At 36.3% G+C, this 72,089-nt stretch overlaps 2 protein-coding genes across 2 annotated transcripts; both read right to left on the reverse strand.

Annotated features, from left to right (window-relative positions):
* Positions 1 to 29,213: 29,213 nt before the first annotated feature.
* On the reverse strand, positions 29,214 to 29,959 carry LOC110674240 (tRNA-specific adenosine deaminase 2-like). Its single transcript, XM_021838460.1, has one exon. The coding sequence runs from the start codon at positions 29,756 to 29,758 to the stop codon at positions 29,243 to 29,245; it is 516 nt and encodes a 171-aa protein (XP_021694152.1). The 5' UTR covers positions 29,759 to 29,959; the 3' UTR covers positions 29,214 to 29,242.
* On the reverse strand, positions 29,223 to 51,191 carry LOC5577584 (single-strand selective monofunctional uracil DNA glycosylase). Its single transcript, XM_021838459.1, has 3 exons — positions 50,695 to 51,191; positions 50,369 to 50,632; positions 29,223 to 30,083 (listed from the first exon to the last, which is right to left on the reverse strand). The coding sequence occupies exons 1-3, from the start codon at positions 51,109 to 51,111 to the stop codon at positions 29,814 to 29,816; spliced, it is 951 nt and encodes a 316-aa protein (XP_021694151.1). The 5' UTR covers positions 51,112 to 51,191; the 3' UTR covers positions 29,223 to 29,813.
* Between the last annotated feature and the right edge of the window lie 20,898 nt (positions 51,192 to 72,089).

Genomic DNA, 72,089 nt, shown 5'->3' on the forward strand with positions numbered 1-72,089 from the left:
CTAACTTATCGTCCTTGTTAAGATTTTTCTACGGAACAAGAGTTACCTTCAATGTACTCAATATATTCCTTGCACTATAATCTTCCATGTAAACCTCATCTTTCACAAAAATATGATATAACATGGGTTTTATCATTGAATAAAATAAATGCTTACGAAATTATCGTTATTCGTGAGCTGCCGAATAAAACAATACAAGAACAGCTTAAGAAAAACTCACCACTTTGAAAGGTCGAATTCTCCGCTCCAATACCAATTTGTCACACAAGCTACGCACCGATCACTCATGCACTATTAAACTTTTGATTTGTCTATAAAACACTCAAAAATACTGAATTTGCAAGCTTTAAATCACAAATTAAAATTAATGCACTTTGCTTTCCTCGGCAATCACTTTTCATTATAGGAATAGGTTACCAGAAAACCATAGTCAATCGCGGTATGTTTTTTATTCACAATTTAAATTCATTGAAAAATCGAACACAACTAATTAATTCATTGGAACTAGGCAACAAAACATGCATGGGTAATAATTGAGCCTTTCAATACTTTTCTTATCTGAAGATTGTAGCGCATAAACTTCAATATATTGAGAAACATATGAAATATACGTCTTTCAATAGGTAAACTATTTTGGCAACACTCCTGTTGTTCTACAGGCAATCAGAGGATGATGTTTTTGTGTCAAGTCATAAGTACATTGCTTTGCAAAGGGCCTATTCTGATTTTCTCATACACTGAGAATAATATGAACGTAAAATATTTATGTAAAAATAGACTGTAGAATTTTCAATTTCGCGTTACCTTTAAGCGAATTTTTGCGCATAGACACTAGGGTGTGGCTTATTTTCCAAATGTTCTCAAAACTGAAAATTCGTGTGCTCTTATGAATTCAAATCATATTAGAAGAGAAACCGCAAAGTTTGAGCCAAAAATATTAAGATTTAAATATTTATTTATTCACCGTCTTTGACTACAGGTCACACAGACTGAAATTTTAATATTATGTACTTTACTTAAATTCTATCTCTTATCCTATTAACAATTTAGGGGTGGCGCACGCGTCTTGAAGATGAATTTTCAAGTTATAAAATATGACCTTCAGTGAAGTCACCATAACTTCGGTTAATTCTCACCAATTTCAAAAATTTTAAATATATGAAAACTTTGTAGAACATCAAATTTGTCTTAAATCGAAACAAATCTTTGTTGAAAGTAGTTTTCTCGATTTTTTTCTTCATTTTACTGGAAAATTCATATTTGTTTGACCATAAGTTCATAAATACTCAACCTATTTCAAATATTTGCACAGTCGAAGCTTGTTATAACGACATGGCAAGGGAGCGTCGTAATAGAGAAATGTCGTTATAGAGAATAGTGATAACATTAAAATCTTTTTCAAGGGACCGACAAATGTCACTATAGAGAGCTTTTGCCGCTTTTAAAGTGGTCGTTATAACGAGCTTCAACTGTACATGTTTTTGAAGCAAAAATAGTTGTGTCCATACTGTTCATACAACATATGTTTCTAAATTATGGTTTTTGCTTAGTTTTGTAACAAAGACTACTCGAAAACATGATTTTTTAAAGAAAAAATGGAATTTCTTTGGATTGTTTATGTTTTTCTCGCCAAAACTTACATTTTTTTCTATTAAACTTGTGTTTATAAAGCATTTTGTTTAAATTACAAATTGAATAGTGCATATATTATTTTAACATGAGCAAAAATATTGTTGTTTCAAAATTATTTAAAAGCTTTTGACAAGTCCTTTTCAAAGGTTTATTAAATGAGGAAAACCAGTTTCAGCTTTAAAAATATTGTTTAACTGACAAAAATAAAAAAAACTGACGTTTTTCGTTAAGAAATCATGGTTTTGTGCAGTTTTTGTTGAATAACTTGGTCAAATCATTTTTTTAGTGAAATGTGCAAAAAAAAACATGCACAAAGGTTGGGAATCGGTTGAGTATTCATGAAGTTATGGTCAAACAAAGATATTATTTTAGTAAAATGAGGAAACATTTGGAGTAATCTACCGTTTTGATTCATATTACGGACACTTAAGGCTTCAGTGAAGTATAACCCAGCTTGGACCATACAAAATAAATCATTCTGTATGATTTTTTAGCGTTATCGAGCGTCGGAAGCCCTTAACTTTCGGAAGGTGGGTAAAGAATACGCGTCCGCAACTTGAATAATTTTAAATAAATCAAAACGTGTGGCCTTTTCATGATTCTTATTCCGGACGCTCCCTCACTTTTGCCTCATATTCCGGACGCTTTGATTCAAATTACGGACAGCTCATGATAATCATTAATGGAACAGTCAAATCATAAATTTAAATCGTTTAACCACTTAAGGGACGTCCAAGGTAGTTGGGCATTATAAATTTGCAATGATATTTATGGAAAAACCCTAATAAAACGAGCCTCGAAAATGAGAACTTTTGGACTGCGAAAATTGAAACATTTCGTGTGAAATGTTTCCCATACAAACGAGAGTGTCCGGAATTTGAAGCTGTCCGTAATATGAATCAAAACGGTACTTTTTATTGAAACTAGTTTTGATTTTACACAAATTTGATGTTCTACAAAGTTTTCATAAATTTAGTTTTTAAGATAATGGTGCTGAAAGTTTCAAAATTGGTTAGAAATTACTGAAGTAATGGTGACTTCACTGAAGGCCATTTTGTTAAAATTTGAAAATATACCTTCAAGACGCTTGCCCCTTTAAATCTTATATTTTGGTTCAAACTTTGAGGTTTCTCTTCTAATATGATTCTAATTCATAAGAGTACAACAATTTTTTGTTTTGAAAGGTTTTGAAAGATAAGCCGGCATCCTAATAAACAGTAGTGTGAGTAGCGAATAGGGGCATGATTGTAACCCATTCAAACGCAACTCTGAAATTCAAGTAATCCGATAATCGTGTTTCGTGGATTTTTCTTGCAGAGCACAACATTATGAATCAATTAACCATGACGCTAGGCTGGATTCGCACTTGCTGCAAGACCATGACATGGCAATTTCTACAGCCGAAATGCTGCCATAGTAAGATTGAATACAAAAAATATTCGATAAAATAAATGAAAACGAAATTAGGCAGCGTCCATTTATGACATAACGTTAAAATGTACAATTTTTGACCATTCCCTCCTCCGTAACGGTCTTTGCATGAAAAAAAAAAAAAATTGTGTTTGAGCCGCAACGTTTGAGTCTACTCCCCTTTCCCCTAGAGCGTTACGTAATTGGTGGACGGTGCTTTAGTCTGCATAAATTATGGCGTTGTGTATTCAATTTGACTCTCTGCTATTTTATTTATAACAGCTATTCTATTCTCAGTGTAGTCTGTAGTTTTCTGCATTGGCCCTTACAACGGGTAGAACATAATGAATGACGTTTAATTTCAGGATTTGTCAACAAATACGAAATGTTACCAATACATAAACTAGTGTTTACGCAGTTTTGGATTGCCGAAGTGAACATTTTTGATGCCGACAATAGTAATTGCATTGCCGATAAAAGAACAAGTGCCTCGTGACTTTGGTGAGGAAAAATAGAAGATTAAGAGAATAAAATAGTGTTTTGTGTATAATAATTAACAAATGAAGAGTGCTCAGGTGTAGTTAACCCTCTAATACCCAACCCCGCCTTTAGACGGGGTACACTTTGGAATTTTGTGTATTTTTTCGTAGCTCGGAAATTAAAATGATTTTATTTTTGGCTTAAACCTTGACTCATAACACGCATATAAGAAAAGTTTTTTTATGATTTTTGAAACTTTTTTGTATTATTGAAAATTGTTTGAAAAAGTGTATTCTTATGTAACCTACAAATGCCTGGGATTCATTTAACGTGTATTATTGCTTTGTGCATTTGAAATGCAAATCACAAATGCGGGAAGACCAAATGCGGTGAGATTTTCTAGACTACTCCGATGTCAGTGAAAATTTCAGTTCAGTTGATTTGACGTTCAGACTGAAAACATTGCACCGAATGTTATGAATAAAACCAACTTTAATTAGTCCTTGTTTTGCTATTATTGATGTGATTACTGGTTAATGATGCAATCTAAGTGTTTAGAAGAAGTTAAAAGGAAACATGCGTCTGATAATACAAAGTATCATGCCGTATATGGTTACAAACATGCAGGTTTATCACGGCGTGAGCTAACCAAGATCTACGGAAAACATTTCTCGACTGTTAGCCGTTGGATTACTGAATATGAACGAACTGGAAGTTTTGTAAAACCAATTCTTCAGACACCTAACAAAGTGCTGGATAAAGAGCATATTGAGTGGATCAAGAATCTTTATGAACGAGAACCGACACTGTATCTCAAGGAAACACAAGAACGGATTTTCCAACAGTTTGGATTCACGGTTCATCACTCCACAATATCACGCGCACTTCACAAAGTCGGATTCACGAGAAAAGTATTAGAACGAAGAGCGTTGCAAATCAAAAGAAGTGAAATCGATTTTTTCTGCCAGGAGCCAGGAGAGAATCTTTTCACTGGGATTTACCAAATCTCGTTTTCCTTGACGAAGTTTCTTTCACTAACACTGAAATGTTTCGAACGTATGGGTACGGTAAAGTTGGAGAAAGAATACTGGTGCATGGCAAGTTCCAGAGACTCCCAAGAATTTCTCTTCTGTGTTTCCTAGGGTTAGAAGGACTTTTAGAAACTTCTATCACATCAGGTAACTGGATATACGAAATACTTTACAATTTAAATTGAACTTTACAATGGATTTCAGGAACTTTTACTCGGCGATCCTATTTTGAAGCATGTCGCAGGTTCGCTCTAAGTGGAAAGGTGCGACAGTATCCAGGAGTTAACTCAGTTTGGATACTTGATGGGGCACGTATCCACACAGACCCAAACATTGTACGGTATTTTCGATCTCTCGGAATTTTGATGGTTTTTCTTCCTGGCTACTGTCCTTTTCTAAATCCAATTGAAATACTGTTCGGTATCATCAAACAACATTTTAGAAAGTTCTTTGATAAAACCAAATTGCCGCTAAATGTATTTGTTTCCGAAATGCTGAACAAATTTCAAAATTTTTCTGCCAAGAAGATTTATGCAAAATGTGGATATCATGTTGGAGGAAAATGCTCACCAGAAGAAATACAGCAGTGAATCTTCAATATTACTTAATTAAACAGAATAAATATAGAAATATATATAATTTACAGTAAAAAATAAATAAATATGAGTTTTATTTATTGTTTAGTTAGTTTATTGTAAAAACATTTTAGAAAATCATTAAATATCAGCATGATCAACATCTACAGCATCAACGATATTGTTCGCAATTGACCGCGAAAATTCTCCTTCAGAAACTGCCCGAGACACAGCACCCAACACACTTCGTCTTGCAAGGTATCGACTCTGAACGCTCATAATTTTCTCTTCTAACTTCCGAACACTTTCCTTGACATCCATGAATGCTTCATTGATTTCTTTTAGTTCCGATTCAACAGCATCGTTGATTGCGTCTGCAATTGTTGTGTCGTCGCGTACTGTTCGCAGTTGTGCTTCAATTATGGGTCCTGACAAATCCTTGAATAGATGGCGATACTCATTTGGAGGCTCTTGCTCGATCAAGTCCATCTGTTTATAAACCGGTTGATCTTGAATAAAGTTTGCCCATAAGACATAACTTGTTTCAAGGGCTCGAAATCTTGATTTATTTTTATCCTTCAGCTCCATTACTAGCTCCTGCAAACTCTGATTGCTATCCGCTCCAGCTCGATCCTTAGATTTGCATGTCATTAGTTTGGATTTGGCCGTATTGTAATCTTTCAAAGTCTGGAGTGACAGTGAATAAACGAGGCAATATAAATTAATATTCCTACCATTCCAACTCTGAAGCAACTCCATGGTGATATCATTCATACGGTATATTTTCTTCATAGTTTTATCTTGAAAGAGGAAAAAACGGTTCCGGTCTTCCCATTGAGGCTTGCATGGACTCCAGTCCAGAATGGCAGATGGTGGATCGTACAGAATTTCTCGTTTCAATTTGGAGCTGCATTCATCCCACAAAATCTTCTCAAGATGATTTAGAGATGAAATTCGTAAAGGCAAAACGAATGGCTCTGTCCCTTTTTTCTGTCCCTGGAAGTTTTTAAGGGACACAGACAAATCAATATTGATTGCCAGATCATCTTCATCGTCCGAGAAACTCTCATTCAGGAATTGCGGTTCATAATCGATCTCCTGGAGGATCAAACTTTCACAAGAGTTCGATTGTGCCCTGAAGAATAAAGATGCAACATTTATTAAAAGTGTAATCGCATAGAACAATAAAATTAAAAAACTTACATTTTCACTCTAATAAAACGGAAGTTTTTCGCTCACTAGTGTACAATGTCAAATTGTGTTAATGATAATAAACACAAAAATGGTTGTCATGGAAAATATGGTTACCGCGTTTGAAACGCATTTACTACAGATTTGCATCTCAAACGCAAACAGCAATATAAAAAATCGTACCTTTTATATTTTTCTACGATCAACCTATCACAGAAGAAGAGCCTGATGGTATTGAAATGATTTCAAATCTGTTTTTCCGTTAGTTACACGGAAAATAAAAAATGTTCCAGAAAAAAAATGAAAAATTCATATTTTCAAAAGTATAGTAAAAACTCAAATTTTTATTATTGTCAAAAATCAGTAACCAGAAGAGGCTTCAAGAAAAAATTGAAAAGGATAGGGATGTTCAAAAATAAAAATAATAAAAATCAAAAACCAAAATTCATAAATTTGCGAAGAAAAATAAATCATTGCCCAAACCGTGTTTAGAATGATTTTAGATAACGAAAAATAATATTTAGATCGAAAACAAAAATTTGGGTATTAGAGGGTTAAGGTGTCTGCTGCTAATTGTTGTGCTCTATTGTTGCGTAAAATTGCCCTCTTAAAAGTTCAGCTGCTTAGGCTGCCGACAATACGTAAGTTCCCCTATAATAAAGTTGTAAATTGTTCTCAAATTTTACCTAAAAACGAACTGCATTTGGAGCCATTCGTGATCTTGTTTATGATATCGATGATTCAAGTTTAGAAAGGATACCCATTAAACGTTTACAGTGCTCGAAGGAAAGGTAGACATTTAGAAGAATATTTTATTCCATAGATACTAACATGATCTTATATCTATAACTAGTGTGTTGCTTTAGTAAATGTAAAGCAATTGTTCGTTCATAACAATAGAAGTTTAATCATTTAATTTTGTGTGAAAAAAGGCATTTAACTTCAAATTTATCGAAAATTATACTTTTTTTTTTTAATATTCGGTTCACACTTAAATTATTTCACCGACCTCAGTAAAACGTTTCGCCGAGAACCCAACAGCTGAGAATTCGGTAATTTTTCAATCCAGATTTTTTGCCGAGATCTCGGCAAACTTGACCGAGATTTGGTAAACATCCGAGATATCGGTAAAAGTTTTGCCGATTTTGTTCTCGGCGATTCTGTTTAAGTGTGTTGGCCTAATAGCCATCATTATGCACAACCAGAACACACTTAGAAAATATCACCGACTCCGGTAATTTTTTAGCGAAATATAAACCGCTGAGCACTCGGTAATGTTTTCGGTAAAGCTAAGGATTACCGAACAATTAAATAGAATGATCAGAACAAAATAAATTTCATATTGATTTCAAAGTCCATCGATTTATTTCGCGTTTTCGTTTTTATACCGTTTGAAGATGAACTGCTCGTCTGTTTATGAAGATGGGAAACCAGTGGCATCACCAACAACTCGAACGCGCGCTTCAAATCTTGAGCTACAATCCTAGCTCATATGCAACTGTTCACCTCTTTTGCAAAAAACCGCCACCGAATCCGTCATAGGTGTTTATGTTGGTTAAAGTGATGATGCTATCCAGAAACGTAATTGGGCAGTTACAACAACGACAAGTACTACAACGAAAATATTTTATTCAACCTTAAACAATAGGTTTTTTAATAAAATCACTCAGGTCGTACCTACTTACGGAAAACAATCAGAGAATAATAAACGGATGCAATACTATCGCGTTGACTATCACACCGAAACAAATATGGCGGTCTCAAAAATATCAAATTACAATTTGATCGGTTAAGGTGATTATAAAACGAAGCCAACCTTCGAATTTTCAAGTGCACAAGATTGGAGAATCTTTCAACAGTCCGCGATAAAAAAAAAAAACAATCTACAGTTAACTCTCCCTTACTCGATATTGAAGGGACCATCGAGTTAAGGAGGTATCGAGTTACAGAACACAAAACCAGTGCAACTGCGATCCAAGGGACCATCGAGTTAGCCATGAAAACCAACTTTTACTATGGTTCTCTAACTCGATATCGAGATACGGAATATCGAGTAGGGGAGAGTTAACTGTAATTACTTGCTTGTTGGTAGTGACCAATGGGATAAATTTTCAACGAGGAGCGCTGTTTGGTTCTCAAGTTTTGTGCTCTTGAAAATTTGAGGTGTGGCTTGGCTTCGTTATATAATCACCTTAAGCATTGTAGCACTACGAACTGAAGTACGGTGAAAAATTACAGTCTACGGCGAATCTAAATAATTTACAGTTTTTTTCGGTAAACACGAAGAACAAAATATAGTGCTCGTAATCATTTTTCCGGTCAATTTAACTATATTTTAAGGTTAATTTGGAGATAACTAAAAATATAGTTGAATTGACAGTATATTGTTAAACATAACTATACCATATAGTTGTTGACAACTATATTTTTGATTGAATTTACAAACGTCAAACGTCAAAATTTAACTATATTTCAGTTGACTCAAAGTGAATTTTATTGAGTTTACAATATTTTGCAAAGTTTACTCAGCATTTTGTTCTGCTTTATCAACATATCTGAAAAGATTCGGTGCTGCTTTATCGATCTAAAAATAACATTGCAAAAATGAAAACAAAGGGCGAGTCGACAAACTTGATATGTGGTATCCTGCGTGAAAGGTGGTCATCTTAGCACCTACACTATTCCTTGCAAGTTAGAAGTAAGTAGATTTGTGAGCATGACTTGAAGTCAAGGGAGGTGAATGTTTCCGAATAGTGATAATTATCAAAATTATAATTGTTATAAGTACAAGTCGATAGCTCAATCAAAGAAGTGTGTGTATTTGATTTGACGTTAATTTAGTGTTGGCATAAGTTAATTTTATTCCGAATCAACTATTTGTGCGTAAGTAAAAGTAATTGACAGGATTTTTATCTCAACATACAGAAATTCTTCTGCGTGAATAAAACGACGATTTCGGTAAAAGTGGACGAACATTGTTTTGATTTTTCTATATATAATATAGGGGGGTTTGGTAAATCTCGTTTTTAATACCGAAACTTCAGTTAAATATTTATTTACAGTACGTTATCGGTAAAAAACATTACCGAATAACGAGAAAAAATCTAAGTGTGTACACGGAGAACAAAATATAGTGCTCGTAATCATTTTTCCGGTCAATTTAACTATATTTTAAGGTTAATTTGGAGATAACTAAAAATATAGTTGAATTGACAGTATATTGTTAAACATAACTATACCATATAGTTGTTGACAACTATATTTTTGATTGAATTTACAAACGTCAAACGTCAAAATTTAACTATATTTTAGTTGACTCAAAGTGAATTTTATTGAGTTTACAATATTTTGCAAAGTTTACTCAACATTTTGTTCTGCTTTATCAACATATCTGAAAAGATTCGGTGCTGCTTTATCGATCTAAAAATAACATTGCAAAAATGAAAACAAAGGGCGAGTCGACAAACTTGATATGTGGTATCCTGCGTGAAAGGTGGTCATCTTAGCACCTACACTATTCCTTGCAAGTTAGAAGTAAGTAGATTTGTGAGCATGACTTGAAGTCAAGGGAGGTGAATGTTTCCGAATAGTGATAATTATCAAAATTATAATTGTTATAAGTACAAGTCGATAGCTCAATCAAAGAAGTGTGTGTATTTGATTTGACGTTAATTTAGTGTTGGCATAAGTTAATTTTATTCCGAATCAACTATTTGTGCGTAAGTAAAAGTAATTGACAGGATTTTTATCTCAACATACAGAAATTCTTCTGCGTGTACCAAATATGTTTTGATCTTGAATTAATCAATTTGTCTTTTTAATAGTTATTTTGGTAGTGATTCAAATTTAAGAACTGTGTCATGAAAATCTGGATTAACTATTCATTGGTTATTTCATTAACGTGCTCAATCGTGTGTTCAGTCATGTAAATTAACAACAACTCATTAATTCTATTATAATTTTAATATTGTATATACTATTAATCATAGCCTAGGATTGCTATTTCTACTTGTTTCGTTTTGGTTTTATGGGTTAATTCACAAATTTCATAACGCCAAAAATTGTCATTTTTTACACCCAACCACCCCCTTGTAACGCAATTTGTATGAATATTTTTCAAATTTTATATGAGCTGTAACATCTTCAGTACACCCACCCACCCCCTTTAGCGTTATGAAATTTGTCGGCCCTACATTGTAATTTCTAGTGGACTGGACTGCCGAATGATGACGAAAAACAACTTGCTTTGTGATTTGAATGGTTTTCTTGTACGTCATCACGAAGCAATGCTCCTGCTTGATGAAATGATTTTTACCCCCTTGCTATACATTCTACAGAGTCGCCTTTACAGGCGCCAGTTGATGCAGATGGACATGGAAAAAGAGAAAAAAAAGAATGAAGCAGCCATGCGCTCTCTCTCTGGTTGCAGGCAGCATGCTGTTGCTGAAGCACAAAATCAATGAAAGCAAGGAGCGCATTGAAACTCTTTCGAAACCTCTCCCAGTATGCCATACCATTTTTACCTCTTCTCTTCTCTTTTCGCCAACACTTCACTTCCCTTCTCTTCTCTTTCAATATGTCATCAGCCTTCCTGCTTGATGAGAAATGATTTTAACAAGCTTGCTACATTCTACAGAGTCGCCTTTACAGGCCTCTGTTGATGCGAATGGGACATGGGAAAGGAGAAGAAACCGAATAAAGCAGCCGTGCGCGCTCTCTCTCTGGTCGCAGGCAGCATGCTGCTGCCGAAGCACAAAATCAATGAAAACACGGAGCGCATTGAAACTCTTTCGAAACCTCTCCCAGTATGCCATACCATTTTTACCTCTTCTCTTCTCTTTTCGCCAACACTTCACTTCACTTCTCTTCTCTTTCGGTATGCCATCGGCCTAACACCATTTCACAGTCACAAAAGAAAATCTGATGAAATTTAGCGCTTTTCCCCAATCAATCAATCAATTTATTCTAAGGAAACTGTACCAAGGCTAGCACAACGCATGTTCTTCATTTCAAATAACACATCAAAAACCCGCTGTGTTTCAATAAATCATCACTACGAAACAACTTTCATCCAAGCTGCCATTTTCTTTTCCATGACCGTTCATCCAGCAAAATATTTCGCAAAAAAAAGGACTCGCCTTTTAATCCTACTGACTGCGCCAATTTGTAGGATCGTAACAAGGAATCAATCGGCCAGCGGAATAAGCAACTTACGGATTCGTTTATTAAAAACTCACTTTAACACACTTCAGTTTTCACATCACTTTATTGCACATCTTTTCACAGTCATGGCTTCAATACTTCTGCCCTATCAACTCTCTCTCCCATCTACTCTCGCTTCATTCCCTCTCGTCACCAGGGGTGTACTAAGGATCTCTACACTATTCAAACTACAATTTAGCACTATCAACAAAGTTACAGTAAAACAAAATCACTTCGATCCATTTTTCTGCGCTCGCTGTCATTATTAACACTTTTATCATGCATGTTTGAAGAACTAGGCAATAATGTTTATATTCAGAGAAATGATTGTAAAATGTATTATGGCCTTTATTAAATTAGTAGAGTTCACATCATTATACATCATCATTATTACATTTCTAACAAAACTATCAGAATCACTTCCAATTTCATTTTCAAATTTTCATCACCATAGATTTTATTATAAACACACCATTAGCACCAACACAATCACTAAATTTAATAACAACAAGTGTTATGCGCAGTTCCACCAAACACCCATTCTTATGTTGCATTATAAAACGATTGATCACACGTTAGCTTCGAAACTTAAAAACCATTACTGATTAGTACAAAGGATGCTACAGCTCGTGGTAAACGAACTGAACCATCAACAACCAGCACTGGTTTATGAGTAACTAATGAGCCCTGGCGGTCCTTCCGTTCGAAGAGGACCTGATAATATGCCGAAACATATTAACAGATCCTCCGCCTGAATGCAGCCGTTTCATGATAAATCATGAACCGTTAGAGGTGTGCCAAAGTATTGGGAAGGTGATATGTTTCACAGACGGGTATTATTATGGTGCACCTTCTACTTTGGCACCGTCAAACCCTGTGATCGTGGCCAGGGAAGAATTAACATTGAAAATCGTCTTAATATTTCTCTAGAAATTTCATCAAACGTTAGTTAAGGCATTTCACGAGGTAATTTTAAGTTTACATCCATTTATGTTTTTTTCGGATTTCTTACAAAATTTCTTCAATACTTTTTTGTATGATCTATTAAAAACTCAATCAATAGTATCTGTTAATTCAGGTATTCTTCAAATCCTAAAATTACTTCAATGGTTCCTTTAGATTAATACATCAGGAATTTTTCAAAAAAGTTTTTTTTATGGTGTACTCAGCTGGAACTGCATGGCAGCTTCGTTGTCTGTGCTGGACCCCGTACTGCAAATTTTTACCTCTACTTTTGCCAATATTTAGACGGAATAGGCTATGTTGCCCGTTTTAACACTATTTTGTTTGAATATTGTGCAGAAGTAGTTTTATTAAATTGTTTTTGCTTCAGTTTCCCTCCCGTAGTCATGTTTGTATAGTCATCATTTTGTTCTGAGCAATCGGTTTCTTGTTTACGCATGGAGAAGCGACATGAATTAATGTTATTAATTCATGAATTTCTTGGAAATAACATACAGAGCTATGTTGTAGTAGTCTATGTTGACAAATTGTAGCACAGATGTCATCTCCAAGCATCTTTTGACAATGATAGACAGAAAATGTTAATTATACAGAATGCGGTCGTATATCAAACGATAGCGATAGGGAGATCCTTTTTTCCCGAATGGAATGAAGGTTATTGAAGTGAAAAACTTGAAATGTACTTCCATCTATACGCGAACAAGAACTATCTGAAGTGCCTGGTCATTGTACTCTCTAGTATTTTAGTCGTTTATGCTACTAGTCTGAAACGTGATGTGTTATACTATATGAATAAATTTCAAAATATGAATCAAGTGTTTGGTTTTAAATAGTCTTTATCTTCCGAAGGTCGTACTGGAATGCTAATCAATACAATACTTTTCTAGGAGAGATGACTGTCTATGTTGCCATCTTGTAGTGCCGTATCCAAGTTGTAGATAATTAATATGAGGAGAAGTATCAAATCTAAATGTACTGTAAATGTGTTTGGTTTGGTCATCGATGTGCTTTATGTTCGTTTTATTGTTATTGTTCTGAGGTCTTCTCAAAATGAGAATTCAATTGAATAATGTCTCAAGTTAGTTTACAGTTTGGATAGACAAAGTTATTGGTACGGTATTATGAATATATAGGGGGGCTGAAATGGTATACAATATGCGTTCGCTAAAAAATAAAAATGTTACTTACCCCTTTCTTAGTATACCCACCAACGCATATGGATCGTTTTTACCTCAGTTTGATGTTAATTCGATCCGTGTCCTTGCTGATCTATGTGCTTCGGCTCCTAACACGACGTTTGATACATACGACAGACCACTTGCTCCCTCGTGATGGTGTTGTTGTTAGTTGTTATACATGAAAAGAAAGAAAGCTAAACAGGATTTAGTGAGTTTTCATTGAATTGCATTTGACTACATCGCTGATTATAGTCAACGACATCGGAAACTTTATGTGTTGACTGTTGATCTAGTTTTTCCTCAGTCCCGTTGGTCAGTATTGCTAAAAGTTCTTTTTAACATGTTTATTAGTACTTGGATAAGTTGAATATTTTAAGTTTACTACTTTTGTCATGTTGGTCAATAATGATTTTGATCAGTTTGTTTTATACATCTATTCATATTCAAATCTGGTCTCGTCTGTTTTCATTTAGAATCGTCGTAAATACATTTCTATGTGTTTAAAACTATACTAGAAATAATAAAGAAATAGAAAGTCATTTTTTATTGTCCGGATCCACTTCTCGGTGACAAAATAAAGCTTCATCGCGCCTAAGCCCTATCTATTTATTAATCTACATGTGAATAAACACTTATTATTAAGGAATTGTCCGTAAGATTGATGCATCTATGCCAGATGGTTGATGACGCGGCATTAAACAAATATTTCCTGATGTGATACCACCACGACTGGACATGTCTTTGGTTCCCATATAAGTGCTAATGGGGTAAGCCCACCCATCTCGGCAAGATTACACGTCCTATGGGAGGGATCAGGAATTTTTCAAAAAAGTTCTCTATTAATTAATCCGGTGAATAATTATATCTCCAGAATCTTTACAATTTATGTTAGAAGAGTTTGTGAAAAACCGGGAAGTATTTCTGAAGGAAATTGTAAAGAAATATCTGATAAAACTTCTGGAGAAATGCCTAAGACTCTTCGAAGGATATGTTAGATCTATTAGAAAGCCGTTGATCGTCAAAAAAAATCGAGTCATTCCTGGATGAAATTCTAGAAACTTAATGAGAAATCTCTGGATGAATTTATAGAGGAATTCAGGAAAAAATCCTAATAGTTTTTCTGAAGGAATCTTTTTAACAATTCAGAACAGAGAATTTTTTAATCCTTGGAAGATTTACTTGAGTAACAACTGGAGAAATTACTATGAGAAATGTTCGAAAATTCCTAGCGAAATTTTCAGAATTTTTCCTGCGTAAATAACTGGGCGTACCTATTGTTCTGCTGAAAAATTCTGAAAGCAGTAGTGAACTCGTTAATGAAATTTTTGGAAGTATATCCGAAAGAATTTCCGCAGAAATCTGTAAAGGAATTTCTGGAGAAATCCTTGGATACTCATCCAATGTATTTTTTGAAGAATTTTCTGGAAAAACCATTGGACCATTCCTGTAGCTTTTTTTCGAGGAATTTCAGAAGATTTTTTTTAAAGAATCTATGGAGAATGATCAAGGAAATCTCTTGCTTTTATGAATGTTTCACGCATTTTTCCATAAGAAATTGTGCAGTGTGAACACTAACTTCGAAAAACAAATATTTCTTTCATACTATCGGCGTATCCAAGGAGCAGAAACTGCCTTTCGCCTAACATGCATATTTTTTCAGCTTTGGATGTAGGGCACACAACTTCTGTTCGCAGAGAATTGAAGATAAATCCATTTTTATAGATTCCATTTTGAAATTCTCAACTGCGACATCTTTTTTAATTTTTGCAATGTCCGATGAAAAATTATGATTTGACATGTCGATACTTTGGCTGAAGAGTGTTTGATTTCGGTGGTTTAAACTAAATCCACGCCAAATCCACGCAAAAAGGACAAAATTCACTTTCAAACTCGCGCCGAATCCGCGAAATCTGCTTTTTTTTTCAACTCTTCCAAGTATTCATACGACCAGGTTTCTCATTATGGAATTTTTTAAAGGAATTCATTCAACATTTCATCTACGAATTGGTCGGCATTAAGTCAGAGTGGACCAAGTGACATTTTTCATATTTTGAGAAAAATGAGTTTAAAGTCTAACGCTCTGTAATTTTTAACTTCGTTTAAAAGTTCAATATTTCTACACATCTTTGTGTTACTTCCAAACAATATAATGTGTAGTGATAATCATGAAAAATCATAATCCAAACCTCTGATAGAACGATTTTTTGATGTACAATGTGTACTTGGTCCACTCTGACTGAACTAAAGACCACCGTTCAGTGAGTTGGTTCACTCTGACTGAACAATTTCTAGAAAAATAACAATCATTTAATGCTTGCATGGTCAAACTGGGTGCATATCTCTAAGATAAGCAGATTATCAAGACCCTTCGTCACCAGTATCGTAAATTCTTCAATAATCCATTAGACCCGAGATGAACTAGCCCAGGGCTAAAAATCTCGTTAATAAAGAGAGAAAAAAAAGAAAAAAATAATCCATTCTTCAATACCGAAATCAGTGGTATTACGATAGGTAGAGTAAAGTGGGGCAAGAGTTTCTTTTTAAGATTTCTAGCTCAAATCAAATCAAAACTTAGAAATGTCATGATGGTTCAAATGCTATTCAAGTAAGAGACTTTCACTCCAAATATCATAAAAATCGATTGAGATTTGGAAAAGTTATGGCTATTTGTTGTTTTTCGACGTAAATATTGTAATATTTGGTCAAACTTTCGATGCATGGAACCAAATTAAGATAAAATATTTTTCAATATTTTATCTAAGGGCGTTTCTAGGCCTATCATCTGCTTTGATGTCTAGATATTAGTTTTTCCATAAATAGTTGGAATCAATTTTTGGCCCATAGCGGGGCAAAAGTTCGAATCTGCGGGGCAAAAGTTCGACCCATGTATGAACCCACGGAAAATTTTTCAAATTTCCCTAAATCTACATATTATCTTCAAATTTAGCGAAATTTGCCTGATCGTGCGAAAAATGTCACAAAAATTTTACATTTCCACTTAGTTTTGCGAAAATCTGCTATTTTTTGGGTGTATTACAATTAACCCTGTTTTGGGCATTTTTTGATGAAAATTTAGTGTGTATTTATCGACAAGCATAAGTTTACGGCTGGTATAAAGTAAGCCTGGCATAAAAGTATTGATATTTTGTGTTTTAGCCAACGAACTTTTGCCCCACACTAGATTCGAACTTTTGCCCCACCGGTGGGGCAAAAGTTCGTTTAAGACAATCAATTTTGAAACTGTCATAACTAAAAATGGGTAAATATTTTGACACAAGTCTGTTCAACAAAGTTATAGCCAATATGTTGAAGGTTCGCTGTGTGGTATTTGTTTTGTTTCATCTGCTATTATTTTCCTAGAAACTTTGATTATACCACTAAGGTCGAACTTTTGCCCCACCTTACTCTATGGTATGGTTCCACTCTGACTGCACACTTTTATCGATTTTCATTGATCATCCAAAGTAAATTTGTTACATATATCTCGCAGTTTACAGCATTCATCAAATCTGGTCAAAGTAAAACGGAGGTAAGGTAATTTCGCATCTAATGAAAGAATAATCCAATTTTCACAAGTTTTGTACTTGGTCCCCTCTGACTTAACGCCGACCAATATTATCCTTGCAAGAGCTCATCAGACATTTCTACAGAGTTACAGTCAACTCTACCTTACTGAATATTTTGTATCTCGTTACCGAGTCAAGCTAAGTATGCTGTTTCCAAAGTAAAGAAATTTCTTGACTGAATGTGTCAAGAAATTTCCTACAGAGAGCCTCATTTGAAATGACATTTCTTCTCAACTGCGTACTGCGATCAGAAAAATGTGATGTTCTGGACCATTTCTGGGAAGATTTTTTTCACGCATCGAGATAGGCGATTCCTTTTCTTGTCAGTAGCAAACCAACCTTTAGAGAACCAGAGTACAAGCTGATTTTCATGGCGACCTCGGTGGTCCCTTGGATCGTAGTTGCACTGATTTAGTGTTTCGAAATTCGATACCTCCCTAACTCGATGGCCCTTTTTTGTATTTGTATTTATTGTAACTTGGTACGATAACTTGCTGTTTATACAAACTTTTGTTCAAGTCAAGGAAAAACAGTTCTAGGATTAGATTACATTGGATAACAAATAAATCGATTTACGGAGAGCTGACTGTAAATCAACGGTTTGCTAGAGAAAATTCTCTAATAGTTTCTAAAAAATATATCCTTCTCAAGTCCCAGGAGGCACACCTGAGAAAAATCTTTGAGAACTTCCTTAGCAAATTTGGAAAGAATTTTTGGAGGACTCCATGAAGGAATCTGTTGAGTAATTTCTAAAGGCATCCCTGGGAAAAATCCTGTTTAAAATTTTGTGAGACAATTTTGGCGGAGGTCCTAAGATATCGGTGTAGGCATCTATGGAAAAATTAGTGCTTGAATTCTTGAAAATGTCTTTATCGGAAATCATGAAAGAAGTCCTAGCGAAATCGATGGAAGAATCACTTCTCGAAAACTTATTCATACAGACTCAAGTCAATAAAGTACACAAACTTACTTTATCAATCCTACGTGTTTCGCAGACGCAATTCTACACGTTTCGCTCTGAACCAACTCGATTTTTTTTTTTGCCGGATTTACAAAACGACGAAAGTAAGATTTTCAACTTTCGCAACCTAACCACTACTTTCGCCGTCCCGCTGTATAGAGAGACAAAGGGATGGTACACAAATTATGTCACGCTAAATTTTGACTTTTTCGACCCCCCCCCCCCCTTTGTCACGTTTTTTGTATGAGTCCTTCGAAAATTGTGTAAGGCTTGTCACGCTTGGCTTGACACCCTCCCCCCCCCCTTGGAGCGTGACGTAATTTGTGCATGACCCCAAAGTGACTTAACCACGAATCAAAACAAAACACTACTTGAGTCGATTTTACACTGGTAGAAAAACGTCACAAGTAACTGAATAAGACGGCTTATCATTTTGTCATAAAATTCTTGTGTGAAATAATAGGAACTCCATAGTTTTTGAACGCGAGGTCATTATATGCAAAATTTAAGAAATGTACACGTTTTAGAAGACATGTTGTGATTCTTCTGAATTAATTTTCTCGAAACGGTACACGGAGAACAAAATATAGTGCTCGTAATCATTTTTCCGGTCAATTTAACTATATTTTAAGGTTAATTTGGAGATAACTAAAAATATAGTTGAATTGACAGTATATTGTTAAACATAACTATACCATATAGTTGTTGACAACTATATTTTTGATTGAATTTACAAACGTCAAACGTCAAAATTTAACTATATTTTAGTTGACTCAAAGTGAATTTTATTGAGTTTACAATATTTTGCAAAGTTTACTCAGCATTTTGTTCTGCTTTATCAACATATCTGAAAAGATTCGGTGCTGCTTTATCGATCTAAAAATAACATTGCAAAAATGAAAACAAAGGGCGAGTCGACAAACTTGATATGTGGTATCCTGCGTGAAAGGTGGTCATCTTAGCACCTACACTATTCCTTGCAAGTTAGAAGTAAGTAGATTTGTGAGCATGACTTGAAGTCAAGGGAGGTGAATGTTTCCGAATAGTGATAATTATCAAAATTATAATTGTTATAAGTACAAGTCGATAGCTCAATCAAAGAAGTGTGTGTATTTGATTTGACGTTAATTTAGTGTTGGCATAAGTTAATTTTATTCCGAATCAACTATTTGTGCGTAAGTAAAAGTAATTGACAGGATTTTTATCTCAACATACAGAAATTCTTCTGCGTGTATGGAGGTTACTTACGTCGATTTGAAAAAGTAAGACTTGATGAACTCCAGATGTGTTTAAAATTTTTTTCAGACATTTGTGAAAGGATCATTGGAAGAATTTCTGAAGAAATTAATAATGGAATATGTGGAGTCACATTCAGAAAAAATACAGGTTGAACTCTTGGATATTGGTCGAAATTACTGCTTGCTTAGGAAAGCCGTTTAAAATTCGCTGAAAAAAACTTGGGCAAATACCTGAATAACTTCTGATAAAACTTCTTGAAAGAATCTTAAAAAAACGTATATAGTAAAAATATTATCACGAGTAGGGTAGAAACACCGATTTTGGCTAGCCCAAAACAAAATATTTTTTAACACATAAGGAAAACCTTACGTGTGCCAAATGAAATCTTTCAATCCAAATTATGTATGAAATCGTCGGTTTGATCATAAGCCTTATTTTCGCATTGAAATAAATTTGGACGGAACATGAATGTAGCTCTTTTATATTTCATCGAAATTTTGCAGTGTCGATAAAGAAGGTTCTTCCAAGGCTTTGCCACAAAACATCAACAATAATACTGTTCTTTTTATAGTATTTTAATATTGGAACAACCATACTTGTGATCAGTTAAACTATTTTGTATAGTTGAGACAACTATACAAATAATAGAATTAACTAAATTCAATGAAATCTCGAAAACTTATTCAAATAGTCTCAAGTCAAAAAAGTGAATAATCTTACTTTATTGATCCTACGTGTTTCGCAGGCGAAATTCCACATGTTCCGCTCCTACCCAACTAGATTTTTCACTTTTAGAACGTTTAATTTCCGGATTTACAAAATGACGAAAGTAAGATTCTCCACTTTCGCAACCTAACCGCTACTTTCGCCGCTCCATTGTATGGGAGACAAAGTGACTTAACCACGAATCAAAACAAAACACTACTTGAGCCGATTTTACACTGGTAGAAAAACGTCGAAAGTAACCGTATGAAACGGCTTATCATTTTGTCATATTTTTTTTTGTTGAAAATAATAGAAACTACCTAGTTTTTGAACGCGATCTGATTGTATGCAAAATTTGAGCGATGTACACTGCGAAAAAATGTTAAAAAGGTGATTCATTTTAAAGCAGTTTCATAAGACAGGTTGTAATTCATCTCAATTAGTTTTCTCAAAACCGTATGAAAGTTACTTACGTCGATTTGAAAAAGTAATCGAGAAATAATATAATTGATCGACCTGCAAATATGATTGACTGGATTCTTTTTTTTTGTGTTTATAACTCTCACTTATAAAATGTCTATAGTGGTTTCTGCGCTCGTGTACATACACGTTACATATCACCAACACTACTTAAAAATTGCTGGTTGAAAATATAAACAAAGATCAGCCAGCAAAATCAAATGGCAGAATTTTCAACCAGCAAATTTGCGCATGTGTTCGTGACACCGCTCGGCGAGAACTCAATTGCTTCATTACCTTGTAAGATTTGTAAGACAGACCAGTTTAAATGAAGACAATAACAAAACTTCTTATGATCCGAATAAGCCAATCGTCAAAAATAAGTATAAATTTTCTAATGTCTAAAAAAAGGTATAAAATTTCTAATGTCTTGAAAAATTAAGAAAAAGTGAAATAATTACTCAATGTAATCTAATACAAAGACAAAATAGAGATACTAGGTTTCATGAATCTATAATAATTGATTTATTTTGAAGTTTGCGTGGACTTTTGCACCCATGCCCAGAGCCGTAGCGTGGCCTCACGGCGCCCTTGGCAAACATCCCTTTGGGCGCCCCTAAGTCAATTTTGTTTTCATGATGCAAGTTTGTATGTGACTAAGCTTATCGTAAAACACTAGTCAATTATTGATCTCTGCAAGAAAAATCCACCGAACTTGATTGTGATAATGAAAATTAGTGATCCTTTACAAGAGAGATTCGCGGAAGCTGACATTCCTGTCAAAGTGTGAGCCAATCGAGCAGCGAGAGCTGTCAAAGCGTGAGCCAAACGAACTTGCGTTATGTTTGTTTTGAATTTTTCTTGAGGAGTAATGTAATGCCCTTGAAATTATTTCGGTAAAAGTTGTTTTGCATAGAGCAAATCTATATAAATAAAAATGGAATGGTGTTTGTATGTCACGAAATGGCTTACGAACGGGTGAACGGATTTGAATGATTCGTTCTCAGTGTTGTTCGTCAAGGGTTCCGACGTGTTTGTGTGTATAAAAATCCCAGGATATTCATCGGGAAAGTTGAAAAAACGAGTGCGAACGAAACTGGCATTTTATATGGGACGATCAAAAGCGTTTTTCAACAGCCTACTTGATGGCAAGACGAAGTTTGCCGGGACCACTAGTATATGAAATATTTTCCTTTTTTAATTTTTGTCAAAGCAATATTTTTGTTGTTGATTTTTTTTGCTGTTTATTAGTTTAGAAATGTAGCTCAAAGATCTATAACGAAACAAAATACACTTTTTAGCAATGAGGAAGTCATGTCCGTGTTACAATATTAATCTCGACGCCGAGCAATCTCAGCACTGCTTGTCTGTTGCCAAATCACTCCATTTTACTCCGCGTATCTCTCATATAAAGGATCACTAATGAAAATCATCAAATGTTACATATTTGGCAAATTTGCATTATTTGCGTTCTTGGAAAATAAAAAAATCAAGCGGGTGTGGATTTAAAATGAGCGCCAGAATAGGGGGACATATGGCAAGAGTGCCACCACTATTTTCACATACACGCAGAAGAATTTCTGTATGTTGAGATAAAAATCCTGTCAATTACTTTTACTTACGCACAAATAGTTGATTCGGAATAAAATTAACTTATGCCAACACTAAATTAACGTCAAATCAAATACACACACTTCTTTGATTGAGCTATCGACTTGTACTTATAACAATTATAATTTTGATAATTATCACTATTCGGAAACATTCACCTCCCTTGACTTCAAGTCATGCTCACAAATCTACTTACTTCTAACTTGCAAGGAATAGTGTAGGTGCTAAGATGACCACCTTTCACGCAGGATACCACATATCAAGTTTGTCGACTCGCCCTTTGTTTTCATTTTTGCAATGTTATTTTTAGATCGATAAAGCAGCACCGAATCTTTTCAGATATGTTGATAAAGCAGAACAAAATGCTGAGTAAACTTTGCAAAATATTGTAAACTCAATAAAATTCACTTTGAGTCAACTAAAATATAGTTAAATTTTGACGTTTGACGTTTGTAAATTCAATCAAAAATATAGTTGTCAACAACTATATGGTATAGTTATGTTTAACAATATACTGTCAATTCAACTATATTTTTAGTTATCTCCAAATACAAGGTTTAAATTCCATTTAGTCCAAAACATATTGATTTTTGTTCGCACAGTATTAATGATTTACGATTGTATGATCCAGCTGCGATGAAATTTTCGCAAAAAGTTCTTTTAACATGGAGTTTTGCCTAAACAAAAAAAAGTATACCTTAAGGGGCAAAAGGAACACCGCAATTTTCTCATATTAAACCTATGAAGTTTTGCTTTTGTTGTCTATTTTTTTTTTTTTTTTTTTTTTTTTTTTTTTTTTTTTTTTTTTTTTTTTTTTTTTTTTTTGTCAGTAGCGATAGGGGTAGTACTGGGACTCTTAATCTGCCCTAAGCTCTTTCCCAGCATTTGCTTTTATAAGCCTCTATTGCGTTCATCACACAGACGTTCCTAAGCAATGTTGCTCAAATGGTCACTGTGTACGCTAGCAGCAATCAGCCCTTGCCGTAGTTTTGCAGTCTAGTAGTTCAGACTACTATCAAACTATGATAAGGCCCGAAATGCTACTAGAGCTTGCTTGAGCTTGAGCTTGATTGGTCGCACGTGGATGCTACTCCAGTATCGCCAGATCAGCTGCACTTACACAAGGAACCAACCGAATGACTGCTTGGGACTAACAGGCATCCTCAGTGTATAAGTGCTGGTGATCTTCTATTTTTAGCGACAATGGTGCCTGCCACGTCAGAATGCAGACCAATGTGGGGAAGGGGGAGGAATTGATGATGCATTGAACTGGCTCCCACGTAGACCGTATATACCACTGCATCTACGCCAGTTCATGCGGGAGTGTATGGATTGTGGTAAAAGGCATGGCAGAGAGGTTTGCTTTTGTGGTTAGCAGACTGCCCATGTATCAGGCGTAAGGAAAGGCATGCGCGTGGAAGAATGGAAGCGTTAGGGAAACGGTTTCTTGTCCGTCTCTGGTTCTAGCGTTTGCTATGAACGGATAGTTTGAGTGTGATAGATTTAGAATGGAAGATAAAAGCAAGTGAAAGTTATACAACTACAAAGTACGAGGAAAGGGACGGGCCTGGGATTGAACCCATGACCTTCTGCTTATGAAGCAGAAGCGGTAGCCATCAGACCACCAACCCCGTCTATAAGGCCCGAAATGCTACTAGAGTGGTTAAAGTGAAGAACGAAATAGTTTTATTAAAAGGTCCTCATTCCCCATTTCATTTCATCACTCACTATCGTCACTTTTATTTTCGACACTATCACGTATATCACCGATTATCACTCATCAACTTTCGTAATACACTTCAGATATACTTTCCATTATATCACTTTTCACATCACACCATTTTCATATAAATTCATTGTTATCACCATTTACCAACTGTTAGCATTACTAAAAAAATCAAAAGATATTCAATTTAAATGTATCATTATTTTTATTGCTGTAGAGTCATTACTTCTCAAACTACGATTTAGCACTATGATCAAGAAAGTTACAGTAAAAAAAATCACTTTGATCCATTCTTCTGCACTCGCTGTCATTATTTTTTTTTTTTTTTTGTATGGTATTCAGTTGGAGCTGCCTGACAGCTTAAGGTGAAACTCCTTTGAATCCACTAATAACTGTATAAAAGTAGTGGTACACAAAAAATATTCTCCTATTTGTTAATGATAGTGAAATTATAATTGATAAGATGTTGTTGCCAGTAATCGCTACCTCAATTTGAGTCTTTTCCCCTTCGACTAAATAAGATTGCTTGATGTCGTACGTAACCATCAACGTATCTGACAGCCCTGCAAGCGAGCAGCCGGCGTAAAATTAGAAAAATAAAAAAAGCGAAATGCTGTGATCAAGTGATTGTTTTTAGCACGGTTTGGTGAAATTTTAAGTTGTTTTCATCAGAAATCCACCAGTAATTGTTCTCCAATTAACAAGTAGTGAAAGTAAACTGTGTTTGGGGTTCTACGTTTAGTGAAAGTGGTAAAATTCGGCGAAAAGTGTTCTTCGTTCGCAGGCGGATAAGTGTAAACAATTGTAGCAAAGTTAAACGTCCGCGTTGGAAATTAGCACGGTTCATGAAATTTCCACCAGCTACTAGTGTTTAAACTACGGGAAACGTGAAGCAATAGTGTTCTGATGTCTCGTTAGCAATTTGGGAGTGAACTTAGTGTAGGTAAGTGAAATATTTTGAGAAATAATGTGGACTTCCAGAAATGTGTTTGTATATGTGAGGAAGCCATTTTCACTGCCATGACAGGGATTCCTTCCTATATGTCCTTAACTTGTCAAGGCTGAACCCTCGGTCTGGCTTTTGCCAAGTTTCCCCTCTACCAGGACCAATACTCAGACGGACTAGGCAATGGCGCCCACATGAACACTGTTTTTTTATTAGTATTGTGACGTGGTAGTTTTTGAAAAGTGCCCATATTCCCTTGCTTCTGAGAAAAGGAAGCATTGTGAAAATCAGCAGCTAGTCGAAATGGTTTTGAATAATTTGTCATTCAAGTGCTATTCTGATTACTCCTGTCTTTTACGTAAGATTAGAGTCTTAAATGTCAATTGTCGTCAAGTCGTAACAAAATTAGGCTGTTTAGTAGTAGTTCTAGTTAATTTAATTTTTTGTTGTCAAAAGTATTTATTGGTCGGTCATTACGTTCATATATCCTTTAACGAAAAAGTCGCTTTCCTTGTCTGTTCAACAATTTTTCGAAACTTGTAAGTGTACCCTAATGATCGATCTCAGCGTCTTACTTTCCATAGTCATTTTTATAGTGAATATTGAAGAGTAAAGTTACCTTAGGCTTCTATTACAGTCTCCTACATGATTCACTTTTCGGTGGCAAATGCAATGCTTCACAACGCCTACTTTCTACTTGTAAATTTTGCGAAAATGAAGCTGGAATTAGATTATTTATACCGCTGTTACAAAAGAGGTATTTCTTATTATGGCAATGTAAAAACCATATTAAAATAAGATTGTCGCCACTTATTTCTACTCAGTGAATCTACTAGTCATTTTCCTAAGAGTTCCTATGTATTCCCTACGTCGTATATGATAAAGATGTATCTAACTAGCTAATAGTAAGAGTGGCTACGGATCATTCTGGTTAGCAAAAGGCAAACTGAACGTCACCAATAGTATTAATGTCCACTTCGAATAGATTAATTATTTGAAATGGGCATCAATTCTATCAATGACGCAGAATGTCCGTTGGATCACATCCGAGATATTATTGCGTCTATGCCATATGAATTATGACGCGGCTTTAAGCAAAAAGTGCCAAAATGTGATACCACCACTACAGGTTACGCCTTTGGTTTCCATCATATGGGCTAATGGATTATGCCCTCCCATCGCGGCAAGGTCGCATAACCAAGGGGAGGGATTCTTCTGCACTCGCTGTCATTATTAACACTTTTAACATGCACGTTTGAAGAACTAGGCAATAAAGTTTATATTCAGAGAAATGATTGCACAATGTATTATTAAAATAGTAGAGTTCACATCATTATTATAATATTTCTAACAAAACTATTAGAATCACTTAAACTTTCATTTTCAAATTTTCATCGCCATAAATGTTATTATAAAATCACTATTAACACCTTCACAATCACTAAATTTAATAACGACGAGTGTAACGCACAGTTCCACCAAACACCCATTTTTTTTCATTATAAAACGATTGATCACACGTTGGCTTCGAAACTTAACCACCATTGCTGATTAGTACAAAGGATGCTACAGCTCGTGTAAACGAACTGAAACATCAACAACCAGCACTGGTTTATAAGTAACTAATGAGCCCTGGCGGTCCCTCCGTTCGAAGAGGACCTGATAATATGCCGAAACATATTAACAGATCCTCCGCCTGAATGCAGCCGTTTCATGATAAATCATGAACCGTTGGAGGTGTGCCAAAGTATTGGGAAGGTGATATGTTTCACAGACGGGTATTATTATGGTGCACCTTCTACTTTGGCACCGTCAAACCCTGTGATCGTGGCCAGGGGCTTTTCTTGTCTAATATTGTAATAAATTAATGTTTTATTCCAATTAAGTAAAAACAAATATCTTAAACATTCAAAAGTGTTTCTGCATAGTTTTACTATTGTTCCGATAGCCAAATGGGATGAAAAATTAAATATTTTTGTAATATTACCGTTTTACTATAAAGTATCTATCCTGCAGTTATTATCGGTACTTACTCTAGAATGTACATTTTGGGTAAGGAACTCAGATGGTCTTCTTGCCCTATATGAGTAGCACACTTGCCCCGTGCCTTTGAAAATCCTCATAAGAAGAGGTATTTTCAAAAATCGCAAACCAACATGTATTTCTTCTTTTGCAAAATCCCATCGATTACTTCATTGAGAACAAGAGGTGAGCTTGCCTTTGCACGGGAACAATCTTTTAAATTTGTGCTAATCAGCCATGATTAGCCGATAACACTAACCAATACATCTTAAGGTATCCTTCTTGCCCTACCAAGGATGGAAATAGCTCTAGCGACAAACAATACAGCATTTCGGCGGTCTAACAAAGCCGCTATTCTTGCCAAAGCATGATCAACAATAAATCAATAGAAAGTTCACAAGACAGTTATTCTTAAGAACTATTGATGATTATCTGAAAGATGTTTTGGAGAAATTCATAAGAAAATTATTTTTCATAAGACGCAACTGCAGAAACAACTGAGCACAACATAAACAAAAATGTTCTTGAAATCACTGGACCATCGTTTGTAATTTTATGATCTCTTAAGTACTCTTAAGTTAACTATATTCTAATTTGTTTCAAAAAATAAAAACAAATAAGCATCTAGAAGTTTTACAATGATTTTGCTTAACAACTCTTTCAGAAATCATTTTTAAGTTATTTTGCCAATAGTCTTCCAATAAATCGAAGCAAATTTGTCAAATCCTTTGGACAACAATTAATAAAAGAGAATTTGATAACAATCAATAAAATATAATTTTAAGTCTTTTCTCAGAAAATTCATAGAAGACTAGGAAATAGTTTTAATAATTAATACGCGCTTGGATAGAAGCGCAGAATTCGCTACGTATTTTTAAGCCCTGCTTACTCAATAGCCTTGTTTCGGTGTTAATCGTGTGAGTAATTTACTAAAAGAAGATTGCAACTGTTCTAGAACATCCAACAGCTCCCATTCTTGGGGTTGAGTTAGAAATGATTTTGTAATGTGATTTAACATTGGTTAGTGCTTGATACGGTTCACAATAGCCAATCATGTTGCAATTAGATTGCTTTCAATTTGATTTTGAATTACCCATGAATTAGAATCCATCTCCGTGGATGTAAATCTGCATAAAACGCATTTGCATATGCCTTTGTTAGCTGTTTTCTGCGTTTCTATCGATCTGCACGTCAGATCCTTTTTTTCCATTCGGTATTCTATTAAACGATCAGTAAGAGTTAAGAATTGCCACCACCAGCGTGCGAATAAAGTGTACCGAAAAGTTTAGAAAAAAATTGCCTATTTCCTTAATAAATTAGTGTTCCGTTAGTTGAGTAAACGCGTCGTGTGTTTGAGTGATTGTTACCCGAAAAATAAGCCCGTGATTCGACCCCTTGATACAACAGTGCTAAATCATTTACAGTAAATCAAAGATTTTAGAAGAAAAAAAATTGTCAGTCAGTATAGAGTATGTACATACTAGGAACAAAATAATTTCATTCTTTAACTCATGTTTGCTCTTCACTGACACGAAATTCTCCGAAGATGTTGTTCAGGATTATATGAAAGCTTTTTCCATATTTAGATGTTTCTAATGTTCTGTTCAACTGTATAGAAGTTTACAAAATCCGCCCGACAACCTCCTTGCATCATGTGAAAGCCCTTGTTCAGAATCTGCTATGATTATTAACCGTACTCTGAACCATGTGAAAGACTCTATGAGAATTTTGTGAGAATTCAACCTGTGATTCAGAGAGATTGTATTTAAAAAAAAAAAACTGTTAGTCAATAATTTTCGTTCACGTTTTATAGTATTTTTGTTTCGTGTTGGATTACTTCTAAATCATTATAATCAGTATCAAGTTTTTTTTAAATATTTCCTTATTTCTTCTCAATATGAACCTACACTTGAATACCGCAAACAAGGTTAATATTTAATTAAATTTTAACGGTTATCGAAAATACAAGGAACATCACTTAGAGGTAGAGCAAGTAGCATGTTAAATTTTTAAATTAATGTATGGGAATCATTCAAAACATCTTTAAAAATGATTCAGGATTTTTCATTATTACGTTAAGGAATTTCTTTCGAAAAAATAGTGACATAAAAGGCGCCCTTTCCAAAAACATCTTTTTAAAATTTTATTAAATGCGTGACGCATTTTGGCGCCCCCAAAAGGCTCGCGCCCTTGGCGGGTGCCAACCTGGCCAACCGTACGCTACGGCACTGCCCATGCCCCCTCTAAGTTGTGCACGTGGTATACGAACGACCCCTAATATGGATGTCAATCGGATCAATTGAATTATTTGTAATATTTCGATAGTAAAGTTAATAAAATGATTATTATTTTTGATTTTTTACCTTGGGGACGGGCGCCGAGGGGTTCTCACCTTTGTAAAATTCCTTCAGTAGTTCCATTGCTTCGTCGGCCCTGACGCCTCCCCGTATAGGAATGCTAGTCTTGAGGAGCCCCGGAACATCCAGCACGGTACAGCCTCCGAATCGATCGTTCTTACACCCGTAGATGACTTCCCGCACGTTCAGCTCGATTAGGGCGGCGGCACACATAATGCACGGTTCTACCGTTACGACCACCGTCACTTCTCGGAAGACGTCCTCGTGTTTCAAGGACCGGTTTTTGCAGTACTCCAGCACCTGATCGATGCAAATGAACTCCACGTGGCGGGTGGCATTTTTCGTTTCATTCACCAGATTGCACCCGTTGGCGATAATTTCTCCGCGATACACAAACACACATCCCACCGGGACCTCTTTCAGCTGTTCCGCTTTCCGTGCCTGATCCAGGGCTTGCTCCATGAAGTGATCCATATTCGGTTGTAGACAAACACAAACACGCATAAAATTTGTACTTTTTCTCTCTCACTGTTTGGGGAAGTTTCTTCGTGTTCTACCCTCAGGGCATCAGATACGGCATGACCCCGTTATCCACAAGCCACTGGCGAGCCTTCTCCGCCCAGTTGGTGTTGTTCAGACTGCGTGGGCTAGGGTGGGGAATGCACAACAGGCGAACTCGACTCGCGTCCAGTAGATTCTGCCGGACCAGCAGTTTGACTCGGTCTTCGCAGTACCGACCGATGGACACGATCACCGTGGGCCCGAACAGGTGCAGCGCTCGCAACAGGTACTCGGAACAGACGTCCTGCATGCGGGTTTTGGCAGTGCCCTGAAATGAAATATGAACAATTAAAGTTGTAATACCCAAGTATCCCAAGTAACCATAAGCACTAATAATAAACCCTTAATCAGTATCACAGATGCATATATGCTTTATGATAGCACTACAAATGCTTACACGCCTAATAACAGCACTTCTACTGCATAGAAACCCTATTACTGCATCATTAATGCTTCTTAGCCTGATGCATACAGGCATTAAATAAACACTATATTGGCTCTATATTCGCATATAAGGCATGTTTAGATGTCCTCCAGTGTTTTGACAGATATACCACGTGCTTTGTATTTGCATATAGTGGTACGAGGGAGTCAAAAATGAATCTTCTCACTACTACAATCGCAGGTTTTATGACGGGGTAAAGTGATGGTTTAAATAGGTCACTTTTCTTCCCAATAATATTCATCTTATGTGGCCGAAGGAGCAAAGGGCTTCTACAACTCAACAATACGGGTCTCGCAGGATCGAGACGCAAAATGAGGAATTTTCAACATCATAAAACAAGGATCAAAATGTGGCAATAGTAAACCATCAAAAGAATAAAAACCACCAACATGAATGAACCTGATACAGAGAAGTACTATCTGAATCATTTTAATATATTTTTGCATACTATTCATTCATTCATTCATTTATTTACCTCGTGTACCAGCTGCTTGACCGCATACGCGAAAGCTATCTGGCTGCGTACGCGAAAGCTCAAGATATTTGCCCTGAAAACCTGGCAGAAACAACTGACTTTTCTCACGTGGTCTTATATTAGCATTAGTGGTGCAGAGAAGCACGGTTACATCTTGGCGCCTTTTCTGGCATTATAACAGCATTATATGCGTATATAAAACTGACATGCATCAAATGATTACCCTATATGCGCATATAATGCTGTTACCGTGCCGCATTGTCGTGCTTATTGGTTACTTGGGAAGATTCGAAAATAGTTTTAAATAAAAGTCGTGTTTTCCTCCTTATCCATGAATCGCATCACCGACCCAGATCTTTTTTCTTCTTCACTAATAAACACTCTTCCCGTGGTGATTGTGGAGATGCAGATGTATTATTGGTCTCTAGAAGCAACAATCATTACACCCTTACATTCCTTCCCCATCCGAACTGACTGTAAGGACTTGGCCGGCGCCGTTATTGATCAATAATATAAGATCTGCTAAAATTGCACTTCAAGAGTAAGCGGAAACTCCCATCACTTATTCATTTGGATCTAAGTGCAATTCTTACCAGTTCCGATCAATCACGGAGTAGCAACCATTGACATGTACGTACAGTCAGGTCTATGCTATGCTGCAATTCGTTTATACCTTTTTTTAGGTGCATGATTAACGTCTTCGGTAATTTTAAGGTGCAGCGTTTGCACCAGATTTTTTCTAACAAAACTTTTACAAACGACTGATTGGTACTTAGTTACAGCATAAACTTTTCTGGAAAACTTTGTGAGAACCCGGGTTTCAAAAATAATAACACTAGCTGCTCAAATCCCAATAAATAAATTAAATTGATCACTTTAAAACACTTTCAATTCTATCTAAGACTACAAATATATAACAGAGTTCTGAATACGTTATGTTTTGGTAAAATTTCAGTTACCAATTCATAATTCATAGTGAGATTTAACACTTGTTTTTAATTAATTATGAATCGTGGTTTTACGGCTAACCAGCCGAGTGGAAGTTTAACAACTACCGAAAAGCTAAACATTACATATACTTTGCAATTGAATTAAATGAACAAATTGATGTGAAGTTTGGCGAAAAAAGTTACACGTCTTCTCGGTGAGAATCGAACTCACGACTCCCTGATCTCCAATTAGGGCGCGTTACCCCTACGCCACGAGAGGACTCATGGACGCATAAGTTAACCTGAATTCGATTTCAGCTCAATAATCACGTGGTCCTTTTTCGCAAAGTGCACCTCTTTCGGAAGAATTAGATGCCCATCCAAACACAACACGCTTTCTATATATAGCCAATGCCTAGCCCGAGAGCGCATTATTTTTTAGGTAGTGAAAGTACCACACATCACTCGCCATCAATTTGTCCATTTAATTCAATTGCAAAGTATATGTAATGTTTAGCTTTTCGGTAGAGATTTAACACTTAAGCTAAAAAAACTGGATGTTTTACAAACATGTTTTGAGTCGTCACGTTTTACAAACATAGTCGAGTCTAGTACACGACACTGAACACGGCTTTAAAGTTGAGGTCGAAATACGCGTATCTGTCAATGGATACAAACTCTAGTGAAATTGAGTGGTATAGTACTAAATTCAAATTTTTCATTTACTTATAGGTATTACACTGAACAGCTCGAAGATCTATTATAATATATCTTGCAGCCCGGTCCGTCTTGCTAGATCACCGAGATAGCCCATATCAGTAAGGCTGAAGAACACTGCCCAAGTAACAATTTCAGTGCTTTTTGATCTTAGATGTTATTTATGAAGGACAGATTTAATAAAGCATTGCAAAGTGCTAAACGTTCTTTTCGGTAAAACCCACTTTAAAATGCTTTGTAGATATCTATAAGAACTCCCTCTAAAACTTATTTGCTGGTCCTATTTGTTGATAATAAATTGTATTTTGAAGGAGCTGTGTAGTGTCTATTAAAACCTATACTTAAAACCTCATCTTGCTTGTCTTAAATAGGCATAGGTTAAACTTCTTAGACTGCACTTAGTCATGTTAAAGCCTTCTTAAATCTCAACTATCTGATGCATATTATTGGAATGCAGTCTGCGTGTGGTTATCAATATCATTATGTTGATAATGATAATCATGTAGTGAATTATGAGTTAATCAGAACGCAAACATAGAAATGGCAAATATTCCTCTCGTAGAATTATTATATTTCAGGCGCTTATCACTTACCGTTTTCTGCATCAGTACAACCGATCAAGCACAACGCACATTGGACCGAATCGACAATTTAGCCGGAAAAAAGTGTTATCTCTGTTCTCGTCGATTTTAGACATTCGATGTCTTCAGAGAAGTTATTCGTAATTGAGTTTTGCATCTTTTAAGGAAAAATTTAGATAGGGTGGCCCATATTTAAGCTAAAATTTTGACTCAAACTTTTTTGTTTGATTAAATTTGTGGCTGCGCTCTTCTGCAAACTTTTAGAAAATGTTATTTTGAACAACTTTGTCGAAGACACTTTTGATCTAACTCTTCATTTAAGCTAAGTAAATTGATTTTGAAAGTTTTAACATAGGGTGGACCCAAAAAATCAGTAGTTTTGATCTAACTTTTTTGTTTTCAGTTTTACGTGAATGTGGTCTTCAGAAGAGTTGCAGAGGAAGTAAAGATACACATTTTTGCTGAACATCAAAAGTTTGTAATTCTTGTGATTTTGAAGTTATAAGCAAATTTAAGTGAAAAACTATGAAATCTTAAGATGCCCATAACTCATGGAGTTGGTTCGATAAAATTTTTCTTTAAGTGGCATTAGAAAGGCCATACAATAGGCAACTTTTGCTGCAAAAACTGTGAGAACGTATTTTTTGTTAATTGAGAAAATTCACTTCAAAAATATAGTTAAAAAACTCGAAATTCGCTTGTAACTCACAAGATTTTAAAGTTAACGGCGTGCTGTATTCAGCAAAGTTGTAGAATTTAATTAGATCTATAACTTTCCCATACACCAATTTTAAGAGAAATGTGAAACAAAAATATGTTGAACTTATAATACATTTTACTATTAGTTAATACAAAATTATTCAAGTAGTAGCAATATCATTGTAATTTTATTCTATCAATAATTTTCTAAACCTGCACACTTTTTGATTACCTTGTCTTCTTCAATAATGTTAGATTATTCCACCATTTCCACCGTTCTGTATCCCAGGACACTATTATATGTATTCAGTCACAATAATAGCAGTCACAATGACGTAACAGTTAGTTTCTTATATTGCATTGGCATCATTTTACATCTTGAATTATACGTGAATTATACCACTGAGTACTGGTAAAATAATAATAAAATCATGATACCATACAAAGTTTACAACAGCAAGTATATGAAAGCGACTGCTGATATACTAACTGAATGTTTTATAGTAATAAATATAAGGTGACCTACATCTGAATCGTATCATCATTTCTACATATTTTGTTTCACATTTCTCTTAAAATTGGTGTATGGAAAAGTTGTAGATCTAATTAAATTCTACAACTTTGCTGAATACAGCACGCCGTTTACTTTAAAATCTTGTGAGTTACAAGCGAATTTCGAGTTTTTTAAGTGTATTTTTGAAGTGAATTTTCTCAATTTACAAAAAATACGTTCTCACAGTTTTTGCAGCAAAAGTTGCCTATTGTATGGCCATTCGAATGCCACTAAAAGAAAAATTTTATCGAACCAACTCCATGAGTTATGGGCATCTAAAGATTTCATAGTTTTTCACTTAAATTTGCTTATAACTTCAAAATCACATAAATTACAAACTTGCGATGTTCAGCAAAAATGTGTATCTTTACTTCCTCTGTAACTCTTCTGAAGACCACATTCACGTAAAACTGAAAACAAAAAAGTTAAATCAAAATTACTGATTTTTTGGGTCCACCCTATGTTAAAACTTTCAAAATCAATTTACTTAGCTTAAATGAAGAGTTAGATCAAAAGTGTCTTCGACAAAGTTGTTCAAAACAACATTTTCTAAAAGTTTGCAGAAGAGCGCAGCCACAAATTTAATCAAACAAAAAAGTTTGAGTCAAAATTTTAGCTTAAATATGGGCCACCCTTTCTAAATTTTTCCTTAAATGATACAAAATTCAATTACGGATAACTTCTCTGAAGACATTGAACGTCTAAAATCGACGAGAACAGACATAACACTATTTTCCGGCTAAATTGTCGATTCGGTCCAATGTGCAACGGGCTTTATTATATCAATTCATTCCAATAAAAACAGTTAGATACATAACGGCACGGATTTAACAAACTAAATTGCATCACAAAATTGTATCTTCCGATTTGTTTACCTTTTTGACAGAACTAGCTTTCCTGAGTGCATTAAGTTTATGTCAAGGCTCTCAAAAAACCTATTTGTCTATGTGCAGAACAAATATTCTGATTTAAGAATATTTTAGCCAGTGAAGGATTTTGCGCACTGGTCCTTAAGATCAAAAGCGTTTATGAATGATTATATTGATCGGAATAATCACCAATTGATCTTAAACCATCCCAGACAAGACCAGCAAGATTTAACAGGATGGAATCCATTTTTATTGTCACCGTTTCGGATTGATAATTACAATATGCGTGGGAAATTGCAATTTATGATTGAGATGAGCATTAACCCTCTAATACCCAAATTTTTATTTTCAATCTAAATATCATTTTTCGTTATCTAAAATCGTTCTAAACACGTTTTGGGCAATAATTTATTTTTATTTGCAAATTTATGAATTTCTATTTTTGATTTTTATAATTTTTATTTTTGAACATCCCTATTCTTTTTTTTTTTTTGTCGGTAGCGATAGGGGTAGTACTGGCACTCTTAATCTGCCCTAAGCTCCTTCCCAGCATTTGCTTTTATAAGCCTCTATTGCGTTCATCACACAGACGTTCCTAAGCAATGTTGCTCAAATGGTCACTGTGTACCCTAGCAGCAATCAGCCCTTACCGTAGTTTTGCAGTCTAGTACTTTAGACTACTATCAAACTATGATAAGGCCTGAAATGCTACTAGAGTGGTTAAAGTGAAGAACGAAATAGTTTTATTAAAAGGTCCTCATTCCCCATTTCATTTCATCACTCACTATCGTCACTTTTATTTTCGACACTATCACGTATTTCACCGATTATCACTCATCAATTTTCGTAATACACTTCAGATATACTTTCCATTATATCACTTTTCACATCACACCATTTTCATATAAATTCATTGTTATTAGCATTTACCATCTGTTAGCATTACTAAGTAATTAAAAGATATTCAAATTAAAATGTTTCATTATTTTTGTTGCTGTAGAGTCATTACTATTCAAACTACAATTTAGCACTATCAACAAAGTTACAGTAAAACAAAATCCCTTCGATCCATTTTTATGCACTCGCTGTCATTATTAACACTTTTATCATGCATGTTTGAAGAACTAGGCAATAATGTTTATATTCAGAGAAATGATTGCACAATGTATTATGGCCTTTATTAAATTAGTAGAGTTCACATCATAATACATCATCATTATTACATTTCTAACAAAACTATCAGAATCACTTCCAATTTCATTTTCAAATTTTCATCACCATAGATTTTATTATAAACACACCATTAGCACCAACACAATCACTAAATTTAATAACAACAAGTGTTACGCGCAGTTCCATCAAACACCCATTCTTATGTTGCATTATAAGACGATTGATCACACGTTAGCTTCGAAACTTAACAACCATTACTGATTAGTACAAAGGATGCTACAGCTCGTGGTAAACGAACTGAACCATCAACAACCAGCACTGGTTTATAAGTAACTAATGAGCCCTGGCGGTCCCTCCGTTCGAAGAGGACCTGATAATATGCCGAAACATATTAACAGATCCTCCGCCTGAATGCAGCCGTTTCATGATAAATCATGAACCGTTAGAGGTGTGCCAAAGTATTGGGAAGGTGATATGTTTCACAGACGGGTATTATTATGGTGCACCTTCTACTTTGGCACCGTCAAACCCTGTGATCGTGGCCAGGGAACATCCCTATTCTTTTTCGTTTTTTTTTTTGAAACCTCTCCTAATTACTGATTTTGGGCAATAATAAAAAATCACATTTTTACGATACTTTTGAAAATATATATCTTTTTTATTTTTTTCTGGAGCATATTTTATTTTCCGTGTAACTAACGGAAAAACAGGTTTGAAATTATTTCGATACCATCAGGCTCTTCTTCCATGATAGGTTGATTGTAGAAAAATATTAGAGATACGATTTTTTATATTACACGTTACTAGGCATTTGTAGGTTATATAAGAATACAATTTTTCAAACATTTTTCAAAAATACAAAAAAGGTTATATAAGAATACAATTTTTCAAAAATACAAAAAAGTTGCAAAAGTCATAAAAAACATCTCTTATATGCGTGTTATGAGCTGAGGTTTAAGCCAAAAATAAAATCATTTTGATTTCCGAGCTACAAAAAAATACACAAAATTGCAAAGTGTACCCCGTCTAAAGGCGGGGTTGGGTATTAGAGGGTTAAATTATTCTGAAAATGGAATGGACTCAAATATTAGATAGCTAATTATGATGTTGTAATTGTGTCGCGTTGCTGTAAATCGAAAAAGAATATGTCATTCCACCAGTAAATTTTTATTGGCAGGAATTTCACGCGATCGTGAGAAAATTTTCTGCCACGCAAACAATTATTATTTTAATTGATTATTATGAGTCGACAGACATCATGATGGTTTCAATATTAACCCTCTAATACCCAAATTTTTATTTTCGATCTAAATATCATTTTTGGTTATCTAAAATCATTCTAAACACGTTTTGGGCAATGATTTATTTTTATTCGCAAATCTATGAATTTTGGTTTTTGATTTTTATTATATATAATTTTTATTTTTGAACATCCCTATCCTTTTTCATTTTTTCTTGAAGCCTCTTCTAGTTACTGATTTTTGGCAACAATAAAAATTCAAGTTTTCACGGTACTTTTAAAAATAATAAATTTCAAATATTTTTCTGAAAATATTTTTATTTTCCGTGTAATTAACGGAAACATAGGTTTGGAATTATTTTAATACCACCAAGCCCTTCTTCTGTTATTGGTTAACAGTAGAAAAATATAAAAGGAACGATTTTTTATATTACACGTTAAATAAATCCCAAGCATTTGTAGGCTATATAAGAATACAATTGTTCAAACAATTTTCAAAAATTCAAAAAAGTTTCAAAAGTCATAAAAAACTTTTCTCATATGAGTCAAGGTTTAAGCCAAAAATAAAATCATTTTGATTTCCGAGCTGCGAAAAAATACACAAAATTCCAAAGTGTACCCCGTCTAAAGGCGGGGTTGGGTATTAGAGGGTTAAAAAAGGTTATGGTTTATAAACAACTTATTGGTTGATGTTTGTTCAATCAAAAGCTCTTAAGATTGGTTTTATTCCGTGTATTAGGGTATCGCAAAAGATTCAATACCGCTAGATAAGCTCAATAAGGCTATACAATAGCTCTCTTCAAGGGTAGATGTATTCATACGATACAAAACTAAGAAGTTTAGAAACGGGTTTAAGGTATAGTCTGAACAACCTCCTGTACTGTGGGCCTTTTTGGACTTAACGGAGTTTTAAAAGGTTTATTAAGGTTATTAGGACTAATAAGTTCTAAAATGAATTTTAACGATATGGTGGTAACAACAACTTGTAGTAAATAAAAAAACTAAAAATGTTACTTGGATAAATTGGGAATGTTCGAATACTCAAGGAGATCAGTGGAACAAATTCAGCATCGTAATAAACTAAATCTTCGTTCTTCGTTTGATCAATCTAGCACTTATCACGTAGGGAATTTTAGCTTGTATTTATTAAAGTCCACTTAACTATTTAAATAAACACTTGAACAAAACACGATTTATTCTTAAACTAAATTTAATCTTAAGGTAAATTGTTGCTCAAACTTATTGTAGACGAAATCAAAACAGAAATAAAATGAATATCGCGCTCGGTAGTACGTCTTGTCTGAAATGTAGCCTTGTAGGGGAAAAGCACTAATTTTCGATCCACAAGAAATCTGTGCCAATTTTCGGATTTCCATACAAAGTAGGCCAAAATCGTATGGATGGTCGAAAATTGGTGCTTTTCCCCTATGCACTGACTCGTCAAAATAGAGAAGACAAAACAGCGCACAACTTGATGATAATTGTGTCGTGTACATTAGTGTGGGACAAAATTTAGATTTTCGCTCCAGTCCACTTTTCGGATTGCATTTAGGTCCCATAACTATGCAAAATTTCAGCTCGATCGGAGAAACCATATTTTAACGCCAGCCGTTCAAAGTTTGTATGGTATTTACTATAGGAAAACTTATTTTGCACAGAAAAATCGCCAGAGGTCACCCATTGACCTCTATAAAAAATCTGAACACAGACCTCTATAGCTATTTTTACCATGAAGAATATTGCCGAAGACTACGAAACAATCCGTCCCAGGCTAGTGTACGTAGAGGATGATTGGCAATCGTTGGATGGTCTTCATGATCGGATAGATCTAGAAGTAATTTACATGCTCCAGAGATTCGAGTATTGTAATCTAACAAAGAATATAAAATGAATAATGAAATGGGCGGTTCAAAATTTTAAAATGTTTGAAAATCCAATCTCCCATAGGGATGGTACACAAATTATGTCACGCAAAATTTCAACTTTTTCGACCCCCCCCTTTGTCACACTTTTTGTATGAGTCCTCCGAAAATTTTGCAAGGCTTGTCACGCTTGGCTTCTTTTCCACTGCGTACTGCGATCAAAGAAAAATGCTTTTCTTGAGCATTTCTTGCAAGAAATTTCCCACGTTTCTAGATAGGCCATAACTTTTCTGTTGAAGTGCATACTTCGCTATAGTAAAAACTCATTCTTCAAAAAAAATCTGAAAAAAAAAATAATTATAAGCGACGATATGATATATCAGCGACGATATGATAAATGATCAGACTATTACTTAATCAAATTGAAATTTTAAACTTATGGATGTAAAATTTGTATTGGAATTAAAAATCCGAATCCATCCGTGGTCGGTTTGAGAATGGTCAAAAAACAAATCCTTATATCAGGGTTTTTAAAATATATTCAAGGAAATTTATTACAAGCACCACTTGTTGATGCTTATCAGCATCTCGAGATCTGGAATATTGAAGGATTTTTGTTACTAGCGCTACCTAGGGGATAGATTTTCAAATAGCTTTGCTAGAGATAGCTCTTAGGGCCGATTTCTTCACCTCCGCTTACGCCGTAAACCACGTTTACCCATACGATTAAACCAGGTTTAAGGCCTAAGCAGTGGTGAAGAAACCGCTTATTAATCTCTTAATTTAAAATAAAAATAAAAGTTTTATAAAGCGCCACTTAGTGGATGAATTGACGCACGTAGTCACCTAAGGGATAAATTCCTAATTAGATTTGTTACTGTCAGATAGCCTTTGATCTACTGAGCAACTTTATTGTCAAAAACATCAGCCTTCTAGACTATCAGGGTTTTGAGATAGCCGTTAAATGGATGATTTGTCCAATCTTGGTACTCCAAGAAAATCCGAAACTCCCAAATTTTCCGGACCTATGTTCTGAAAATTTCAAAAAAGTCCTTCGAGAAACAAAGTTATGTTATGCAACTATTAGTGTACCTACTTATTTTCAGCATGCGAAAAGCAGGGTTGCCACATATACAGATTTTTCTGTATTCAGATTTTCTCGAATATTTTGTGACCAAGAATCTGTATATACAGATTACAGATTTTGTGGAAATATACAGATATACAGATTTTGTACACATAATTTGGCCACAATTATACAGATTTTTGAGAAAAATGAAAATTTGTATTTTTGCAAACCTTAAAATTTTATCTTTGATGTGTCGATTCCGCAATGTAGTTACAAATAGTTGGTATTTTAATGAATTTCTTGCATAGTGTTAACTTCTTTCTCAATTTTGATGCATACAGATTTAATATACAGATATTTTGTTCTAGAATACAAAAATACAGATAATTGAAGTAAAATATACAGATTTAAATGTGGCAACCCTAGTGAAAAGTAGATTGGGTACACTCAAAAAAATCCAAACGCCATTGCTACGTGAAAAATCACGTAGATCATTCCAAATTTCAATTCCAAATAAAATAAAAAAAAATCATTTTACCTCCACTTCACCTGACTCTTTATAGTAGTTCACTAAACCATTCATAACAACCAAATAGTCACGTCAAACCGTTTTCTTTGGCAAATTCACCAAGGATTCTTTAATTATTCCTCAACCAATTTCTCCAGAAATATCTTCAATGAATCCATCAGCAGTTTCACCTGTGATTCAAATATTCCACCATTGATTATACCTGGATTTGAACTACAGGGATTCCATCAGGAATTTAACCATGATTTTCTCCAGGTAATCCTCTTGTAATATCTTTAGGAATTCTTCCAAAACTGCTTCATGATTCCACCAGGTGTTCTTCCAGGAATTTAATCAACATTTTACCCAGTGATTTAACAAGAAATTCCTGTAAGAATTCCTTTAAAAGTTCCTTCCGAAAGTTCGCCTGGAATTCCTCATGGGATTCTATCAGGAGTTCCTACACGGATTCCATAAGCGATTCCTCTGAGAATCAGGAGTTCTTCATCTTCTTGGCGTTACTTCCTCACTGGGACAGAGCCTGCTTCTCAGCTCAAAAATTGACATGTTTTGATAACTTTCGTTTTCGATTAACTTGTAGCCAACATCGAAAGCGGAGTAGTTCTTCTAGCGATTGCTATGATAAATATTTCAAGTAATTGTTGTTAAAGAATTCAAAGCTCTCACTTATGAAACTTATGATCCCATTTTTGAAATGTTTAAGCGTGCAATGAAACCATAATTTGGCTGGTTCATAAGTCTTGATTTATAGAAAACCTAAGTATTTTTGCCTCAGTGTAGGGTAAGTGTTCCCTTAGTTGTGGGTGTTCCTATAGGCAAATATTTTCAAAGCTAAACTATCACTCCGACATCTGGTGGCTAGTAGGAGAACCGACAAAAAAGAGGTTGGGTTGAGAACTTACCGTGTGCAGCATAGGAAGGAGCACACATATTACACTTTTTCTCGGAATAGTTATGTTGTAGACGATCAGAGAGCATTGAAAAACATGATAAACTTTTTTTCCTTCCAAAATGTACAGATCCGGTCAGTGCTCATGTACGATTTGTGGGATAAAATTGGAAAATTGGTATTTGGCTACATAGGTTATAAACTTCCGGATTCTTTGTTTGTGGCTAAATTTGTTGTGCAATCATGCGTATCGCAAGAATAAAGGGTCAAAATGATTATGCCAATGGAAAATAGTTAAATAATTTATTGATTATGAGCTAATTTTTAGGTCGAAAAATTGAATTTTGGACGTAAACAAACATTTTCAATGACATTTCTCTCCTTCTTACCTAGCGACCTCTATGCTGGTGGCGCATTAAATTTGCCTATAGTTGCGGTAGTGCCGTTTTCACTGATTTTATTGCATTACCCACAGAACCGATAAGGCCCAAACGCAATGATAGCGGAACGGCAACGGAATGCGGAACCGGTTCGCCAGCATGAATCACACCATCTCGACTGAGCTGACAACGAATGAAATCGAACCAACACTGAGTCGCTAAGCTTGTTTTAGTTCATGCTGGCGAACCGGTTCCGCTTTCCGTTGCCGTTCCGCTATCATTGCGTTTGGGCCTATACTGCCAATCGACGTATTGGCTTGTTGATACACGGAATAGTTGAAAATCCCAGCTTGAAAAGAGCGTTCAAATTGCTTTTAAACTGATGAAAATTCACTAAATTTGCTAAAACTGTTCTTGCTTGTACCAATAGTTGCGGTAAAGTGTTCCTATAGTGGAGGATCCCATAAGAAAACAACGGATACCGCAACTATAGGAACACAAATTAAAAATATACCGCAACTAAAGGAACAGTGTACCAATGGACCAATGCACGAGTTCACTAATTTGACGTTTGAGCGGTGCCAAGTTCACTCGTTACCATGGCCACATAAATAACACAACACCGCTCAAACGTCAAAAAGTGAACTCGTGCATTAGTCCATGGACCAATGCACGAGTTCACTATTTGACGTTTTAGCGGTGCCTTGTTATTTATGTGACCATAGAAACCAGTGAATGCAGCACCACTCAAACGTCAAATTAGTGAACTCGTGCATCGATCCATAGTGGAGGTATTATTTTTAACTGACATACATGCCGTGGATTACTAGGGAGTCGATGCCGGCAGTGCCGTAGCGTACGGTTGGCCAGGTTGGCACCCGCCAAGGGCGCGAGCCTTTTGGGGGCGCCAAATTGCGTCACGCATTTAATAAAATTTTAAAAAGATGTTTTTGGAAAGGGCGCCTTTTATGTCACTATTTTTTCAAAAGAAATTCCTCAACGTAATAATGAAAAATCCTGAATCATTTTTAAAGATGTTTTGAATGATTCCCATACATTAATTTAAAAATTTAACATGCTACTTGCTCTACTTCTAAGTGATGTTCCTTGTATTTTCGATAACCGTTAAAATTTAATTAAATATTAACCTTGTTTGCGGTATTCAAGTGTAGGTTCATATTGAGAAGAAATAAGGAAATATTAAAAAAAAAACTTGATACTGATTATAATGATTTAGAAGTAATCCAACACGAAACAAAAATACTATAAAACGTGAACGAAAATTATTGACCAACAGTTTTTTTTTTTAAATACAATCTCTCTGAATCACAGGTTGAATTCTCACAAAATCCTCATAGAGTCTTTCACATGGTTCAGAGTACGGTTAATAATCATAGCAGATTCTGAACAAGGGCTTTCACATGATGCAAGGAGGTTGTCGGGCGGATTTTGTAAACTTCTATACAGTTGAACAGAACATTAGAAACATCTAAATATGGAAAAAGCTTTCATATAATCCTGAACAACATCTTCGGAGAATTTCGTGTCAGTGAAGAGCAAACATGAGTTAAAGAATGAAATTATTTTGTTCCTAGTATGTACATACTCTATACTGACTGACATTTTTTTTTCTTCTAAAATCTTTGATTTACTGTAAATGATTTAGCACTGTTGTATCAAGGGGTCGAATCACGGGCTTATTTTTCGGGTAACAATCACTCAAACACACGACGCGTTTACTCAACTAACGGAACACTAATTTATTAAGGAAATAGGCAATTTTTTTCTAAACTTTTCGGTACACTTTATTCGCACGCTGGTGGTGGCAATTCTTAACTCTTACTGATCGTTTAATAGAATACCGAATGGAAAAAAAGGATCTGACGTGCAGATCGATAGAAACGCAGAAAACAGCTAACAAAGGCATATGCAAATGCGTTTTATGCAGATTTACATCCACGGAGATGGATTCTAATTCATGGGTAATTCAAAATCAAATTGAAAGCAATCTAATTGCAACATGATTGGCTATTGTGAACCGTATCAAGCACTAACCAATGTTAAATCACATTACAAAATCATTTCTAACTCAACCCCAAGAATGGGAGCTGTTGGATGTTCTAGAACAGTTGCAATCTTCTTTTAGTAAATTACTCACACGATTAACACCGAAACAAGGCTATTGAGTAAGCAGGGCTTAAAAATACGTAGCGAATTCTGCGCTTCTATCCAAGCGCGTATTAATTATTAAAACTATTTCCTAGTCTTCTATGAATTTTCTGAGAAAAGACTTAAAATTATATTTTATTGATTGTTATCAAATTCTCTTTTATTAATTGTTGTCCAAAGGATTTGACAAATTTGCTTCGATTTATTGGAAGACTATTGGCAAAATAACTTAAAAATGATTTCTGAAAGAGTTGTTAAGCAAAATCATTGTAAAACTTCTAGATGCTTATTTGTTTTTATTTTTTGAAACAAATTAGAATATAGTTAACTTAAGAGTACTTAAGAGATCATAAAATTACAAACGATGGTCCAGTGATTTCAAGAACATTTTTGTTTATGTTGTGCTCAGTTGTTTCTGCAGTTGCGTCTTATGAAAAATAATTTTCTTATGAATTTCTCCAAAACATCTTTCAGATAATCATCAATAGTTCTTAAGAATAACTGTCTTGTGAACTTTCTATTGATTTATTGTTGATCATGCTTTGGCAAGAATAGCGGCTTTGTTAGACCGCCGAAATGCTGTATTGTTTGTCGCTAGAGCTATTTCCATCCTTGGTAGGGCAAGAAGGATACCTTAAGATGTATTGGTTAGTGTTATCGGCTAATCATGGCTGATTAGCACAAATTTAAAAGATTGTTCCCGTGCAAAGGCAAGCTCACCTCTTGTTCTCAATGAAGTAATCGATGGGATTTTGCAAAAGAAGAAATACATGTTGGTTTGCGATTTTTGAAAATACCTCTTCTTATGAGGATTTTCAAAGGCACGGGGCAAGTGTGCTACTCATATAGGGCAAGAAGACCATCTGAGTTCCTTACCCAAAATGTACATTCTAGAGTAAGTACCGATAATAACTGCAGGATAGATACTTTATAGTAAAACGGTAATATTACAAAAATATTTAATTTTTCATCCCATTTGGCTATCGGAACAATAGTAAAACTATGCAGAAACACTTTTGAATGTTTAAGATATTTGTTTTTACTTAATTGGAATAAAACATTAATTTATTACAATATTAGACAAGAAAAGCAAAACTTCATAGGTTTAATATGAGAAAATTGCGGTGTTCCTTTTGCCCCTTAAGGTATACTTTTTTTGTTTAGGCAAAACTCCATGTTAAAAGAACTTTTTGCGAAAATTTCATCGCAGCTGGATCATACAATCGTAAATCATTAATACTGTGCGAACAAAAATCAATATGTTTTGGACTAAATGGAATTTAAACCTTATATTCCCATCTTACATTCTTGTAATCACGGAGAACAAAATATAGTGCTCGTAATCATTTTTCCGGTCAATTTAACTATATTTTAAGGTTAATTTGGAGATAACTAAAAATATAGTTGAATTGACAGTATATTGTTAAACATAACTATACCATATAGTTGTTGACAACTATATTTTTGATTAAATTTACAAACGTCAAACGTCAAAATTTAACTATATTTTAGTTGACTCAAAGTGAATTTTATTGAGTTTACAATATTTTGCAAAGTTTACTCAGCATTTTGTTCTGCTTTATCAACATATCTGAAAAGATTCGGTGCTGCTTTATCGATCTAAAAATAACATTGCAAAAATGAAAACAAAGGGCGAGTCGACAAACTTGATATGTGGTATCCTGCGTGAAAGGTGGTCATCTTAGCACCTACACTATTCCTTGCAAGTTAGAAGTAAGTAGATTTGTGAGCATGACTTGAAGTCTAGGGAGGTGAATGTTTCCGAATAGTGATAATTATCAAAATTATAATTGTTATAAGTACAAGTCGATAGCTCAATCAAAGAAGTGTGTGTATTTGATTTGACGTTAATTTAGTGTTGGCATAAGTTAATTTTATTCCGAATCAACTATTTGTGCGTAAGTAAAAGTAATTGACAGGATTTTTATCTCAACATACAGAAATTCTTCTGCGTGATATTACCGTGAACGTACCATATTTGACGCGGGTCCAAACTTGACGCATTTTCTAATTATTTTTATAATAAATTAATTCTAGTTCAGAATAGCATTCAAAAATTTATTCCTTAATCTTCATTTACATGTTATTGTAAGATTTCAATCAAAAAAAGTTTATTTTTGATTAATAATAGGCATAAAATAAAAATTATTTGAAAATGCATCCGACAAGTGCGTCAATTTTTTCATTCCTTAGTGAATGTGCTAAATATTTTTAATCAATTTTCATGAAAATATTGTGCTGTTTTACAGCAATATCATCAACAACAGTCAGTAATATTCTTTTATTCATAAATTGACGTCGAAATTTTTCTATTTTTAAGGTTTAAGACATAATTTTGTATGAACATCTTGTGCGTCAAATTAGGCACACAATGTTCCTAATTATTTGCTATTTTGTTTAGCATGTTCTGTTGAATCGAAAATAGGAAAAGAAATATTTATGGTGATTGCATTCAAAAAATCCGTCCGCAGAACAACCCAATGCTTTATGTAATCACATGTAAAGGGTAATCCATAGATTACGTCACGTTTTTAGGAAGAGGAGGAGGATCAGGGAAACGCAACGACCAAGGCCAAGGTTGAGCGGGGTTGAAAATTGAAGTATTTATCGCGGTTTATGGATGTCTCGTAATGTTTCAAGGAAGCTTCAATAAATGCGTCAGCAGATGAGCTGTAGGTTCAATGGTTTGTTTCGTATATTTTATACAATAGGGGGTATCCACGTATCTGTCACAAAAAAATACCATTTTCTAGAAAATCCCCGTCCATCCGCCCTACGTCACAATTTTTATATGGAGCCTTCAAAAAACTTATATGATTCGTTTCATCTTGCAGAACACCTCCTACCCCCTGATAACATGACGTACTTTATGGTTCTCGATCTATTTCGAGGCCTATACTGCCTTTAGTTCTACGCATATTTGTCCCGCGGTCCATAAGGGTGATATAGAACATGGGACAAGTAGGCGTAGTTCACGTGTTAAAGTAACGAAGATTCTCAAACGGACATTTTTGGAACCGGTTGTTTTCGTTCTAATTTTTGACCAATTTGTCCTTATTTTAGCAACTATCTTCCCTGTTCCAGCGCAACGTAGTTTTCAAACCTTCCCTTGATATCGCGACGAAAATACATTAAACTAAACAATAATGCTTAACTATAGATTGAACTCAATCGCCGGTTTAATTTTCTACACTAACTAAACGCATAGCAAAAGTACTACCGGAGGACGTCATTCAAAACTTTTTCCAAAGGTTCTAACTTTTATGTGCACTCTAAAGCGTTTATGTTCAATTATTTAAACATTGAATGCTGAAACTCTTGTATATTTTAAACTTTAGCAATTATTTGTAAGTGCGTCAAATAAGGAACATAGTGCGTCAAATTAGGCACATTGAAGAATTGATGCGCCAATTAAGGAACCTAATGTGTTCCACAAAAAGTCAATCAAACATGAAGAAAAAAACGTTTAATATTTTTTTACTGATTTTTCCCTAGTTCTATAATAGTTGAGCTAGCATATGTTCAAATTTCAACAAAATCGGAAAGATTTAGACGATTTGACAAGTGTTTGAATTTAGAATTTTCTTAACCGCGTCAAATATGGTACGTTGACGGTATTCAATTATCGCGTTGGCTATTCGGCATTTTTGAAATTTTTCGTAGTAAATATTTTCTGCTGTAGTATTTACACCTCAATTAAACCTCAATTAGAACTTAGTTTATACTTATCCTGGGTTAAACATCAGAAAATTGATTTGAACTATGTGAAAATAGTGGTGGCACTCTTGCCATATGTCCCCCTATTCTGGCGCTCATTTTAAATCCACACCCGCTTGATTTTTTTATTTTCCAAGAACGCAAATAATGCAAATTTGCCAAATATGTAACATTTGATGATTTTCATTAGTGATCCTTTATATGAGAGATACGCGGAAGTAAAATGGAGTGATTTGGCAACAGACCAGCAGTGCTGAGATTGCTCGGCGTCGAGATTAATATTGTAACACGGACATGACTTCCTCATTGCTAAAAAGTGTATTTTGTTTCGTTATAGATCTTTGAGCTACATTTCTAAACTAATAAACAGCAAAAAAAATCAACAACAAAAATATTGCTTTGACAAAAATTAAAAAAAGGAAAATATTTCATATACTAGTGGTCCCGGCAAACTTCGTCTTGCCATCAAGTAGGCTGTTGAAAAACGCTTTTGATCGTCCCATATAAAATGCCAGTTTCGTTCGCACTCGTTTTTTCAACTTTCCCGATGAATATCCTGGGATTTTTATACACACAAACACGTCGGAACCCTTGACGAACAACACTGAGAACGAATCATTCAAATCCGTTCACCCGTTCGTAAGCCATTTCGTGACATACAAACACCATTCCATTTTTATTTATATAGATTTGCTCTATGCAAAACAACTTTTACCGAAATAATTTCAAGGGCATTACATTACTCCTCAAGAAAAATTCAAAACAAACATAACGCAAGTTCGTTTGGCTCACGCTTTGACAGCTCTCGCTGCTCGATTGGCTCACACTTTGACAGGAATGTCAGCTTCCGCGAATCTCTCTTGTAAAGGATCACTAATTTTCATTATCACAATCAAGTTCGGTGGATTTTTCTTGCAGAGATCAATAATTGACTAGTGTTTTACGATAAGCTTAGTCACATACAAACTTGCATCATGAAAACAAAATTGACTTAGGGGCGCCCAAAGGGATGTTTGCCAAGGGCGCCGTGAGGCCACGCTACGGCTCTGGATGCCGGTTATGGACCCTTTGCGTATTATGGACCCCCTACAGAAAAACATAAAATTAACACTCAAAGCAACTTTATTCCTATGAAAATCCACCGGGGGAACTTCGATTACATTGTTAGTCATCAGTTTCAGGCAAAATATTTGGTTTGAGACGCACAAATACAGATATTTTAACAGTTTTGTAATTGAAACCACACAAGAGGGTCCACAATACGCATTTCCAGGTGGGTCCATAATACGCAACGTCAAATTTGTAAACAATCCTATTATGGACCCCGGGATGGTCCATAATAGGAATTCGGACAACAGTTTTTCAAATGTATATTTCGCTGAAAAAATCGAATGATTTTGTATGTTTCATAGACATACTATGAAGTAAAGATATTGAATTTGTTGTTAGACTCCACAAAACGTATAAGCGTCTGAGATATCATTGCGGAAAAGCGTCTAGAATGAATTTCAGCTACTAAGGGGTCCATTACTAGCATTGTAACCCTACGATGAAATCTTTTTTCTCATTCAAGTCAATGGTCGTTACTTCCCGTTTAAACATCAACATGTGCATTAATTGCGCTTCTTGAATTATGGCGGTTAAGGGGGCAGGATCCGTCATTAATATTGAAATTTTCAAAAGCAGTTTATTCGTTCAAAATCAAGAAAAATTACAGGAAAATGTGTTCACTGTATTCTACTCTCCAACCGAAACACAGTGAACACATTTTCATCGAATAACTTTTAGTTTTGAACAGAAAAACTGCTTTTGAAGTTTCGATGATGACGATGATTATGATGACGGAGCGTTGAGCGTTAAATGAAGTTCAATCGTGCTTAGACCTCCACTATTGGTACATCTACCCTATACCAAGTTTATTTCTGCAATTAGAGGTCGGGATGAGCGCGCACGCACATCCCGGCTATCAAAAATTGCACACACGAATCATCCACATGAGGGACACTCGCAGGGGTCAACTCTAACCGTAGGTGCAATGGCAAGGTCTCGCCCCGGGAAAACCACCTTCCTGATCGTGGTAAACCCTGTGCCAGGTAAGTATGATCTAATCAGTGATAGGAGACGACCCATATGGCGCTTCTACATTCTACACTAGTGATTGATATAAACATCCGAACGAAAGCAACGAATGTTTCACTACCGCCTAAAAGCATGCTTCCAACGTTACAAATCTCACCTTCAACTCCGCCGGTGTAATATTCTTGCCACTCGCGTGGAAAAACGCCAGCGGGCAAATGTTGAACACGAAACAATTTCGGAAGAAATTCTCCGGTGCCCCGCACAGCTCCTGATACAGTCCCCACCAGCGTTGGCCACTCTGCTCGCCACGGGTACACTCCAGTCCGGTCACCGGTCGTACGGCCAATTCCCCAATCGGTTTCAGCACTTGGCCGCTCAATTGCATCCAATCGCGAACCGCCGGAACGTATCCAAAAGGCACCTGCAAGTAAAATGGGGAAACATTAGTGATTAAAAATCCCTCTCGTCGTGGGCATACCACACCCCAGTTTGGCACATCCCCCACGGTCCGGGGTTCATGCCGAGAAAGAGCACCGGTTTGTGGCCCGTGAGAAAGCGCTGCATGTAGGCCAAGTGCAGTTCGGCCGCGTATTCAATGGGATTGTAAGTGGCCGCCACGTCCGAGGGCAGCGGAATCTGCAGCAAAGCTTCGCACAGCTCGAGCTCCAGCTGATACACGCGACGCCAAAGCGGAGGCGATTGTTCCGGTTCGACGGGGGGAAGGTGCTGATTTTGAGGATTGCCGGCGAAATGGGGCGAGGTAAGAGTGACTGGTGCCAATTGCAGTTTGGGCCTCGGTTCGTTGATGAAGGTGTTCAATGAAAATTCGGACGGCTGGACGACGTTGAGGCCGAATTCCTGATCTGACGGATCGGTCAGTTTGAGCTTTTTGCGCAGCATTGCGGAATTTACCTTGAGATTTGTGAGGAACTCGCACTAGCACTTCAGAGAAAAACGCACGAAGAGGTTGAAAACAAAACAAAAATGATTGTTTACGAAACGCAGGAAACATCAGGAAAAAAGAAACTCGTGGACGCGATCCATCCACGCTAAGATTAATTCACGGTTGAACATTTTGTGTTGAGTAAGCTAGTTATAAAATCAAAACTTTGACATGCCTCATAATAATACAACACAAACAGATGGTGAAATTGTGTCACAAAGGTGCAACTAATTCAAAAAATTGGTACACGACGTTGAATTCCATATTCTAATGAATTCCATATTCTAATCCATATTCTAATGCATCTTATATTCGTTGACAGGCGCTTACCAAAGTGCTTGAAAATTCTTGCGCGTGCGTATGCAAGTCTCTCACCGCGTTCACTTCCGTCAACGTGAGAGCCCCACTCACTTTGGCGCGTAACACGCTGCTAGGGTAAACTCGTCGATTTACTGCAACCAACATATCACCATGGCGATCAACGTACCATGGACAGGGCAGTAAATACATATAATCTTGAAATCATAAGAACTGTTTCTAAGACGGGACTCGATCGCACGAATGTCGTTCTGAGGGGCTGTCCATTTATTACGTAAGACATTTTTTGGGGTTTTTCAACCCCCCCTCCCCCCATGGTAAGATTTTTTGTATGAAAATTAAAAATAATTTGTATGGCACGTAAGAAATCTCAGACCCCCCCTCCCCCCATAAACCCTTACGTAATTAATGGACCGCCAGCAGTGTCCGTCCTAGACTACTATTTCATTTTGGGACTTCTCCTGGAACCTTTGGAAATTTTTCCAAGAATACACAAGTCTCGCGAAACATTACTAAAGGACCTATGTACAAATGAGAGGCTCTCTTTGTTTACTTTCTCTTTGATCAATAACTGAGTCACTTTAACCTCTTCTGTTGCGTTTTTTGTATGAAACGCTAGTCAAGGAAATTGCCTTTCGATCTGTAGTGAAAAACTTCCCAAAAGCTTTACTATTCCACTGCTATAATCGAATAAGAGCGAGAGAGGAGAGAATCTCTCATATGTACATAGGTCCTTTAGTAATGTTTCGTAAGAAAATTCTTCAATGTGATCTTGCAAGTCTACCCTGAAAGTTTCCCGAGATGAATTAACCCAGGTGTTCACGAAAGGGAATCCTCTTCGACGATCTCTACGCTTACAACGGCGGGGCGAAACAATCCGAGTTCGGTCACTGGTTCACGGGGGGAGAATCACTGCACTGTGGGTTTTCGGTTGGGACAAAAATTGAACTGCACTTCGTCACTGTTAACAACGGCGTGTATTGTACCGGACGGGAAGAAAGTACGATATTAAATGCTTGAGTCTGATCGTTATGCAATTGACCGATCGATGGGATGCTGAGGAGTACTCTTAGAGAGATATTGAGTGTGAGTGTTGAGCATGAGATCTGACGCCGGTAATGGTGTAATGTTTCAACTAATTTTGTTTTGGATTTCATCGCGCATTCTATTGCGGTGGACGCAACATACCGGCCACCATGAAGTATTTCATTAAAATTCGGAGTTCTTTGTGTACTTAAACCTAACAGATTCAATTCTTAAGATCTAAGGCTTGCAGCTCGCTCATTCCTTTCCGAACGCTAGCCAGCATCGGTTGTGTTTTGCGCAGTCCCTTTATCGTTCAAAGCAAATTGCTTTTACTGCGAAGTGAACCGTTTTTTCCCCTCGCGTTGCGTGGTTTTTACGGCGTTACTCTTTCCAGTAGAAAGAACCGATCATCCGCGTTTCGGATCACGGAAGCAGCCAGCCTTTAGCCTAGCCTATTGGTTGGACTGTCCAGCTTTACCGAAGGCCATTCATCGCAACATTGTGCCATCCCCATCATTGCCATCATCATCATTATCAGCACCAGCAACAGCAGCACAAAAGAGGCCTGAAATCATCAAGTTGTTGTGCTGCCTACCGGGTGCCTATCGCTTCGAACAGCAAGTCCCGGACAATACATTCATCTGCGGATCTGCACGTGTTTACGAAAAAAAACAGCAGTGCAGAGAAGCCAGTCGGTTACATTGGATGAATAGGTATTTATTTCGTTCTGCCGATCTCTTTTGTCTGTGATCAACTCACCTACCAGTGTGTAGTTGCCCTTTTGCGTTAATTATTTTTCTTACTGATTTTTTTTTTGTAAATATTTTTTTTCTTTTCTTTTTTTTTTTTCTAATATTAGTGATTAATTTACCTAAAGGTAAATTTGTCTACCTCAGTATTATTATTATTATTATTTTTTTTTGATCAATTTTTTTTTTTTGTTGAGGTGATTGATTCACCTGAAGTGCAAACGAACTTAACCGAACTTTTAAATTTACAATAAGTTGTTATTTATTTCCTTTTTATTATTATTGTTAAGTGCAAATATTGTTCAAAATCTAATCTAGCAGGGTGCTAAAAATTGATTGCACATACGATTTTGAATTTTTCCTGGTGGGGTAGTCTCACCCCACAATGGAACCAAACGATAAAGGCGGGGGTTCGTCGCAATACGAAATATCCTCGGATGATGAATCAAATCCAATCCGGTCAAATGTCGTTCTAACCTCGATTCCGCAGAATATCACGGAAATGGAGACTAACGAAGTCTCACCCACCCTCCCTATCACCCCGCAAGGATATGCATCCCGTAAAAACGGTTCATCTAGCTCTATCCCCTCGGAAGATGGTGAATCGATTGAATCTCCGTCATATGAATATTTGACCAGTGCGCAAGTGCCGATGGATACCTCCTCCAATACGCGTAATGTAAACCAATCCCTGGTGCCCTCCTCCTCTTCTGGTACTGTTAAGGAAGCGACCCCCCGCCTAAAAGCCTATCCACCCGGATCTAAGGGTCCCTTTCTGGTTTTCTTTCGGCCCAAAGGCAAACCATTGAACAAATTGCAAATAGAAAAAGATCTGGCAAAGTCGTTTCGGGGCATCGAATCAGTAGATGCTCCTAGTCGTGACAAATTGCGTGTCATGGTTAGTGATCGTGAACAGGCCAATAAGATTGTTGCCTACGATCTCTTCTCGATGGAGTACAGAGTATACCTTCCAAGTCGAGAAATTGAGATCGCAGGAGTGGTCACCGAACCGTTTTTGAGTTGCGCTGACATCAAATCTGGTGTTGGAGGATTTAAAAACCGTGCCGTCCCTCCGGTCGCCATACTTGATGCCAGACAAATGAACCAGGTGGCTCCTTATGGCACAAAACAGCCGTCGAATTCGTTTTGTGTAACTTTCTCTCATGGTGATCGGGAAACTTCGGTTGCCCGTTCGCCTCTATAAGCCGACGGTTATGCACTGTGATAAGTGCCAGCAAATGGTCATACATCACCTTTCTGCTGTAACAAACCACGGTGCGCAAAATGTGGTGAGCTACATGTGCAGGGTGCCTGCAGTTCTGATCCCAAGTGTTCATGCTGTGGTCAAGCTCCACATGAGCTCACTGCATGCCCGAAGTTTATAGAGCGGGAGAAACATCAGATACGCTCTCTAAAACAACGGTCAAAGCAATCTTGCGCAGAAATGCTAAAGAAGATCGCACCGACTGTTGTTCCACCAGCCCACTCTATCGCTAGTAACAACCTCTTTACTACCCTGCCTGATGATGACCAAGGCTCTGACTCTGAGGCGGGTGAAGAATATAATGTTTTACAAACAGGAACAAAGAGAAAGCGAGCTATAGCACGAAGGCACCGCACAGTGCTTCGAACGTATGGCACTTGGGGACAAAAGTCAGAACTGGATGTTTTATGCGGTTTTGCCCTACGAAGTTGAGGAGAAAGTCGTTATACACAAAAAATCTCATTATTGGCATAAATGACACATATTACATCAGTAATGGCATAAGTGGCTTATACGCCACGTTTTACATTTGACACCATAGAACAGTGCTCGATTTTGAATAAATGTTTAAAATAAAACGCATGAAAAAGTACTTGAGTTGTTTGCATAAACGATGTATGTGGTATGCGTAAATGTAAAAGTGTCTCAATAACCAAATTTTTATAAACATATTAAAGCACGGATTATTCCAACGTCTAAAATCAAACCCAATAAAAAAGGTTGTATACAATCAATTTTTATTAGCAACTAGTGGTCCCGGCAAACTTCGTCTTGCCATCAAGTAGGCTGTTGAAAAACGCTTTTGACCGTCCCATATAAAATGACAGTTTAGTTCGCGCTTGTTTTTTCAACTTTCCCGGTGAATATCCTGGGATTTTTATACACACAAACACGTCGGAACCCTTGACAAACAAAACTAAGAAAGAATCATTTAAATCCGATGACACGTTCGTAAGCCATTTCGTGACATACAAACACCATTCCATTTTTATTTATATAGAAGAAGAAGATACAATTCATTTACCATCTATTAATCATCCAAAAACATATCAATCGAAACATTATCTTCTTTTATACAAAGAAAGTTGAAATGTCGTGGGTTTCTGTTTGATGATTATTAGAAATAAGTTGATAAGGTACCGCGGGGCAAGTGAGAATACGGGGTAAGTGGGGCTTTTCGTCATAGCTCAACTAGGAAAAGTTTTTCATGGGGATATTCTTCTAGAAAGTTGAAGATACAATGACAAGGAATGTATTTAGTACTAAACATATGTTATTTTTATTACCATGTGGTTCATGTAACAGTTGTCAGTTCAGCGCCATTTTCAACTTGCATGACAAATTGTGACACGTTCCACGTCTTGCATTGACTCGCAAAAAATAAATGTGTTATAAATCGAATTTCCATCAGTATGCTATAATTTTGAGTATTATTACAAGCTGCTAACGATAAACCAGTATTTTGTTTTCATTTAATATGAAATTTTCGATGGTCTATCTTACCCCAGAATATATTTGTACCTGGGGTAAGTGGGACCTATCAAAACAAAAACCAGAATCAAAAGTTTACGTACACGTTTCATACATTCTCCTAGAGAGTAGCACTTAAACATTCAAACAAATGATTTTTATCAAAAAAGATCAACCTAAAATTACGTAATTGCATAGGAGGGAGAAGAAAAGTGTTATGATTCTTTATTTTTAAATTTATTTTTAATTTTTGAAATAGGACTTCAAAATTGAACAAACACACAGCTGAAATTTGAAATGCATCATGAGAACGATTACTTTTCTATTTTATTTAAACTTTATTTGTTATTTCTACCAAATTAAGTAGAGATGGAAAACAATTCCACCCCATCAGGTGGTTTTCTGCCATGCATATAAATAATAACAAAACATATTTATAATTTCGTCAATTATTGATTGTTTATGTTCTACATTTTAATAAACAACTTATAAATGATATATTTTGAACATGTTTGATTCCTCTTTACGCTTTTATTGAGGAATTTTCAGTTAATATTAAATGTGAGGTGACATACTATTAAATAAAGGGTTTCTTCCTAAAACTTAACGTATTTTATGGTTGATCCCTTATGTACATCAAATATGTACTTAAAATTAAAAATCTATGAATTATCAATCCTATTATTGTAATGGTTGACTTACTGATGTGGATTGACGCATAAAACTGGATGTGTCCCACTTGCCCCGTTTAGTGAAGTAACTGCGTCCAATGGCTCATTCTAAAACTTTCTTCCAAGGTTTTCACAATTTTGAAATTATTCGATTAGTTTCATGCACACACCAGCAAATATGTTGCCAAATCGTGATTGTGTTGTTGGATTTGAAAAATATTGACATTTGAAAATTTGATTGAACAATTTGTTTGAACTATCGTTTTTTTCGTTCCCACTTGCCCCGCGGTACCTTACATGATACATAGGCTACGAACGCGAGCTCTTCAGGTTCATTATTGTTGATAAGATATATAAAGTTTTTTCATGAACATTCATCGAACGGTATGAAAGGCCTTCCCATGCCAGCCTTTACAGCCGAATTGGAAAACTCTGCATCGTCAATTTTCTGTTTGCGCGGAAGCAAAACTGGCTTTGCTAATCAGTCGGAGTTTTGCTTCACAAAAATATCGTATGATCTTCTACATTTGGCCCATTTTTGGTGTATTTTGCAGAAATAAAATTTACTAAACGTATTTAGCTTGTTTTCAAATATCTGGGAGAAAGAATCAGTGCTATAACAACCGTACATGAAATCCACAACATGATTTTTCGTATACGTGGATTGGCAGAATACCATTGCTTGAACTAATCTTTATTGATGATTGTGGCAGCATAACCTAAAAATCATAAAATGACATACAATCGGCAAACATATGCAGCTGGAATCACTTTCAGAATTTGAAAAATACTTCAAATTTTATTTTAAAGTGGATTTCAGAAAGGTACTTTGAGGTACTTTTTTGTATGGGCTAGAAGATGATAGGAGTTTTAATTTTCTTTTGTATTAAAGAGCTTATTGTTCAGATGCATCTTTTTCTACAATTTTTAAAATATATCACAGAAAATTAAGCGGAATGACTCCTATTCACTAGTTTCAACACGATCCTTAACGGCTTTTACTTTAAAAAAGGGATTAGTATGAGAATAAGGCGAATTAAAAAGGGATTTGATTGACACAAAAACAATGAATTATAAATAACGATGAAACAACTTGTCAACACCTGGTGTTTTGGTTTGTTTCGCAAGCGCACGAACTTTCTAGTATCTGTATTACACGCTCAAAACATATGTCAACATCATGGCCTACTTGATTCTTTCGAATATGAAAGTTGATTTTTTGACTTTTGTCCAAGGGACGAAGCACTGTGCACCGTCAGCAGCCTTCTCATGTTCCTGTTGCTCAACAGAATTCTCGACTCTCCCTGAAAAAGTCAAGAAGTGACGGAAATACCACTAATGTTACTCCCCCAGGTTTTAAATTCAAACCTGGAGATTTCCCTTCACTTCCGGGATCATCTAAAACCCCAGATGTCCCAGTTTTTCGCGTTAACTTAACCAACAAACAAACATCTTCACATCTCGACAAGAACATGTCGAAACTTCCGACAAAATAACGCTTTCTGGGATTGTGGAAATCATCTTCGAAGTAATGGAAGTCTCTCCCGCAATAAGAAACCTTATTAGTAAGGCACTCTCTTTCATAAAACCTCTTCTGAAGCGACTGGCTTCAAAATGGCCGATTCTTGAATCGTTCATATCTTTCGATGGATAATACATCCAATGAAGTCGGGGATATGGTCGAAATCCTACAGTGGAATTGCAGAAGCATTTCTAAAAATATTGAAGCGTTTAAGTATTTAGTTCACAGCACACGCTGTGACGTATTTGCTCTCAGTGAAACATGGCTAACTTCTGATAAGAATCTCTCTTTCCACGATTTCAACATTATTCGCCAAGATCGTGGGGATGGTTATGGAGGGGTATTATTGGGGATCAACAAGCTCCACTCCTTTTATAGAATTGATTTTCCCCCGATGACAGGCACTGAAGTAGTTGCATGTCAGGTTACTATACGAGGAAAAAGCTTTAGCATAGCAAGTACGTACCAACCTCCTAGTGCCAGGATATCTCGCAGAGAGCTTACAGCCATCTGCTGTGCTATGCCAGCCCCACGGTTGATTGTAGGTGATTTCAATTCACACGGTACAGCCTGGGGGTCAATGTACGACGACAACCGTTCAACCTTGATATACGACCTATGCGACGACTTCAACTTGACTATTTTAAACACTGGGGAAGCAACACGTATCAAACCTCCAGCTCCTCCAAGTATTTTAGACCTCTCAATCTGTTCGAATTCATTACCATTGGATTGCACGTGGAAAGTAATTCAAGATCCCCATGGTAGTGATCACCTGCCTATCAAAATTTCAATTTCCAATGATTCGTGTCAGGCCCGCCAAATCGACGTAGCATACGACCTCACCAAGCACATTGACTGGGGAAAATATGCTGAAGCGATCTCTGATGGCGAGCAGTCGGTCGATGCTCTTCCTCCGTTGGAAGAGTATCAGTTCTTATCAGAGTTAATTATCAACAGTGCTATTGAAGCACAGCGTCGGCCAATACCGGGAGCGAAAGTTCGAAGACGGCCACCCACCCCTTGGTGGGATGATGAGTGCACCGCTGTATATCGGGAAAAGTCCGTCGCGTATAAAGAATACCGGAAACGCGGTTCTCGTGAAAACTATGAGCGCTATACCTCTCTTGAACGCAAGTTTGGTAGCCTCGTCAAAGCGAAGAAAAAAGGATATTGGCGCAATTTCGTAAACGGGCTTTCTAGGGAAACTTCCATGACAACATTATGGACCGTTGGGAGAAGAATGCGGAACGCGACAGCGGTAAATGAAGACAAAGAACACTCTTCTCGGTGGATCTTCCAGTTCGCCAAGAAAGTGTGTCCTGATTCCGTTCCAGTACATGGAAAGGTTCGCGTTAACTTAACCGAAAGGAACGAAGTTGATAGACCCTTTTCGATGCTAGAATTCTCACTTGCTCTCCTTTCATGTAATAATTCTGCCCCAGGAATGGATAGGATTAAGTTCAACTTGCTCAAAAACCTCCCAGACGTCGCGAAGAGGCGCTTGTTGAACTTATTCAATCAGTTTCTGGAACGCAACATTGTTCCGGATGATTGGAGACAAGTGAGAGTGATTGCCATCCAAAAGCCCGGAAAACCCGCGTCGGATTACAACTCGTACCGCCCTATCGCGATGCTGTCCTGTTTACGCAAACTGTTAGAGAAGATGATTCTTCATCGGCTTGACAAATGGGTTGAATCGAACGGTTTTCTATCAGATACGCAATTTGGTTTCCGCAGAGGCAAAGGAACGAGCGACTGTCTTGCGCTGCTTTCGACAGAAATTCAACTGGCCTATGCTCAAAAGGAGCAAATGGGATCAGTGTTTTTGGACATTAAGGGAGCTTTTGATTCAGTATGCATAGATGTCCTTTCAGACCAACTACACAACTGTGGGCTTTCACCATTATTAAACAGCTATTTGTACAATTTGTTGTCTGAGAAACGTATGAGCTTTTCTCACGGTACCTCAACAACTTCACGAATAAGTTACATGGGTCTCCCCCAGGGCTCATGCTTAAGCCCCCTTCTTTACAATTTTTATGTCAGAGACATTGATGATTGTCTCGTGGGAAATTGCTCGCTAAGACAGCTTGCAGATGATGCCGTTGTTTCCGTAACAGGACCAGGGGCGGATGATTCGCAAAGACCACTGCAAGATACTCTAGATAATTTGTCTACTTGGGCCTTAAAGCTGGGTATCGAATTCTCTCCGGAGAAAACTGAGTCGGTTGTCTTTTCTAAGAAGCATGTCCCAGCACAGTTGGGGCTTCAAATCATGGGTAAGGAACTAACTCAGGGTCTTTCACATATGTATCTTGGGGTCTGGTTCGACTCCAAATGCACTTGGGGAAAGCACATTAAGTATCTGTATCAGAAATGCCAACAACGAATCAACTTCATGCGCACACTGACCGGAACATGGTGGGGAGCCCACCCGGACGATCTGATAATGTTATACCGCACTACAATCCTCTCGGTCCTTGAATACGGTAGCTTTTGTTTCCAATCCGCCGCGAAAACACACATTCTGAAGCTTGAGCGTATCCAGTATCGCTGTCTTCGAATCGCGTTAGGCTGTATGAATTCGACTCATACAATGAGTTTAGAGGTATTAGCAGGAGTTCTTCCTTTATCAGATCGTTTCGCGGAATTGTCCCTCCGGTTCCTCATCCGCTGTGAGGTATTAAACCCATTGGTTATTGAAAATTTTGAAAAGCTAATCGAACGAAATCCTCAAACAAAATTCATGACACTGTACTACTGGTACATGAGTCTGGAGATTAACCCTTCTTTGAATGCTCCCAATCGTAGTTGCTTCCCAAATCTCTCCAACTCCACTGTAGGTTTTGATCTGACCATGAGGCATGAAACCCATGGAATTCCAGATCTGCTCCGATCGGAGTTCATACCACTAATTTTTGTAAACAAGTTCGGCCAGGTCAGCAGCGACAAAACGTTTTATACTGACGGGTCAAAAACAAATGATTCCACTGGATTTGGTGTATACAACGATTTTCATAGCGCCGCCCACAAACTTCAGAACCCTTGTTCAGTATACGTCGCAGAATTAGCGGCTATACACTATGCATTAGAGCGAATTGCCTCTCTTCCCTCTGATCGATATTTCATTTTTACGGATAGTCTCAGCTCCATCGAGGCTATACGTTCAATGAGGCCGGTAAAGCACTCACCGTATTTTCTCAGTGAAATACGATCTAAATTGAGTGCTTTGTCGAATCATACCATCACCTTGGTTTGGGTCCCCTCGCATTGCTCGATTCCGGGCAATGAGAAAGCGGACGCACTCGCCAAGGTGGGCGCTATGGAAGGCGATATTTATGATCGACAAATCGCCTTTGAAGAATTTTTCACAATTGCTCGTCAGCAGACCTTGCTCAGTTGGCAACAAAAATGGGATAAAGGGGATTTGGGCAGGTGGTTACATTCCATTCTCCCGCAGGTGTCAAAGAAGTCGTGGTTTAAAGGGATGAACACGAGTCGCGACTTTATCAAGATAATGTGTCGGCTGATGTCCAACCACTACTCGTTAGGCTCGCATCTCTATCGAATAGGGCTCGCAGATAATAATCGATGTGGTTGTGGAATTGATTACTAAGACATCAACCATGTTGTCTGGTACTGTCCCGAATACGGAATTGCCAGATCAAATCTATGTATATCTCTCAGGGCCCGAGGAAAACCAGACAAGGAAGACATTAGAGATGTGTTGGGTAGACTGGACTTTGACTACATGTTACTTGTTTACAAGTTCTTGAAGCAAATCGACGTTTTTGTTTGATAATATGCTTTTTTGTTCCGCTTGTCCACCTCGTATACCCCTTCCCGTTTTTTGGATGTCCACCTTGTTTCCCTCGAAACCCGTTTGTTTGTACCGTTACAGGTTGTCGTCATGTCCACTCTGCGTTAATCAGCACCAATAACGCCACTACAATATGCTGCTGTTGAAGATCAACGAGTAAACCCAAAATTCCCATCCCTTCCAAAAATGATTGTACTCCTTAACCTCGACCAAACCGCGAGTTTTACGGTTCCCCAAAACTAACCTTGATAATAAGAAGCAAATATGATTTTGTAAAATAAATCAATAGAATCCGGCTCCGTAATGCCTAAGAGCGCTTGAGCCTGCTAAATAAATGATAAGATAAAAAAAAAAAGGCTTGCAGCAGATGCTTGCGGGTGAACGAGTATGATGAGTGGTTCTGCCGGCCACCAACACGAAGTAGACCATCCTGGATTAACGTATTCAGGTGATTTTTTGAGATCCGCTGCAAGGCCGATTAGTGCTTGTTGGAGTTCATCGGCAGTGAGAAACGGTGTGATTTGCAGGTCTGCTCTAGAAAGCTTGGCTCCACAGTGCCGTACGAAAAGGCGGTAATAAGCAGCGATACGAATGATCCAACTAACATTTAGTGCAAATGTAAACATTCTCTTGGCCCTCTTTATACGGCTTTATGCTGAGTAAAGGCGCTGTTCATACGAACGAAAGCTTCTATGCGATCCTTTTACCACCAAATCTGGAGAATCTACTCAGCTACTTTTAAGCTGTGTTGGCAGCTCTTATTCATACCGATCATTGCTCTATCTCGACAGTTATACGACAAGTAGCTGTGTAAAATCTTCGGAAGGCGCTTTCTCAACCATTTCGCAACTGTTGAATAATTATTATACAGCTTCGCTGTATTATCGATTAAATATTATTTTCAAGCTGTTTCACAGCTTCCGGAATTCATATCATAAGTATCTGAATTTAATGTTCCCAACGTTACCTGCCACCTCATGGAATTGAACTCACGATCTCTGCATCCACAAGTCTCGACGCTGTCCATGTTGCCACCACAGTCTATATCGAAAGGCAAAGAAAACACACCGTTTTGTTCTACATCGAAAATGGTTCACACAATATTTTAAAATGATCGTAAAAGATGCTATAGCCGCGCTTACACCACTTCATCAGGCTGTAAAAGGGTGCGAAACGTCAAATGCAATGTTTACCTCCAACAAGCTGAGTAGATGCGCCACAAGTTTTTGTTTTACAGCATACTGCTGTGTGCTCACTGTATAACTAACGACAAAGCGCTTTTAAATATATATTGAGCAGCATAACAAATCATATTGTATAGAAGTAGCCGGATTGATGATGGCGAATTTTATTCCACATCACTAAGTTGCTATCTTTTACAGTGTTGATTTACAGCTTAGTGAAAGCAGTAAAAGCGATAACTGACGAAATTCATTCATCTAAGATTTGTAGCTCCAAAACGTTTGCGTTACAGCTGTATTAACGCTAATCGTTCTATTTTTGGCACCTTTCATTTTTTGCTGCGTTCGCTGCTTCAATTCAACTGTTATACCGCACAAAGCAAATAATCTTGGCTTATAGCGCTAAAATTGTTAGTTGGGGAGTCTCGTCAGTGACGAGAAGCGGTTGAATAGATCGCGATCGGGAGCCTCAACTGAACGTGTGACAGCTGCAAGTGTAGTAGGTCGCATCCCAAGTAACAATTTAGATTCTAACTGGCTTTATTTATTTTTATGATAGTTTTATCGTATATTTGCATATTCTTCTAGGTTTTATAATTATTTTAACCCAGTAGAAATGATCTTGAACCGTTTTTAGTTTTAAATACTTCTTCAAGAACACTTCGGATGCATTACATAAAACTTTATTTTCAATAAGAACAAATGATCTTGGCAACAATTATGAAATTCTCGTACTTATCTGTAAGAACGCGCTCGAGCGAGAGTAAGAACTCTTGGCCGAGAACATCATACTTTTCTCCCCCATCAATCAACGCACTAATATGCACATTATTGATTGTAGTATTATGAATCCTATCGTTTCCGTGGGCGCCTTGCATGGATTTTCGATCTGTTCTTCACGGCAGTCGTTGACTTCACGGTGCACAATTTACTAATAACGCGAACAATATTGTAAACCAGTTAACCAGTTCCAGTGGTCTTTCTCCCCTTGGCCATGATATAGGAGCGGAACTGGGCCACTGGACACCTCCTTGCAAGGTGGACTTCTGGGTGTGGTTAAATGTCCGATTGCTTTCCCTGCTCACCATCTGGGCCTTACTAAGAAGTTATCTGTGGTAGCTAGAGTTGGATTATATGAATATTGATTGTTTAATTTCGGCGTGCATGTTTGATCTTAGCGTGCATGCGTTATTAGAATATGATCGTGTATGTTTTATTTAGGCGTGTTATAATTGACAGCTGGAAAGCTTAAAAACCGCGCAAAATACTTTGCGTGTGTGTCTCGTGATCGAGACCTCAGTTTAGTGAAGGATTTTGTGGCGAACGGTTGTGCTGATTTGTACCCAGCATGCACTTGTTCGGCCGATGGCGGAACCAGCCGAAAATGTGTGTTTAGATGGTTCCGGATACTACATTATCCACAGCTGGAAATACTTACCTTTAGTGGTTTGGTAGCTTTAAATTTCATGTCGTAGCAAAATCTAGCATGACCGCTTTTCTCCAAAAACGAAAAATGTAAATAACAAAACGTCAAAATGCGCTTATCTTGAATAAAACGAACGAATCTTATCACGTTCTTCAAGAAGATCAGTTTGTCTTCATCAAGATCACCTTAAGCCTAAGAACTCTCAAGTGATATTTGTTACGCTTACCCGAGTTCAGCAAAATTTATCATGGAACACAACAAACAATGGAACACTACAAACGAGAAAATAAAGCTAAACATTCAATTCCATTTCCAATATTTTTTTCTATTTATTGAGTACTTTTTTCAATTGAATTCCTGTATGCACGTATTCACCTTTTCGCAAACGAAAAATTTCTCATGTGTGCATACGCTGTCATTCCACTGCCACATAAAATTACCTTCAGGGTGGTGGAGGACTTCAACGCAATCTTCTTCAAGGTCATCGTTTTTGTTATCGGGCTGGTTCGACTTCCAGTTGGTAAACGCCACCCGTCGACCGGTGGAAGCCCATGTGAATGTTCCTTCATTGGCCAAATCGTTGGCGCCAATCCAGACCGCACAAATCTGCGTACAGTTAAGTTCCTGCGCAACGTGTGCAGTTAGTTGATTGTACTCTTGGTGATTGGCTATCGTTACTAACTCCATACCGTTGAATTTGCAGTGATCAAATGCTTGGTGCCAGTTTGCCTGTAGATTATGCAAATCGAAATTAATTCTCCTCATGAGACAATTGTACCTTACCTTTATGTTTGGAATGTAATATGGATTTGTACATGATACGAGATAAGCAAATGACAGTAGAATTAAAGCAATTATTTCCATCTTTACCAAAGTGCAGTCAATTGCATACTAAATGTGATTTCTTCAAACAGACAAGATGAACTATAGCAGCGAAACTGAGGTGAAATGGACAAAACTTTAATTTTTGTTCTACTCATTAGTTTTTGTGCTAGTCATTGAGTAAGCACTCCTTCAAATATGGACCTCTGTTATGGATCGATGCCATTTGAGCCTCTAATTGCTAAGATTGTTTATTTTGTAATGTTTTAATAAAAGATATTTAACTAGTTAAAGTAAAGAGGAAAATATAAGGAAGCTTTCAGCAAGAAATCAATGAACGGGTTTTTCTCGCTTTCAAATTTTCAAGTTAAAAAATAAATATGCAGTCCTTAGATGATGTCCATTTTGCTCCAACAGCCTGAGGTAGATCCAACAAATATTCTTATCAATAACGCGCAACAATGTAATCTGTACGTTAGGCAAATATATGAGGGAATACTCAATGGAATCATTGTTTTGAATTACAAATCTGTGTTGTTTCTTCATAAGGGCTTATCTGCATTCATTTTTTTTCTCTTCATCGTTGCTCTCTTTGCGTTTTTGCAGAAAACTAAATCTCTTTTCGTAACACATTTGTGTGCTGTAGAATAAAGAATCATTAAATCTTGCTTCATTGATAAGAAATATTACAAATTTATCTAATTTAGCATCAATCAGAGGTGAATATCAGTAGCTTGAAACATTTCAAACCATCACGGTTCATTTTTGATTTGAACATCTAGTCACCCTAGAACCGTGTTTTACCTCTTTCACCTTCGTCATTTCGCCAGTTTATGAGTGGGGGATCCGTCTGCCGAAATGATTTCTTGCATTTCTTTTCTTGGTTTGTGATTTTTAGGAAGTCCTTTGATTAGTTGAAGAATGGGGTTTGCCTCACCAATGATCGCCTTTAATTTCACAGTGGATCTGTCGTGTCAAATGTCAAGGTAAAATAACGTGTTAAACTTGTAATTCTGTAAAGGTTTGACTTTGGTTCGATAGCAATGACTTTTACATACAATTTCAACGTGTTTTACGATTGCGATATCAATAACTAGTACAATTAGGTTGCCTAACATGACAAGGACTTCAATTTGCCATCCACGCGTGACATGTTTGTTAAGATGTTATTTTTTGGGAAACCGTGAGCCCAAATGGGTGCCTGGTATCAGAAAATCGTGAAATCGCTAATAAATTCTTTAGCAATTTTTTTGAAAATTTGTAAATTAACGTGTTTTACATTTGAATTTCGTTTGCCGGTAGCGACTGGTTTTACACCATCGATTGATATGTTTTACAATTAGTGAAAATTCACGTGTGAAACACATTGATCGAGCTTGTAGAATGTTTTCAGTGAAAGAATGTGGATCGAACGTGTGGATTATTTTCAGTGTGTAATGTTAAGCACAATATTCAACCGCTAAATAACGGTGTTTTTGACAAATGTGTAATTGGTACCAAACAGCTATCATTATATGGTCGTTTTCTGTAAGGAGTGCACTCTTAAAAATAATGAAAATTACTCTGGACGTAGTTCTGGTTATGACTGAATGACACATGATGTAAGTGATGGAACGACACGAAAACGTGTCCTTGAAGATGTATTGAACAAAAAATGTAATTTTACATGTTAAAGGACACGAAAACAATGGAACTGCCCAAGGAACAATTGGTAGCTTTTAAGATACTTACGTGTTTAATACAAGCCGCATTGCAGCAACCATTGCTGAACAAATTTTTAGTTAAATCATTAATTGAATAAAATTAATTTCCGTTTATAAAAAAGCTGTTATTTCACTTTAAGTTTGTGTTTTGAGTAAGAGCTGAATAAACCTCCGAAAATGCAAATATAGTAGCTTTTGTTCTACAACACATAAGAAGTTTAACAACTGATTAAAAGCTTCTATAGGTTGTAGCCATTATTTAAGTAGAATATTGAACATTTGATTAACAATAAATTGTACAAAAGTTTCAGTGTCTTATACTTAAAATGTTGACCAGCATGATCAGTAAAACTTATAAACAATATGAATAACAGTATATGAGTATGCTCTTAGTCAAGCAAAACAGGGATAAAACAAGAGGAGAAAATTTTCCAAACCATATAAGCTGTTCGAGGTTTCAATTTCCGTGTGTGCTGTGGCGTTTAGATCCAGGCAAGTTCCAGGAGATTGTGGCAAGCGTTTGGAAGTGATTCGTTTTCTAGATTTGGAGTTCGTGGCAAGCGTTTGGAAGGGATCCGTTTTCCAGATTAAGGACTGTTCATTTTATAAAGTGGACATCTTGTGCATGCTGTATCTTTTTAATTTATCAATGAATTTTAAATCGGTTTTCTGCACATCGTTCGACTAGTATTGTACAATGTTGTGATAATTAAAAATTCTCAAAAATAATTAAATTTCACACGAATATGGAACAACGATTATAACGGTCGATTTTTGGAGGTTATCAAAATCGATGATTGTTAGAAATTGGCTGGAAAATTCGACAATTTATATTTTTTATTTTCAAAAAAGGCTTGTTCTTAGGAAGCATCATCAATCAGAAGCCTGATGGAAAAAAATCGATTCTACCCCATTACCCCGAATCCCATTACCCCGAATCCCATTACCCCGAATGCCATTAACCCGAACGCCATTACCCCGAATTCCAAAACCCCGAACGACCCATCACCCCGAATGACGTTACCCCGAATTCCGAAATCATGGGGAAATGTCATCAATATCATCATGTCAATATAATTGTGAATTCGGGGAAATAGCATTCGGGGTGATGGAATTCGGGGTAATGGTACATTCGGGGTAATGGAATTCGGGGTGATGGGACTCGGGGAAATGGCATTCGGGGTAATGGGGTAGAATCAAAAAAATCAAGTTATTTTTGGAGCAACAATTTTACAGATATAATAAAATCATTTTTCCCCTATATTTTTAGAGAAAAATCATGGGGCAGGACACTAGATCCAGTATTAAAATATTAATGATATTAATATTGATATTGAGAAGATTATCAAGTATGCATGGAGTTTTGCTGTTTGCCTGTTGCCGGAGTTGCCAAGGCAAATTGATTATTTATATGAAAACACAAGTTGTGTTTATCGTCAGATCGTCTGAGCAAAATATATGAGAAGTCCGTGCGATGCAACATAGACCACACTGTTTGATGCCAACATCCATCCGGTAGTCTGGCTAGAAGAAGACTGGCACCTGTACGATGCATCACATTCAGTGAAGCTCCATTGTCATCAACGCCACACATCTTTCTACGATTTCTGGGCCATTCCGCAACTCGATTCCGATGCAATTTGTCTCCTATGGTATGTCAGATCGGCAAGACATACAATCCACAATCCCAAGCCTCTTGTTTATAAACCCCCACCATTGACTTAAATTCAAGATACTTCTGTCAGATGTCTTTAGGAAAATCGTAGGTAACTCGATGATATCATAAAATAATATATATTAATCCGTATTAACGGATATTAATACCAATATTAATGAGTGTCTTACCCCATGAGAAAAATATTTTAAATTTAAAGGGAAATCATATGAGTAGAATTTTTTGGTTAAAAGTATGTCCTGACGGAAGTGCTAATATAGTATTAATATAAAAAATAACTAACGTCTTCAAAGAGTTACTTATTTAGCCCCACGTCACATTTAAAGCACAATAGAAACACAATTACTTTATTCTCAGAAGACCTTTCTAAGTACATTGACAATCATCAAAATTGGCAACACTGCTGTAATAAAATCGATCTTATTTTCCTCATATTATTTTCATTATATGTCATTCTGAGATTACCAATTGAAATATACGAAGAAAACCGTTTACAATTTGCTGTAGATCGATAAATATGCTTACATGATTTTAAAAGTATGAGACTTTTTAGTAAAACTACCATAAACAGTAAAATTTATACTTAAGACTGTGGTTTGAACTCACGATTTATACTCTTTTATACAAATATCGTTTCTTCAGAATCAAGTTTTGAACACGCTTTTTACTTTTCACTTTTGCTGGGAGTGAAAGGATGGTGTATCAGCAAATTTAACCATAAATGGGTAAATCACAAAAGTTACCTAATGTCAGAGAATGGTGGCACATAATTGATTTCTTAAAGCTTTACCTTAAGTAGAATAGTAAAGGATACAAACATACACTTTGTTCAGAAAAAATAGGGTTTTTGTTTTGCAAAAAATAATATTAAACTTTGACGAACTGCTTTTCTTAGGAGTTTTTGGAAAAACTATTTAGCTCTTCGACCAAAAGCATTTTCTGAGATCTAATATTTTTATAGCATTGTAGAGTAACAGTTGAACGATGCACAGAAAATTGATTACGATTTTATCAATAAATAAAAAAGATATAGCATAAACAAAGTGTCCACTTTATAAAATGAACAGTCCTTAATCCGTTCTGGAGTAGAACTTTTGGTTCTGTTGGATGCAAAATATTCAGAAGGTCGTTCAATATCAGAAGCGTTCCATTTTTTGATGTTCATTACATGTTTCAAACTGGTTGACTTTCAAGCTTGGAATACTTTCCCGGACGTTGTTTTTGAGTTTATTTGGATTAAGCTGAGTATAATTTTTAATTTCTTTTTTTCTATAATTTTACGGTAAGATACTTTGATAACACTATATATGATATATTACTACACGCAAAAAAAATTGTTCGGTAAAAATTACCATTTTAGGGGGTTAACTTAAGCGCTCGAACCGGCAATTTTCAGCAGATCAGAAATGCTCTTGATTTTACCATGTCTGTAGTCAAAATTAGATTGGTAGAAATGATTTCTGTCGAATGAACCAGTAATGTGGTGGGATGTACCGTAAACATGGTAACATGGGCTGAAATTCCATGGTAATTTTAAGAATGGGCGTAGTCAGCTAAAATAGTTATTTTTACCACAGAATTTTTTCCCGTGTATATATTGGGTATTGGGGAGGGGTAGCCTAAGGGAGTTAATTGAACTGTTGACTGGATGAAAGTGCGTGGGGTCGCCAACCTTTTGTCATGAGAAAACAGCCATAGTGTTGTCTTCCAAAGGTCTTCAAAGATATTAACTAGCCCTGCTACAACAAACCATCAGGTAGATCATACCATCCCGGTATGATTCTGCAGCCATAGGTAATGCTTGCGCTGATGGTGGCTAAATAATCATCATCATGCTCTTAGTCAAGCAAAACATATTATGTCTTTTTTATGTTATTTTCAAATGTTTCAAATATTTTCTAAACCAAATCTCAGACATGTAGGCGACATGTGGATCAACGAGGGTAAAGTTCGAATCACATTGGATAAAAAAGATCATAATTTGAACTTTCCAAATATAGTGATTATCATCGGCGACGTTATTGACATCGGAAATAGTTACTAATCATAACATTTTCAATGATAATCGAAGCATAAGTAATAATTCAACAATAATTACATGAAAGTGGTTACCCAATTAACAGTCCAGAGTCACAAATAAACATACATATTTGATTATTGTTGAATAATGGTGACAGCTGAAAATATGCTCTAGAAAGAGCTGAGAAGAGGCTATTTAGAACCAAATTTATGTCAATGTTCAACATTTTTCACTGGAATTAATAATAGTAGAATCAACACTTATTAAACTTTTCCAAAGCATCTCTGTCGACTTGTCAAGATTGTTTTACTAATGAGTTGAACAAGTCATTTTTTATTCTATTAAAGAGCCAATATTCCGCCAAACAAATATATTTGTGTAAACAGATCTACAGGAGACGAACTAACGTTTTGGTTGCTTCGCACTTCAGCCGTTTCCATGCTTAACATGAACATGATTAAAAGCTGAATAGGTATTTTATAAAATCCTAATTCGACAAAGATATATCATCCGAGCAGTTAATCCAATGAAGGCCAAAATAACGATTAATAAACACATTGTTCAGCAACAAATAAGCCTTACAAAAGAGGTCACACCATAGCCAAATTTACGAAAAGTGTACAAAATATCTAAATTTTTTTTTTTTTTTCTATCTTTATTAACGAAATTTTTAGCCCTGGGCTAGTTCATCTCGGGACCAACGGCTTTACTTCCCTTCCGAAGGAAGTCGTCACTACTGAAATTTTTAGTGACTATCTCGGGGATGGGATTCGATCCCAGGTCCTCGGCGTGAGAGGCGTGTGTTCTAAACCCTACACCAGGTCCGTCCCCCATCTAAAAATTGCGTTTTATTCATAATGTAGGGGGAGATCCCCCAGTGCCGGACAGCACCCAATACCGGACAAAGTCGAAACATTGAGAAATCATGGTCCAATCAAGATGGTGTATTAGTAGAAAAGAAAGCTATTATGTAGATTAATGTTTGCGTAGAATAACACATCCTTGAAATATACATCCCTTTTTAAAAAAGTAGAAAAGTTTGAAAATCTTTAAAAAATTGACGTATCTTTTTAATTTCGAGCCTATTTAGTAATTATTTTGAATACGAAAAAATACTTTGGATCCCGCAAGCATGATCGAACACAATCCTAATTTGATAGTATGAATGTATTTTGTACCACAATTGAAGTAAATATGGACAAATTATAATTTTGGTTAAGCACCTCCTGTCCCTCAGTTTCGGACAGCTTGATTTGTTATATGAT

This window comes from Aedes aegypti, chromosome 1, assembly GCF_002204515.2.
Source record: "Aedes aegypti strain LVP_AGWG chromosome 1, AaegL5.0 Primary Assembly, whole genome shotgun sequence".
NCBI classification, from domain to species: Eukaryota; Metazoa; Arthropoda; class Insecta; order Diptera; family Culicidae; genus Aedes; species Aedes aegypti.

Excerpts from the sequence above, each read along its gene's own strand:
- LOC5577584 (XM_021838459.1), bottom strand. The coding sequence starts at position 51,111 with ATGCTGCGCAAAAAGCTCAAACTGACCGATCCGTCAGATCAGGAATTC. Across the intron at positions 50,633-50,694 it reads GGGGGATGTGCCAAACTGGG|GTGCCTTTTGGATACGTTCC; the intron begins GTGTGGTATGCC and ends TTTTACTTGCAG. Across the intron at positions 30,084-50,368 it reads TTACACCGGCGGAGTTGAAG|GGCACTGCCAAAACCCGCAT; the intron begins GTGAGATTTGTA and ends ATTTCATTTCAG.
- LOC110674240 (XM_021838460.1), bottom strand. The coding sequence starts at position 29,758 with ATGCGTGTTTGTGTTTGTCTACAACCGAATATGGATCACTTCATGGAG.